Source organism: Miscanthus floridulus, chromosome 8 (assembly GCF_019320115.1).
Source record: "Miscanthus floridulus cultivar M001 chromosome 8, ASM1932011v1, whole genome shotgun sequence".
Taxonomy (NCBI): domain Eukaryota; kingdom Viridiplantae; phylum Streptophyta; class Magnoliopsida; order Poales; family Poaceae; genus Miscanthus; species Miscanthus floridulus.
Genome location: NC_089587.1, coordinates 167,814,279 through 167,886,367, shown reverse-complemented (window position 1 = coordinate 167,886,367; position 72,089 = coordinate 167,814,279). Strand labels below are relative to the sequence as shown.

General features: G+C 43.7%; 2 protein-coding genes across 5 annotated transcripts; both read left to right on the top strand.

Annotated features, from left to right (window-relative positions):
- Window positions 1-37,098: 37,098 nt before the first annotated feature.
- Window positions 37,099-53,178, top strand: LOC136477503 (pre-mRNA-splicing factor ATP-dependent RNA helicase DEAH1-like). Its single transcript, XM_066475686.1, has 27 exons — window positions 37,099-37,594; window positions 37,698-37,828; window positions 37,923-38,105; window positions 38,184-38,267; window positions 38,511-38,597; window positions 41,219-41,252; window positions 41,337-41,391; window positions 43,261-43,320; window positions 43,426-43,497; window positions 43,648-43,711; window positions 44,259-44,338; window positions 44,428-44,495; window positions 44,621-44,678; window positions 46,062-46,119; window positions 46,205-46,267; window positions 46,438-46,506; window positions 48,711-48,800; window positions 49,034-49,120; window positions 49,226-49,341; window positions 49,429-49,495; window positions 49,586-50,626; window positions 50,712-50,774; window positions 51,967-52,090; window positions 52,158-52,258; window positions 52,374-52,436; window positions 52,525-52,597; window positions 52,688-53,178. The coding sequence occupies exons 1-27, from the start codon at window positions 37,495-37,497 to the stop codon at window positions 52,732-52,734; spliced, it is 3,138 nt and encodes a 1,045-aa protein (XP_066331783.1). The 5' UTR covers window positions 37,099-37,494; the 3' UTR covers window positions 52,735-53,178.
- Window positions 53,179-54,311: 1,133 nt separating this feature from the next.
- Window positions 54,312-62,298, top strand: LOC136477501 (protein PSK SIMULATOR 1-like). Of its 4 annotated transcripts, none has more exons than XM_066475685.1 (14): window positions 54,312-54,837; window positions 54,939-55,141; window positions 55,256-55,309; window positions 55,634-55,959; window positions 56,062-56,154; window positions 56,233-56,323; window positions 56,486-56,579; window positions 56,690-56,787; window positions 56,904-56,973; window positions 57,077-57,174; window positions 60,890-61,006; window positions 61,103-61,179; window positions 61,263-61,307; window positions 61,427-62,298. In XM_066475685.1, the coding sequence occupies exons 2-14, from the start codon at window positions 54,983-54,985 to the stop codon at window positions 61,977-61,979; spliced, it is 1,875 nt and encodes a 624-aa protein (XP_066331782.1). In that variant the 5' UTR covers window positions 54,312-54,837; window positions 54,939-54,982; the 3' UTR covers window positions 61,980-62,298. The 4 variants fall into 4 exon arrangements, with proteins under 4 accessions (XP_066331782.1, XP_066331781.1, XP_066331780.1 ...); XM_066475684.1 differs by having other exon boundaries at window positions 54,314-54,559; window positions 54,735-54,837; window positions 54,939-55,309; XM_066475683.1 differs by having other exon boundaries at window positions 54,314-54,678; window positions 54,769-54,837; window positions 54,939-55,309.
- Window positions 62,299-72,089: the final 9,791 nt, after the last annotated feature.

Here is a 72,089-nt window from a genome sequence, read left to right as displayed (position 1 = left end):
CAGGCTGTAATACAATAATAAGATCATGGGGCTAACATATCTTTCAACCTATCTTTACTTCAACAGTCTCAGGATGTGAACTATGTATGAAAGCACTCGATATCGGCTAAAATAGCCGATTCAGACATAGCGCACAGTTAAAGTCATGCTTTATCAGGAATAGATCTATCAAATAACGATCCCCACTCCACGGTGCTAATAGTGGGGTGTGAGGCAGAATCACACAGGCCATGATAACAGGCCATGGAATAGTTTTCGCTAGCCAATAAATCTACTCAAGACGCAACATCCTTTAATCGCACGCTATGCACGATCAAGATTGACGTAAAACAACCGATAAAACATAACTCATCGTTTAAGGTATAGATTAGATCAGTTTTAGGTTAACAAACGATGGTCTAAACAAGATATAAGGCTGATCTAGATTAATCCCAATCAGGCATAGTGATATTGCTGTAATTTAGATAAATAATGAAAGCAATAAGCAATATCGGTAACTTAATGAATCTACTAAAGACTGCCATTTTAAGGTAGAGCTGATAACTTGACCTTGATCTAGTTCATGCAGTGGGGGTCGACCGGATCGATGCAGCCATACTTGAACTAGGCAAGAATCGATAACTAACTTATACTAGAGTCGTAGTGGAGGTCGACCGGATCGATGCAGTCGTACGAACAGAGGTATAAGCCATGACGATACTTACAACAAACAGTGGAGGTTGACCGGATCGATACAGCCATACTTGCTGAAGAACTCACCGAGATCTACTCTACTCCTGCTCCTAAGGGGTGGCCGGAGCTGAAAAAGTAAATAACTTGTATATTGGATTGATTGTTCTCCTTTATAATAGCCGGGGCTTGATATTTATACCCAAGACCTGCGCATGACTCCTGTCTAAGCATGACTCATCACAATTTTTGACCCTAGAGAAAATATTCCCAATTTAAGATAACTTGGACTCTATTCTTTCCTTTTTTATAGAGTCCAACATGTTTCGTCCTGGCGCTAAACGTAGCCTTTGTCGTTATCTGCTGGCGCTATCCGAAGAAAGCCGATTCCAGTTTTTCCATCCGAATCAGCTACTTCTGATCTGTACGTAATTGATTCCTTTGATGACATAATCTTGGGAGCTTTTGAGTCCCTGCGACTCTTCTTCCAAATTTTGGTGTAAACAATAGTAAGGAGACGTGTGACCATCTATTTGATGCATCAATTAAAACCATAAAATATCTAAATGGTCCACTTTGGTGGATGATTGGTCCACATATATCTCTTTGTATGTGCTCCAGAAAAGCGAGGGACTCATGTCCAATTTTAGCCGGTAATGGGTGCATAATCAGTTTCCCTTGAGAGCATGCGATGCATGGGAAGTTATTCGATTGAAGAATCTTTTCGTTCTTCAGTTTATGTCCGCGTGAGCTATTAATAATTTTTCGCATCATTACTGATCCGGGATGGCCTAGCCTGTCATGCCAAATAATAAAATTGCTATGGTTGGTGAACTTCTGTTCCACCACCATATATGACTCGTCACTTTGAAACTTGTATAGTATAAACCAGAAGGTAATTCTGGTAATTTCTCCAACACATATTTTTTACCCGATGATATCTTTGTAATGTTGAGGTATTCCACATTACCCTCACACATTGTCTCTATATGATAGCCATTTCGGCGTATATCTTTAAAGCTCAACAAATTTCTTTGAGACTTTGGGGGATAAAGTGCTTTGTTTATGTCTACCTTTGTCCCACAAGATAACATTATTGTGGCTCTTCCTGAGCCCTCTATCAAATTAACACTTCCAGATATAATATGAACAACTGCATCTTGCAATGTAAGATAGGAAAAATGCCTTTTACTCTTCAAGATAGTATGTGTTGTTCCACTATCTACAATACATATATTTTCTTCATTTCCAAGCTCTTGAGGCAATGGTTCATCCATTCTCTTTAAAATAAAACGTACTAATAAACATTACTCTTTATTGAAAAAAATATTATATAGTGAAACATATAAAAATGAATACTAATTAAATACAAACATAATACAAATTTATTCATTACTTTATAAGATGAAACATGCTTCAATAATACTACAATTACATCATACTTATTCATGCATAAAGAAGAATTAATGACAAGATCATTTATTCTTGGATGAAGAAATCAGAAACATCAAGATGGGTTGTGGTGTTGTCATATTGTCCAATATCTGTCGCTCTAAATATGTTATCATCAAAAATATTATCACCACTAGCACTTACAAAGTTTGTCTCCATCTTTTTATTCTACTTCTCGAGTGATTCTTGATAGAGATCAACAAGATATTTTGGTGTGCGACAGTTGCGTGCCCAATGAGATCTTCCACCGCAATGATGGCATGCATTTTTTGTTTCATCAATTTTGCCTTTATCTTTATCTCCCCTTTCTTGTCTCATATGGGAATTTCCCTTGTTCTTGAATTGAACACCATAATTTCCTCTACCATGACCATGTCCATATGCACGACCACGTCCGTGTCCATGGCCGCGGCCACGGCCACGCTCACGTCCACTCCCACTATTTTGATTATCATATCTTGATGTGTTTACTTCAAGGGGTGGATTTGAACCACTCATGTCTCATGGTTTTTCATCAATAACTCATTGTTTTGTTCAGCCACAAGCAAACAAGAAATCAGTTCAGAATATTTCTTGAATCCTTTCTCACGGTATTGCTATTGAAGCAACACATTTGATGCATGGAATATAGAGAATGTTTTCTCTAGCATCTCCTCATCTGTTACTTTTTCTCCCACACAACAGTAACAGTGATGTGATTCTAAACATGTCTAAATTGTATTTGAAAACACTTTTATAGTCTTGCAACCTTAGGTGCAACCACTCATAACGAGCTTTAGGGAGGATCACTATTTTTTAATGATCAAATCTTTCTTTTAGTTTGTTCTAAAGAACAAGGGGATCCTTATCAATAAGGTATTCAGCCTTTAGATCTTCATGGAGGTGGTGGTGAATGAAAATCAAAGCCTTAGCTCTTTCTTGGCTAGATGCATTATTTTTTTCTTTGATCGCATCACCAAGCCCATTGGCATTCAGGTGAGTTTTAGCATCTAGCACCCATGACAAGTAATTCTTGCCCGAAATATCCAGAGCCGTGAAATCAAGCTTGGCAAGATTCGACATAGTAAACTACAAAAATATATAGATTGCGAAATTCAAACTATCATGCAAGAACAAAATATAGAAACAAAAACAAATGATAATGTCTTACCACAAAATAATATTATGATTAATTTAAAGTTCCTTACCTAGTACTTGATAGCTTTTAGAGACAGTCGTGCTGATAACATGTTATATAATACTAGTTTGATTATCAAGAATATGTATGTGAGAATGTGGAGAACAAATTTAGAGAGGAAGAAAATGAGTTGTTCTCTTTTCTCTTCTTATTTCCAATACATAAGCCCTTCTATATATAGCCATATATGTGACATGAAGTTACAAGAATTGATGCTAGGAGAGTTACACCATTAAAGTAGAAGGTTATAGCTTTGATGGTATAGGGGTTATGGACATCCACATTAATATTTCATAACAATTTATTGGAATATTGGAAATATATTATTGAAGGAAAACAGATCGATTGTATATGACATCGGCATGGTGTAGTGCTAATATCAGCAAGGTACAAGATGAACGTAGTCGAAAGTATAGGCTTGCTAGCTTTTGTACTTGTCTACTTGAACGCACGCATGGAACTTTTTGAAGACAACTAGCTGGAGATTTTTTTGTGAAGCACGTGTATGCATGTTTGGAAGATGCGATGTACTAGCTGCTGCTGCATGCAGTCTACGGCGGTGGTTCTGCACAGCAAGTTTGGTGGCATACGATGGAAAAGAATGTGCGGCCAAGTGCAAAATAAAGTGTCTGCGGCTTCGATATATATGTTTCTCACCTGCAGGTTATGATCAATGGCGAAGCGATGGTGGACGACAACAAAGAAAAAAGGGACAATGGCAACTTGATCCCTACTGCTTTGAAGGTGTATTGAAGCATCAGCAATAGCGATGAGTTCGTGTATTGATCCGGTGAGTTCCACCCAAAGACCACACAAATAACAATGGAAGGAATCAGTGGACTGCAGGGCCAACCATGATATAAACGACATGGGCAGAAGTCTCACAAAAACAGCGGCTGTGGTGAGCGTCTTCGCCGAACCCCAAAGATGAAGATGATGAACTGACCACTTGAGAGCGAGATGGTGTGGAGACAAGGGCGCTGAGGGGTGAACGATGGTAAGAGGAGGCTGGGGCACCTTTTATAGACGTGGGGAGGAAGCTGAGACGTCAGACGAGAATTAACCAAAGATGATGGTGGATGACATGTTAATGCCACTGAAGGCATCGGTTCCTTCTCCTAATTGTGTAAATTGGTGGAGAATAATAGAGTGGCAACTTGCTTTCATTGTGAATCACTACTACACTCAAACTTTTCATAGCCGCGTCATAACCCCACCGCAGTCTAATTTTGGCCTTAGCAGTAAGCTGTCGACAGTGATAGTCATAGCCATCACCGTCGTCATCTAAGACCGATTGCGGTGTACACTACACCACCGTATTGGCTTATGATCCGTCCATGATAAGGTCCTTACTTCCGTCGCATTGAAGCACGATCCGGCTGTGGGTATACACTAACACCGCCGCATTGGCAAATTATCCGCCTGTGTCGAGGCTATCAAAACCGTCGTGTGGGCACATCAACCGCCTATGTAGTGGTCACCAGCACCGCTGCCTTGTACTTTGACCTGACTATCTACGGTGCAGGTTCGCTGTCCCTTCAACGGTCAAGACGTCTGTATAGAGGTTAACACCACCATCGCTTCAGCGTATGAACCGCCAGTACATAGGTCATGGTCACTGTTGCCTTGCACCACGATCCATCTTTGATGATCGTTTAGTTGGTGTCGGGTTACTAAACGATTCAGCGGTGATATACTTTTGATCCCTACCATATCATACGTATAGCGATAGTGTTGGACATTTGCACCACCACCGGTGGTGGTGATAAGAAAACAATAAACGGTGCTTACATCCGACGGTGACATAATTTTATCCGGTTTCACAACAGTTACTAATTCAGTTGGGCCCTTAATAGCTTCATGAACACAAAGCATACAGATATATAATCATTGCATCTAGAAATTATGTTCACAAACAAGAGTACTTTTTACAATAACAATGGACGCTACCATAAGATCTTCCTCAACTAATGTCCTAACACAAGTGGTATATATATAGCATACTAAAGGTACTGATCTATACAGACTTACATAACGAAATGACGTAGCTATGCTCCTTCTATATGGCACTTCTGCTTGCAAGGCAAAATAAATATAATTAGTGCATCCTTCGGATTGGTAGCTAATGCACCATGGAACCCCTCTTCTTTATCTCTGATCCACAACCTGAACAAAGCAGCAGAATTAATAATATTAAACATACAATTCCTTTAGTTAACAAGCCAAAATTGGCCTATACATACATAGAATAAAAACAACTCCCTACCTAAATAAAGACTGTTGTGATGATGAAATACAGCAAATGCACCTTTATTGCTCTGCTAATGACTTCATGAACAATAGAACTTAAGGACGATAGTAAGGCCTGTTTATATGAAAACACCCTCTTGATCTATAAAAGCGGATGACACGGGCATGGATGACATGAACCTTTCTGCGGTCCACGTTATATGCAATCAGTGTTCTATCCTTCCCAACAAGGAAAATGAAATTTCATTGTAGGTGAACTGTAGTCACTCTGTACTCCTCATCACAAAGCTTAGAACCAACTTTAATATTCATATGTCCAAACAGTTCCTCTGTGTCCACAACATGCTTCAATATCCAGTTATCAGTACCATAGTCTTTAAGTATCCACACTAAAAGCCAAGACATATTGTGAAAATTAGCACATCACACACACAGGTGACCCTAAGCTTATTGGATGGACATTTCAGCATCACGTGGTTTATGAATTGTCCTCCATATCTTTCCCTCCATATCCACAGCAACTATCGCAGAGTACTCAAGCATGTGCATAAAACCATTAAGAAAAAACTTCTCGATTTTGAACGTAGAACAATACCCTCACCCCATTCAGATTCCTTAAAGATCCATGCTGTAGTTTTAGATGAGTAGATCTCCATACCTACGCACGCACCCTCCACCTCAACAAATTCAATCACATGGAAGTGCGAGGACGTTGGGATAAAACCTAAGCGAGCCTGACCAACAGAACGGATGCTACGTGGTAGTACATGTCATTTGTGGGTCACCGGATTGCAGATAGCATAGCGCCATAATCCATCAGGCCCAGCACACCAGCAAAGGACGAGGCCGCTGCAATAATCTGAGACTAGGACTTTTTGAAGGGGGAAAGGCAAGAATGACAAGGAGGGTGTTCACAGGTGATGTTGGTGAAGTGGCGATTGCCCTTCCACCAACTGCCATAGAAGAAGTCGATGACAGTCTATGAAAGCTTCTTATGGTGATAGGAGTTGGAGATGACGCGCTTCCAGGAGCGACAAACACAGTTATAGCAGCACAAGAATAGGGCGGGTGGTAGAGGAAGATGTCATCAAGCACATCGTCTGAGAGCTTGTCCACTGCGTTCCTCATGTTGGGGGCATCCTTCATCTGGAAGGACACCACCAACCGAAGAGATGAGGCCGTCCTACCATGGAATTGCATCAATAAACATTAGTAAGGAGATGAGTTTTGAGGAGAAGGGACGGTGATGTAAGTAAGGCCTTATTACACTTGCCTTTGGATCTGGCGGCGGTGAGCACGAGTGGCAACGCTGGTGATAGTAGCAGTTGGTTTGCTGATGGATCTATGTGGGCAAGCCGGCGATGTGCACCGGCGTGGAGCAAGAGCTGAGCAGTGGTGATGAGCAGGAGCGGCGATGACGAACAGCAGCAATGAGGAAAACAAAAGCTATGTGTGTGGGGGTAGGGAGGGGGGTGGCGAGGGGGGAGGATGTTGGGGTAGGGGTTGCTTGCTCTCTACGTAACTTTTACGACACACGGGAATCAAACTTTTATCAGTTCCACGTGGGAGGGTTCAAACACGGGATTGAAAATTTTGCAACTAAGCGGCGGTGAATGCACAGTACCATCACCGGCGGCTGGTTCCTAGTACCACCGGAGACCTCTGTATGATACGGTGATGAATAGTAAGGCACACAATTTTAACGTTTGGCATTGAAACAAAGCAAAACTATGCACTTATAAAACTAAGAAAAGCACAATTTCAGTACTCAGATTGAAAGGAAGCCAACTTGAGTTCGATGGTGAATAATAAGGCACATAGATTTACATTGAAAGATAGCCAAACTGCGCACATAAGGAAAGCACAATGCAAGTACTCTCGGATTGAAAGGAATCCAACTTGAGTTCATACATTCATACCGAATAAGTAGATCGACACTACCAAGCTAACAAGCATGTCAAAAGCTAAAATGCAGATACCAATTAGGCTAACACTATGAAAAAGTTAAAAGGCATTCATATGTACATCATTGGTTGCATAATTAATCATTCTCTATATAGATCCTAGTCAACCTCCATGGGATCATTGTGAATCTCCATAAGATACTTCAGATCGCTGTCGACCCCCATGAGATCGTTGTCAATCTCCATGTCATCCCGAGCCTTGATCACTACAACCCTGTCCACATCCATTGGTACACTTTAATTTATCTCATCGACTTTGTTCACAAAGCACTGATTCAGTGAACCAATACTGAGGACAATAAGGCTCACAAGCTGCACTCCACGGAGATAAAAGGCCACAAACTCCAGAACAAGAAGATGTATTTTCATTTGTAGATCTAAGAAAATTACTGTAGCTAGGTTGGAGGTGAAGGAGTAGAGAGCATGAGACAGCAATACAAAGGAATATAGAACCCTATGAAGGAGTAGATCTAGTGCAGTTACCTTAGATCTAGATGGAGCAGAGAAGCAAGGACGACGCGCTGAAGATTTGTGCGCCGCTAAGGTTGGAGGTGAAGGAGCGGTGAGCATGAGAGAGGCTACCTTTCATCCGATGCTAATGGGAATGGGGACCCCCGATCTTCTATTGGGTAGTGGTAACTATCGTTGTGGTAGAGAATGACACACTGATCCGGCTTTAGATCGGAAGATCGAACCCTGCAATCTTAGCACCACAACTCCTCTGGTTATCAACCGAGACACGAATCCAGTTGACCTCACCAAGAAGGCTAATCCCTACCTACGCAATGAAGAACACAAGCAAGAACAAGAAAGAAAGCAACCAAATTGCAGATGAATGATTAATCCCACGAAGTTGGGGTCTCTCAAACCAATGAACGATGAAACTATTCTTGATAGATTAATCTAAGCAAAACCCAATCTCTAATGGAGGGGGTGGCAGTTGTTTATGAAGACTCTAGAGTCATGCAAGACCCCTGGATGCACCCCCTAATGGGCCTAAACACAATACACGGTCCATCGGACAAAAAGACGGTGTCGCAGCACCCTGGCAGATTCTTTACTCTGACTTGTTTCGATGATTCCTATTGATCCTAAAGGTCTTTTGATGTGAGACCACTTGGATTGGCTTCCTTATCAAATTATCTTTCCAACCATATGTAGATCATTGAAAACAGAGTCCGGATGCGTCCTGGGTGACCAGTTTAAGGTAGACTAGTCCTGTTGGACTGGGCCTCCGGTTTCTGTTGAACGTCCTTGCTGGTCATCAACGCCTCCACTTCTTCCACTAAGTCCCTCATGACCCTCTCCAATGTTCCTAAGCAAGATAACATCATTAGGTAGTAGTCTATTCTCAAAAGTATGAAAAGGATCGCTTAAGAACGAGCTCACCTCTAAATTGAGTTGACGCATTCGAGCCTGGGTCATTGGACCTTGCATGATGGTTGGAGGATCAGCGGGTACATCCAAAGGAGTGATGTCCTCATCATCCTCCCCCTCTTGAAACTAAGTCGTCCTCGACTCAACCTCATCTTCTTCTCCTAAATAAGGCTTCAAATCTGCAATGTTAAAGGTGGGACTAATCCTGAACTCGGGTGGCAACTCAAGTTTATAGGCATTATCATTTATTTTCTCAATTATCTTATAAGGACCGGCTGCTCTTGGCATTAATTTAGACTTACGCAGCTCAGGAAATCTATCTTTTCTCAAATGTAACCAAACCAAATCATCTGGTTCAAGTTTAATTTATTTTCTACCTTTACTACCAGCAATTCTATACTTTTCATTCATTCTTTCAATATTTGCTTTAGTTGTTTCGTGCAACTTACAAATGAAATCAGCACACTCTCTAGCATCACTATGTGTTCTTTTAGTGGTAGGTAAAGGCAAAAGATCAATAGGAGCGCGAGGGTTAAAACCATACACTACCTGAAAAGGACTTACCTTGGTGGTGGAATGCTCCGCCCTGTTATATGCAAACTCCACATGCGGCAAACATTCTTCCCATATTTTCAAATAGCGCTTCAGAATTGCTCTCAACATGGTGGACAATGTTTGATTCACTACCTTAGTTTGGCCATCAGTTTGGGGATGGTATGTTGTAGAAAATAGCAGCTTGGTCCCCAATTTATTCGACAAAGTGCACCAAAAATGACTCAAGAATTTTGCATCGCGATCTGAAACAATAGTAGAAGGCATACCATGCAAGCAAACGATTTCTTGAAAGAAAAGGTCAGCAATATGAACAACATCGTCGCTCTTATGACAAGGAATAAAATGTGCCATCTTAGAAAAAATGATCAACCACCATAAAAATACTATCCCTCCCCCTCTTAGTCCTTGGCAAACTCAACACAAAATCCATAGATATATCAGCCTAAGGAGTAGAAGAAACAGGAAGAGGCATATACAAACCATGTGGGTTCAACCATGACTTAGCTTTTTGACATGTGGTGCACCGAGCCACGTACCGTTCTACATCTTGCCTCATCCTAGGCCAAAAGAAATGTGTGGACAGCACCTCCCCTGTCTTTTTGGCTCCAAAATGTCCCATCAATCCACCTCCATGTGCCTCCTGCAACAACAAAAGATGAACGGAGCCAACTGGAATGCATAGGCAATTAGCTCTAAACAAAAACCCATCATTGATCATAAACTTATTCCATATACATCCCTCTCTACAATTTAGCAACACGTCCTTAAAATCAGGATCAAGCGCATATTGTTCTTTTACTGATTTAAGCCTAAAAATCCGACAATCAAGTTGGGACATCAATGTATATCATCTAGACAAAGCATCAGCAATCACATTATCCTTCCCTTTCTTATGTTTGATAATATAAGGAAAAAATTAATAAATTCAACCCATTTAGTATGCCTACGATTCAGATTATGTTGAGAGCGAAGATACTTAAGTGATTCATGATCAGAATGAATAACAAATTCTTTAGACCACAAATAATGACTCCACATCTCTAAAGAACGGACAAGTGCATACAATTCCTTATCATACGTGGAATAATTCAGAACTGGACCATGCAATTTTTCACTAAAGTAAGCAATGGGTTTACCATCTTGCATCAAAACACCCCCAATGCCAACTCCACTAGCATCACATTCTAGCTCAAAAGTCTTACCAAAGTGTCAAAAGACGTTGGGAAGTTGTAGCAATGGTGCGTGTGTGAGCTTGTCCTTCAAAGTGTCAAAAGACTCCTCATGTGCCTTTCCCCAATGGAACACCACACCTTTCTTTGTCAAGTCATGCAACGGGGCAGCAATGGTGCTGAAATCTTTGACAAAGCGGCTGTAGAATCCTACAAGACCAAGAAAACTCCTCACCTGTGTGACGGTTTGGGGAACCGGCTAGCTCTTTATGGCTTCAATTTTCATCTCGTCCACCTCAATTCCCTGTGGAGTTACAACATAGCCAAAAAAAGAAACTTGATCTATGCAAAAGATGCACTTCTCAAGGTTACCAAATAAATGTGCATCATGTAAAGCATTAAAAACAACACGTAAGTGATCCATATATTCAACAAAAGACTTGCTATAAATCAATATATCATCAAAGTAAACTACCACAAAATGACTAATGAAAGCTCTTAAAACCTCATTCATTAAACGCATGAAAGTGCTAGGTGCATTTGTCAAACCAAAAGGCATTACTAACCACTCATACAACCCGAATTTGGTTTTAAACGCAGTTTTTCATTCATCTCAAGTTTCATTCTAATTTGATGGTAGCCACTTTGCAAGTCAATCTTGGTGAAAATTATAGAACCACACAACTCATCAAGCATATCGTCTAGCCTAGGAATAGGATGTCAATACCGAATAGTAATATTATTGATGGCTCTACAATCAACACACATACGCCAAGTTCCATCTTTCCTAGGAACCAAAAGTACATGAATGACACAAGGACTAAGGCTTTCACGTACATACCCGTGGTCCAAAAGGTCTTGGACTTGCCGCTGAATTTCCTTAGTCTCCTTAGGATTGGTTCGATAGGCAGCATGGTTGGGCAGGGTTGCTCCTAGAATCAAGTCGATTTGATGCTCTATCCCTCTCATAGGTGGCAGCCCTGGGGGTATCTCAGCTAGAAAAATGTCCTCATACTCCTACAAAAGGTTAGTGACAGCAGGAGGCGCTGAGCTAACAATATCATTAAGTGAAAACATAGCTCGTTTACATACCAAAGTATAGCAAATATCATCATCAGAAATTTTAGCAAAGTCACATTTTGTTGCAAGCATAACACCACCCTTCAATTTAATCCCCTCAGCCTTAGAAATAGATGTAGACTTATCCTTTTTAGGTGGGAGAATAGAATTAGCAACTTGCTGATTTTTAGATTGAACATCATTCAAACTAGCAGCACGTTCTCTATCAGCTTGTACAATTTGAGCAAGGGTCAAAGGTACCAAAGTAATTTTCTTTCCTTTATGCACAAAGGTGTATTTATTACTTCTACCATGGTGTGTAGCATCATTATCATGTTCCCAAGGATGACCTAATAAGAGTGAACAGGCTTGCATAGGTACCACATCACAATCAACAGAATCAGCATAAGAACCAATGGAAAATAAAACTCTGCAAGTTTGTGTTACCTTTGCTTTTCTAGAATCATTTAGCCACTGAATATGGTATGGACGTGGGTGCGGGCGTGTGGTAAAGCTAAGCTTCTTGACCAAATCAGAACTCATCAAATTATTGTAGCTACCTCCATCAACAATGACACGTGCTCGATGGTTGCTAATGATGAAGAAAATCTAGAACAAGTTATGGCATTGTAGCTTCTCATGTTGCTGGACTTGTGAGCTGAGCACCCGCTGTATAATGATGCTCCTAAAGGCCGTCCTGGCCTCGTCACTAAGGACTTCACCATCCTCCTCATCTGTATCTTGGTCTTCTTCATCCTCAATGTCAGAGGTGCTGATGTAACCCTCTTCTGTAGCAATGTATGCCTGTTGACTTGGGCAGTCCTTCTGCACATGGCCAATGCCATGGCAGCGGTGGCATTGAATACCCAAAGTGCGTCCCATCGATGCAACGAATGAGGCACTCTTGGCAGACACCTGCAAACAATTTTTACCTAAATCTAAAGGTTGTGCGGGAGGTGCCTTAGGTGTAGCAGTAACTCTAGATGATGCTAGTCACTTGCTTGCTGGTGGAGGCACCCAAAAAGTGGTTGGCTTGGTCAACCCCGAAGATGGTGCTGAGCATGGCGCGTATGTGGTGCTGACCTTACTCTTGCTCCGCTGTTCACACCCCTGTAATTCCTTTTCTACAAGCATAGCAAACTAAAATAACTGGTTGATAGTGTTAAATTCTTTATAATTAATAATGTCCTGAATCTCATGCCTCCAACCCGAATAAAAATGACAAATGGAATCTTCGTTCCCCTCCAGAACACTACATCGCATCAATCCCTTTTGGAGCTCACCATAGTAATCCTATACAGGTTTCTCTCCTTGTTCTAAACGCATCAATTTCTTACGCAAGTCTCTATGATAAGAAGGAGGAACAAAACAATCACACATAGCTATTTTAAGTTCTTCCCACGTACTAGGTAAAGCATCATGTGCAGCTAGCCCATTCCACCAAATAATGGCAAAGTCCTTAAACTCACTAGTAGCTTGTCGAACTCTATGATGCTCAGGCACAAGGTGGGCACTAAACTTTTGTTCTACCGTCATCTCCTAATCAAGATATCTCTCAGCATCATAATGACCCAAAAAAGATGGTATTGTGAACTTAATCTTAGCATAAGAATCATCAGGCACACAATGATTATTACCTTGATGGTGGTGGACACCACCCATACCTGTCGTGTTGTAGTGAAGACGTCGTCGTAATCTTGCTTGTTGGAAGGCTGCTCGATCTATGTTTCTAGTGGCATCATGCACCGTGTCTTCTAGCAAGAGACCATCGGTGTTGCTGTCGGAGACATCGTTGTTGACCACCACCAAGGTTTCCAACTCAGTAACCTTGTCAGTTAGCGTGGAAATTCATCTATCCAATCTCTCCATGCTATTGCCAATGTTGAGTTCAATGAGTGCGTCAGTGACGGCCTTCCTGATGGCCTCATTCATCCTTTTTTGGGCATTATCTACAACAACTTGTAGTTGCTCTTGGCTAACACACTTGTTGAAATCCTTGGGACTGTTATCTCCAGTCTGATCACCTCCTACCATTGTAAACACAAAAACAGGAACAAACGGTGAAAGTTATCCCTACCAAATGACTACGTGGTTATAGTGGTGTCACTTTTCACAGCAAGTGGAAGCGTCTCACCAAGCTCTTACAAAGTTCTTACTAACGCAAGCAGTGGACGGTACAACTGGCGGCTGGTTTGTGATACCAGTGAGGTAGTGGTACCGAGATTGCAAGGTCCTTTTTCTGTACTGATCAGAAGAGTTTGTGGAGCTTGGAAGGCACACAAAGAATAATATGTATATTTGGCACACAAGTCAGTAACAGAAAGTAATGCTGAATTATAGTCCACAGTACTTATTCTCGTTGCTGGTCTAAAATGTTCTAAGTATTAGGTGTGTAACAAACAAGTATGGTGGATAGCAAGAGCAACACAAATAAGGAACCAGACAACACACACTAACATAACTCATTTTGACCTTCTCTATGTGCTCCTCTAGATATTGTTCCTCTTTTGCCCCTCTCTTTTTTCTATTTTTTGGGGCTGTCGTTGTTTTTTGGGAAATTTTGACTTTTTCTTTTTATTTTTTTATTCACTTAGGAGCACAAAAGAAGTAACCACAAAAAATATGAGCTTAAACAAGTGAAAGGTGAGGCCTATGGAAATTTTAGAAGACGTGCTCAACATTGACAAAAAGCTTGTGACCACAAAAAGAGGATCTTGTGACCAGTTTTTGACCAAATTAAAATTTTCTGACCCTAATAGTTTGGAGATGGACGGATCTGAAAATTTTTTTTGATTGATTTTGATATATGGAACGCCAAAATCCGAGTTCATATGTAAAAACTAGACCAATTTTAAGAATGGACTCCGAATTAGAGGACAAAACGGGAACAATGTGCGCAAAATTAGTCACGGCAGCAAGGATTTGATGGAAACGATGGGAAAAACATATGAACTAGACTCTAACATGACCTAACCAGCAACAAGACCTTGACCAGGATATAAACTCAACACGACGGACTCTAAAACTAAAATATGCAAAGGCTATGGCGCGGAAGGTTCCAAGACAGGAAAAAATAAGGCACTGGACTATGGGACGAATGCAAAACACTCAAAACTAGGGAATAAATGTGAACCTGATGGTATACCTTAGCTCTAATTACCACTTAATGGGAATGGAGACCCTGATCTTCCGTCAGGTAGTGGTAACTATCGTTGTGGCGGAGAATGACACACCGATCCGGCTTTAGATCGAAAGATCAAACCCTACAATCTTAGCACCACAATTCCTCCGGTTATCAACCGAGACATGAATCCAGTTGACCTCACCAAAAAGGCTAATCCCTGCCTATGCAATGAAGATCATAAGTAAGAACAAGAAAGAAAGCAACCAAATTACAGATGAATGATTAATCTCACGAAATTGGGGTCTCACAAACCAATGAACGGCGAAACTGTTCTTAACAGATTAATCTAAGCAAAACTCAATCCCTAATGGAGGGGTGGCAGCTGTTTATGAAGACTCTAGGGTCGTGCAAGACCCCTGGATGCGCCCCCTAATGGGCCCAAACACGATACATGATCCATCGGACCAAAAGATGGTGTCGCAGCACCATGGCAGATTCTGGACTCTGACTTGTTTTGACGATTCCTATTGATTCTGAAGGGATTTTGACATAAGACCACTTGTATTGCCTTCCTTATCAAATTAGCTTTCCATCCATATATGAATCGTCGAAAACAGAGTCTAGATGCGTCCTAGGTGACTAGTTTAAGGTAGACTGGTCTTAAAGGCCGAGGTAGACTCGAAATTATGTTGGATTGGGCCTCCGGTTTCTGTTGAACGTCCTTGCTGGTCATCAATGCCTCCACCTATTCCTCTAAGTCTCTCATGACCCTCTCCAATGTTCCTAAGCAAGATAACATCATTAGGTAGTAGTCTATTCTCAAAAGTATGAAAAGGATCGCTTAAGAACGAGCTCACCTCTAAATTGAGTTGACGCATTCGAGCCTAGGTCATTGGACCTTGCATGACGGTTGGAGGATCAGCGGGTACATCTAAAGGAGTGATGTCCTCATCAGACGCTAGCAGGGTGAAGCAGAGCAAGGGAGCAGAGTGGGGAATGGATGGGAGAAAGGTGTGGTAGGACCGTGGGAGAGTGTATATATAGTTCAATAAATTGGTTGCCCCTGTACCAGGGCCCAGCGTCTAGGGAAGTAGGATGCGTCCAACACATCAATTGATACTTGGATGTACTAGCATTTAGAGTTCAATAAATTGAACACCTGGTTAATCACCTTGCATTTAGTTCAACAATAGTTGTACAAAAGTGACAGATTTCAGTCCAATACATAAATTCATACTTGAATCTACTATGGTGATGAACTAAGCAACTTGCCAATAAACATGCCAAGAACTAAGGTAAGTACAAAATAGGTGAAAGAAGAACAGGAAGCACATTTCTTTCTCAAAGGTACAAAATCTTCTATCATCTTCGTTGGAACCCTGACCATTTCTTCAATCTGTGGCATAATCTCTTCCACCTCCTGCAACTGTTCTTCATTTGTTCTAACATTGGCCTTCGTCTTTAGCTCCCAAATCTTGTTACATAAATCCAAAATCAAAGTCTTCAGATATTTTCCATATGGGGGATCATACCACTCATAAAACCCGCAATCTAAATCGGACTATGAAAAAAACAAATTACCATAAGTACAATATGATTTAAGCATTTGCATTGCGAAAACATAATGAACAAGAAAGAAATTGAGTTACGTTATTTGCCCTACAACATATGTGGTACCGATGTCCTGGGTTTCCATCACTCCACGAAATCCACCAAGGCGTCTTTAAGCCGTAGCAATACAAAAGTTGTGGTTGGTATGCATAGGGGTGGTTCTTGACACGGCACGGGATGGGTGGCCCCCTCCTGTTGTAGCCTCAACTAGAAGCCGGTGTTCTTCTCATGATGGCGCCCAAGAATGGTGCTGACCACTGGGAGGAGTTGGAGCTAGATGCAGCCATGGAGCAGTCAGGGCTCAAAGTGTTGCACACTTAGAGTGAAGAGGTCAGCCCGGGTCTTTTGTCTATGCTTTTGCCTCCAATCAAGGCGCCAAAACATCCTTTAAAACCATTGCACTCCCGCCAAGATGAAATGTTGGGTCACCGACAGTTCAGGGTACTATCCTCCTATAGAAGAAGGCCTGTTTTGGATCCTCTGTGCTAGGTGCACACGTGGATCACAATCATGACCAACTGATCCAATCTAACATTTCAACCAAAGTAATAGGTCAACGATTATGTAGTACTCATATATACTAATCCAGAGGCTTCATCAGTACATATAAACTTCATTAACATAAAAGTTTCACAAATTCTAAGACTTAATGTCAGATGGGTAGGTAGTTGCTAAGGTACTCAATTGGTTGATGTGGTCCCGAAAGCTAGAGGTAGTGAACCATAGTGAAGATGACGGCATCTCTATCCACGGACACATTGTATCTATAAAGTATGTCTACTTCCTGTCCAGTCCTACAAAAGCACAAAAATCTCTCCACAAACAGGGTCTTGAACGATTCTTGTCAAATTTTATGGTCCAAGAAGGTGACGAACAATGGCTTCAATAATCAGCAGTCGGTCTGGATGAATGCTCCATCCCCAAGTAGCAAACAACATCATCTATGGTCCTGGTGCCTCCCCTAGCCGCCAAAATGCAAGGTTGCTCACATTGAAATGGCTTCTTCCGAAGTAAGACATTTTTGAAGAAATTCCTAATATGAACAAAACTGATACTGAACCCAAAACCAATTGGAACCAAATGCAAACAGGGGGGTGACCGAATCCATCTAACCTTCACGGGGCGTTGTCCACGATGACAATGCAAGGTGCTCGAGGCAGGGCAAGTACAGGTGACGAGTCAAAATGAAGATGAAGCAACGGGTGGGGAGAATAAAGATGAAGCAACAATGGGTGTAGAGAACTAATGGATTCATATTGGAGTTTTCTAGTTGGTCGAACTGTCGCCAAGGCATCGACAGAGCCTGAGGGGAGTTGGGAACGGGCCAGGCACTTCTAGGTTTGTTGCCAAACGGACGGTCCAGATTGATCGGTAGCGAGAACGGACAGCACAGGATAAGTTAAACAGTGTCTGTATTAAGCTGACCATTGCCATGCTAATCCAACGCTATAATAAGGCGATTGTCAGCGGTTAAACTGCTTTTAGATTCTTCTAGAAACAACTGCAACCGTACATGATAGTTTATTTCCTTTTCATTCATTCATATATATACAGAAAAACAAAAAAAAACATTAGTCGAGAGAAAATCCATGCACTGGCATTTTGGAAGTAGTGTTGGAAAGAACTTGCTTTGCATTTCATATAAAAAAAAGGTGGCATTAAAGAGATAAAATCTGCGCGAATATAATTTTTTCATTGATTCACTTTATATATCTAACATATAGATACAATTTGGACGAGTATATGATTGTACTCGTCCAGAAGCATAAGAACTAACATAAACTATTAAAAATACTTATACTAACTATAAACTACTTAATCTAAATATGATCCTCTCATAGAGGATCATGCTCGCCCCGCTCGCTTGGGAGGAGGCGAGTCAAAGTCAGAGTCAGAGTCATCGAAGTCAGAGTCATCATTGTCATCTTCGTCGGCGGCGGCATTGGCGTCGGCGTCATCCTCGTTCTCCTCCTCCAGGTCCTCCTTCTCGGAGCTCCACGGAGGACTATAATCAGACGACATCCAGTCGTCGAAGGAGACGTTCTCCTCGGAGGAGTGGTGGGAAGGCAATTCATCCTCGCTGGACGACGGGTTGCTTGGAAACTTGATGGGGTTGTCCGATATTTTCTTTGTAGATTGAAAGAGAAGGGGATGATGGATGAAGAAGAGGGATCGTTTCAGAGGGCACCAGGCTTGAAGTATATGTAGAGCGGTGGGTACGCGGCTCTTAGGCTTCAGGCAGCGCAAGTAATGGTGATTCGACGGCCTTGAAAGTTGAGGCAATTCAACACTCACGCTGAATTTACCGCCGGTTGACCAAATACTAGTTTAGGGTCGCGCGGGCAAAATGTGTATCCCAGTCGGCCCGGCTTTTCATGCGCAGAGCAAATGCAACCGCAATACCACTGCCGTATCTATCGTTAACTCGCCGGTGGTAGATGTCTGAACTGCCGGTTTCATTCCTGGGAGGCCTCGCTATCGTTCCAACCGACGGTGGAAGTATCACATCGTCACTTCTATCACTACGGCAATAAAAGTGATGACAACGATATATCAATCTGTAGTAGTGAATAATCACATGTGCAGTAGACTAATGGAGCACATGCAGGAGCTCGAAGGGCGGCGGCAGTAGTGGCAGGTGTGGAGATGTCATAATCAAGTGCCTGCACCATGTGATGTTGTAGCATGATGACCAAACTAAAAATGGACGTGGGTACATGCTAGTGTTGGCCGGCGACGCTCCACATGAGTTGAGTGGGGCTTCAGTTTTGCTAGATAGTGGCATGTGGATGGAGTTTCATGTGGGTCCGCAAGATCCTGAAGGATCGGCCATTATGGTGGCTAGGCGAAGAGCAGGCAAGGTAGTGGTCGTGAGATGAAAGGATCGGAGAGGAACCCAATTGGGCTGTTTTGGACTTGCATATTAACACAAAAGCCACTGTAACCGAAGGGAGCTGAGAGAGGTTAGCTGCTGCGTGCTATACATTTGACGTGATGGACTTTTGCGGCCATGATAAGGAGAAAATAATTGTGATCGGAAAAAATAAAAGAAAAGAAGGAAAGGAGGATTGAGCGTGCTTGCTGTGAATATATCACGTGCCAAGGGTTAAGTATATAGACCAAGGAAACATATATGAGGAGAAGAGAGAAAGGAAAAATAAGTTTAGGATTAAGGGACACGATTTCTTTTAAGGATGAAAAGTAATGACGCGATGAGAATATGGGAAGGATGATGGATGAACAAAATTTGGCAACAAATATTTTTTTGCACAATTTTTTAGACTCTTTTAAACATAATTCAAAATACATTTAAATTGTATTTTCAAAGATTTTTAAAAATCAAACATTATTTTTTAATAAATAGAGCAAAACCTATTCAAGGCTTTATCGAATTTTCTAAATTCATTTTTCAGCCAAGAAAATTTGTGCAAAGGCAAGAAATTCAACAAACAAGTTGTATTAATTTGTAAAAGTTTTATAAAATTATTTTTCTTTCATCCACTAGATTGACAACAAACTAACTGAAGCTTGGAAAATTTTAGAAAAATACTAAATCATTTATTTTATTAGGTGTTTTCTATTCACATCCCAAAATGGAAATTTTGGGGGTGTGACAGACGGTGTAGGAAGTTGGGACGACATTCAACACTCATGCACGCTTGTCTAAGTTTTAGGCTTCCTGTGCATCTTTCCAAATTTCGATGTGAACGCATCCCCCAAATTTCGGAATAAAATATACTTTTGTTCCAAAATTCTCATTTCAAGCCATCGTTTCCTATCTATCGGCCAGTTGGCATTCCATATTGATTGCAATAATCTCGCGCGTAACTCGATGAACCCACTATAGAGGTTCCCTAGGGCTATAAATTTGGAGGTCCACTATAGATGACATATATCTTTTCTTCTTTGTTTCCTTCTTTCAGTCTTCTTTTGAACAATGGCTCACGACAAGCGTCCAAGAAAGGAAACTCCAGAAGCCGTGGATCCATCTCCGCGCCTTCGTTTCCCTCTTCATTACCAATGGTAAGAGGGAATGATTTCTTATCTCTATGGTTGCCTTGCATTAATCCTTTGAATATGTAGGGCTACCTCTCATGCTGCAGTACATCAGCCAACTCCGACGGAGGTTGGACAACAATCGATTGTGCGTGCTATCGAAGCACATCTTGCTGGGTCCATGGTATCTTAATGTTCATCTTCATTCTCCAAGTCATATGATGGTCAGGATGTCTGGAATCTTATCTGTGAAAGGAGGGAGGCCGAAAACCTATATCCTGAAGCGACACGTGAGGTAGGTTGGCTCGAGCTATGTCTCGATACCGTTAGAACAGCCCTCTCTGCATCTAAAGAAGAGACCAATGTTGCTCAGGTGAGGGCTGATGAAGCGCATGCTAGGACATCAGGTAAAATTTCTTTGAAGAGTCTTTCCTTTTATATTCAAGACTTTATCCGATAACCCTTCATTTTCATTAGATCTTGAGGGACAACTGGCTTCTTCTCGACGCGAGATTGAGGAGGCTCGTCGTCGGGAGATGGACCTAGAGAATTGCCACGAGATCCTTCAACGGGTAACACATGGTGCAGTTGCAGCAATCAACGCTAGGGGAGTTTCTCTTGAAGATCGCCTGCAAGATATCCCGGTTCATGCCAGAGAAGTGGCAACTCATGGAGACCGCTATGGTGTTGGTGCCGCTCTGGCTGCAGTGCAACTGCGTTCAGGGCATGAGCTTCATCACCTGAAACCTGGTTTTTCAGACACTAATTGGCTGGAAAGATCAAGAGGATCTGATTGGAGACTTCACTGATGCTGCCAAGGCTATCGTAGTGATCATCCATGTAGAAGATGTTGTAAACAATGTTTTCTCAGGACAATAGATTATATCTAGGGTCTTATAAGTAAAGAATCTACTGTTTGAATGTCACTTTTGATCCAATATCGTTTATTGTTATTTTTTGTTCTAAAGGCGATACTCCAGGTGTCAGCAATTTTGAGCCAATAAGACTCGGCTATGAAGCATCGACCCAAATACTTGGGTAGTACTTCTTTACATATTTTCGATTGAGGTCTATGCGATAACAGATCCATATCATACAGCGGTTTGCACATACAAAGCAATAGATTCGAGGCGTTGCCATAATCTTGCTACCTCCAAAGGTCGAGGGATGTAGATCTGCATCTCGATCCTCCGAGGTACAAAGATTATGAAATCTAAAGAACGACGTAGCACATCGCAAAACTTCACCCTCAATGAAGTGCTCTACCTTCCATCTTGCAACCCTCATGGTCAAGGGATGCGATCTGCTTCTTGACCATGAGAGCTACAGGATGTAATATAAAGCACCCAATCTTGAAGAACGAGCACCTCACAAACTTGAAGCACCCCCAATCGAATATGGAGCCCTTGAACAGGAGAGAACTAGATGATTGTAGATCTTCTGTTAATAAGATCTGCAAAAAGATCTGCAATCATCAAGGTCTACCTCCTATTTAGCGGTAGCACCTTGCCAAGAATGGGATAAGGAGCACCTCGCAAAACTTGCACCTGCATCTCAATGAGGTTCAATTCTTTATATTCCATAATCTTTCTACCTCTGAGGGTTGAGGGATGCAGATCTGCATCTCGATCCTTGGACGGAGCAAGATTATGGAATCTAAAGCACCTAATCTTAAAGGCCTTCTCCAAACACTAGCATCCCTGTGAGGTGCTTTATCTCTATCTTGCACCTCTCAGCCTCCTGGCCGTGAGAGGTGCAAGGAGGAAGACAAAGCACCTCTAGGCAATGAAGGAAGATGATTGGCTCACGAGTGTGTGGATTCAAGAGTGTGTGGATTGAGCCCAAGAGGTGCATCTAGACCCGAGTTAAATAGGTCAACCTTGAAGATGGAGAAGTGCAAGTAATGGTGTTGCAACTATGTTGTGGGTAGTTGGGAAATAACTCACGCTGACTTTACCGCCGATAGACCAAACAGTCGTGGAGGGCCAACGACCATAACACGTATCCTAGTCATCTCGGCTTTTCATATGACTGAGAAAATACCACTACCACATCTATTGTTAACCTATCGGTGGTAGAAGTTTCAACTATCGGTTTCTTTCCTTAGGAGGCCTCGCTATCGGTCCACCCAGCGGTGGAAGTATAACACCATCGCTTCTATCATTATGACAGTGAAAGTGGTGATAGTGGTGTGTCAATCTATAGTAGTGCATCAAGAGTAACAAGCGAATTCCATAGCAAAACACAATCACCAAGTGCTTCTAGATGCAATCACTCAAAGCATTGCACTTGGATGCTCTCCAATCTCACCAAATGATGAATCAATCAAGCAAGATGAGTTAGAGAGGTTTCGCTAGGCTCACTAAGGTGTATTCTCAATAGAAATGGGCAAGAGACAGAGAGAGCCTAAGCCGGCCAACCACTATATATAGAGGCCCCATCAAAATAGAGCCATTGGCCCCCTCACTGGGCAAATTTTGTGATGACCAAATCTGTTGGTCCACCTAACCAGACCCTCAGATCCAGCATCTGGTCACTGCGATGTGTCCACATGTCCCCTTGATTCAACCTCCAACGATTCCAATGGTCAAATCCCTTCGCTCGCACAGTTAAGTGACGACCAGACCCGTCGGTGTCATGACCGGACTCACCATAACGTAGGGTTCGATCGGGGCAATTTTTACATAGAGAGGTTCTAATGTGTTTTTCACGACAAGACGCATCCGGTCATAGGTGATTGGACCCTCTGTGTCTGATCCTCTCTTCTACTCGAGCTATCGTGCCACATCACTAAGATCGAACCTGAGAATAGTGTTTCGCTAGGGTTTGGTCCTCTCAGTCTCTAGGGTCAGGTAATGAACCCTGCGCGTGCCTCCTCTGCATGCTCAAACCGGACTCAATGAAGCGAGTCCGGTCATGTCGTGACTCAGGGTTTGGTCATAATGCCAACTCATGCCCTTCTCTACACCGATCGACCAGACTCACCCGGGGAGGGTCCAGTCCTCCCGAGACCAGAGTCCGGTCACTCTTTTCGCCTCCTTCTCAACTCAAACTTCTCCACCCTTGCTTCCAAGTGCTAACCACCAAGTGTATCACCAATGTGCATGTGAGTTAGCATTTTCACAAAAGCAATTTCAAGGGTGTTAGCACTCACTAGAATCAAAATACACATGCATTGAGTTAGAACATCTAGTGGCACTTTGATAACCGCATTTCACGATGAGTTTCACCCCTCTTAATAGTACGGCTATCTATCCTAAGCCCACTCACACGCACTTGGTGTCTTGAGTGGCAAAACAAAATGCTCCTATCAAATATACCTTTGCCTTGAGCCATTTTGTTTTTCTCTTTCTTCTTTTCCAAGTTTGGAGCTTGATCACCATCATCACATGTCCATCATCACCTCCATGGACTTCATCTTTACTTCAACACTTGGTGTGTACTAACCTATCTCATATTCACTTAGAGCCAAAGGTTTGTACCTAGGGTTTCATCAATTATCCAAAACCAAACTAGAGCTTTCAGTGGCGTACTGATCGGACCCAAGCGCGGCCGAAGTTCTCAAGTCGACATCATCGTCGCTGCTGCTCCGCTATCACATTTGATGCTTCCTCATCTGACATCATCACCACCAAATCTCTTGGAAACACCCCGCATCTTCTAGTTCTAACTCTAGCCTCACTACCGCAATCACCTCTGCCTAGTGTGTCCTTCCACCGCTCACTGCTATAACCGACAAACCCTAGCCCAACTCTCCCTTTCCTTGCCTATCCCACTCCTTTCGTCCAATTTGAGGAGGCATATGGTGGGGCTAGGGCATAGCAACCGATGCACAGCTCAAGGAGTGGGTCTCCAACAAGCTCATGAGCCTCTTGGGCTACTCCAAGAATGTCGTCGTTCAAAGGTCCTTGTTTGGTTTTGGTAATTGAGTGACAACCCAAGGTGGACTAATTATGTTTATGTGAGATACACAGGTGATTAGTCTACAGGTATATGTGTGTGAGCAACATATGCCATGGAGGTGGAAATGGCTCGGAGATGTTGCAAAGCTCACACATGTGATGATGAAGGAGCTCATTGCACATGAGACATGACATTGAGTCATGTGATCAAGGTGGAGAAGATCAAGACATGACTTGGCTCGATGGACTGGTTGCAAGTGTGAAGGGCAAGTTGAGTGATGACTTGGCGTCGATGGACCAAGGCAACGGTAAAGAGCAAGTGAAGTCAAGATCGATGAACCAATATGATCACGTGATGATATGAAGTGGATCATATCATTGTTGATCATGTTGGTGCATGTGTTGCATTGACATTGGAGGAGATGGAATGGAATGTGCAAGGCAAAGGTATAACCTAGGGCATTTTATTTCACCGATCATAGGTGTGTAGAGAAGTTGATGACCGGGTTTAGGATAGATGGTTATACTATCAAGAGGAGCAAACTTGTTTGTATATCAATCATCTAGTACCACTTGAGCGATCTGACTTTGCATCGTTGCTAGGATCGAGTGGCATGGCAAGTTGAGTGGCTAATCCTTTGAAAAATAATTGTGAAAATGCAAACACACATGCACATATTGGTGTACACTTGGTGGTGTTGGCACATTTGCAAAGGAGAAGAAGTTGGTGAATTGAAGGAGGTGTTTTTCACTATCAAATAGTGACTAGATGCTGAGTTCAAAGTGACTGGACTCAGGGTTCCAGCGGCCGGTCAATTATAAAAAAGGTGGTGCTCTCGGGCTCGATTTGCCCTATGACCGGACTCGAAGAAGAAAAGTGACCAAACTCTGGCTGAACACTGTTCAGCATCCGGTCCTACTGACATGGTAGTGTGTAGAGAAGAGGAGGAGCAGACGCACCGGCATGTCCGGTCATGGTGGACCGGATGCGTCCAGTCAAGAAAAACCGGCTCTGGTGCCTTACTGGAAATGACCAGACTCCAGTGATGGAGCGTCCGATCACTTTGAGCAGTGCATCCAGTCGCAATTTAACATGTGGCATGAAGCAGACTAGCCGTTGAGATTGAGCATTCAACATTTGAAGCTAATGACACGTGGCAATCATCAGGCGACTGGACGTAGGGGTCCAGCGTCCGGTCAATCTAACCAGCGCGTCCGGTCATCCCAAAATCTGCCCAGTGAAGGTGTAACGGCTATTTTAGCATGTGGGGCTATAAATAGAAGTGTTGGCTGGCCTTTGGCCAGTTGCTGAGCACCCTTGAGCCTTGGTGGCTTGTGTAGGTGTGCTTGGGAGCCCTCTAACTCACTTGAGCTTGATAGTGTTCATCCGATCGAGTGAGTGAGCGATTCTAGTGCGATTGCATCATGAGATTGCATCGAGTGGCACTAGGTGGTCATCTTGCATGCCAGTGGTGCTTGTTACTCTTGGAGGTTGCCACCTCCAAGACGGCTTGGTGGTGGCCTCTATTGAAGCCCGTAAGAAGCTTGTGCGATGCTCCGGAGAAGAGCTTTGTAAGGGGCATTGTGCTTGCCCCACGGGAGCCATGAAGAGTAACTCTAGTTGAGTGTGTCATTGAGCTACCCTCACTTTCAGAGTAGGTTCTTGTGGTGCTCGACATGCGGGCTTGGTGGGTGATGTTAATTAGCCGCTGAACCACCAAGTAAGCGGTCGACACAACGGGGACGTAGCATGTTGGCAAGCACGTGAACCTCAAGAGAAAAATCACCGTGTCAACATTGTTCTTCCCGTTGCTTTGCAATCCCCTTACACAAGTTTGTAATTACTTTCATATACATTGTGCTTGTGCAGTTGCTCTTGAAAATAGTTAGCTTGTGTAGCTCACTAGTTACCTTCTTGCTTGTGTAGCATAAAAGTAGCTCCCTTGCATGGCTAATTTGGTTTGTGTAACCTTGTTAGTTACATTGCTTAGTTTATATAGCTAAGTATTTATGCTCTCTAATTTGCATTGGTTGCCTTGTTATTGAGCATTGCTAGTGAGCTTAGGAGCTTTGTGCTTTTGCTTACTAGAATTGTGTAGGAGCTTCCCGGTGTGCAAAATACAAGTGGCATAGGTTTATGTTACCTTGCTCCTAGAATTGGATAGGTGAGCTCTAGCTAGCTTGGCACCTTTATTGCTTAATTAGGATCTTTGCAAGGTGCTAAAGAACATAGATAGAGGGGTATAGTCTTGGCTAGACCGATAGTTTTAATTCTACACTTATTCCGATTAGCCGACGCGATTAAGTTTTAGAAAGGACTATTCACCCCCCTCTAGTCCGCCATCTTGACCCTATAGTCATCCAATACATCATCAGGCTTGGTACGCGACATTTGTTGAGCTCCTTTCTTTTCGTGTTGCTCGATTATGTTCCTCTTATGTTCGTTGTCAGCAAAGGAGTGCTCTTCAACCAGTGACCTCGTGAGTGTTGATGGTAGTTAACATTCATCACAAACCATCAATATACCTTGCATAAATGACTAAAATAGATCACCAACATAAACTTAGGGGTTTAAACTGACAAATTCCACGAGTTTTGGTGAATCTGTATTTCTAGCAGGATTTAATCAAAAAACTGTCAAGGGGGACCTATTCGTCAAAGGAAGACATAGAATTCTGCCGTGGGATCAACATGGGAAGGTTCTAGATGACTCTAGGAGGCTCTTCACCAAAACGGGGCTTGACCCACTGACATGTGGGGCCAACCGGCCCCACCTAGAGCTACTCGGTCCCTGTGGGCCCTACCTGTCATCCTCTTTGTTATGTCGGTTCTCCACCGCTTCCTAGGATACATCTCCGCTGTTTATTCAAGTCTGTTTGATTCGAGGGCTCAGGATTGATGCTTCGGCCTATATATATGCCTATACCCCCCAGGGAAGATGCCTCATTTGATCTTGAGAGCTGAGAAGCTAGAAATCCTAATTCATATGTCCACCAGGATCAGGGCTAGCAATCAAGAGAAGATTAGTCCTCGATAGGATCTAGTCTTGTATTAGAGATAGAGAGATAGAGTGAGAGGGAAGAGTTTTGGAGGAGTCCCAGTCTATCGGTGCTCTCTCTACGGCTTGTACCCTGGCGAAATCAAGTTCTTCTTGAGCTTGCTTCTAAGATTTCTCTGGTAATCGACTTCTAATTCAAGTAAGCATTTTGTTCATATTATTCTTTAGGTTTGCGACTCTCTTTTGAGTACTTTAATCCTTGTAGCTCCTGGGTTAAAATAGTATTCATAGTGTAAGCATGGTGCTTAGACTCGGTTACTCGTGGATGTACCATATTTTCTAGATTAGTGGTAGCTCGTGAGGGTGACTCTTATAGCCTCGTTGAATCCTCTGTAGTGCACCTCCCGTTAGTAGGCCTAGTAGGACTTTGTTACTATAAGAAACATATTTTGCTTGTGTTTTTTCTAGTAATATCCCTAGAATTGAATAACAGAAGACAAAGCTTACCGAAGTTAGAACTAGAAGACCTTAACAGTCTCCTCTACGCTCCTATTATCTAGCCTTGATTGTGAAGTTTGGTTAAGTTAAAATTAGTTACTCTCACCTCCATTCCTTTGTGTTTGATATAAAACTAGGTTACTCTCGATGAAGTGCTACAACGGTATAATATCTGTGTGCATTAATTTATACCAACAAGCATTTCTTGCGCTGTTGCCAGGGAACGGTTGCTGAGTTAACTCCGAGTCTAGCTTAACCTTGTACTATACTTTTATCCTTTTATATTTTCTTTCCCTTTTACCATGGATCTAGAATCCACCCCTATCTACTAATATGGTGCACCCACGGGCACAAGCCTATAGCCACAAGAATCTTCAAAGCCTATCCTAATACCTGGCTATGAGCTACGCCCGCGGTTAATTAACATGGTACAGGATCAACCCTTTTCATGCGAAGGTGATGAAAACCCCTATTCTCACTTAAATGAGTTTGAGCAGACCTGTGCATGCCTACACATTGTAGGCATGTTAGATAAAACCTTACAATGGAAACTTTTTCCCTTCTCTTTGACGGGAAAAGCTAAACGTTGGTACAATCTCACCATTGAGAGTAGACATGGAGATTGGGAAGCCATGTGCTCTAGCTTTTGCTTTTAATTCTTTCCTATCTCTAGGGTAGTCAGACTTCGTTTAGAGGTTCTACCTTTTAGACAAAAGAAAAAAGAATCTCTAAGCATGGCATGGGAATGTTTTAATACTCTCATTAAAACTAGCCCTAACCTTGCCACTCAAGACCCTATTCTTCTTCAACACTTTTATATGAGTCTTAATAGGAAAACCTTGAGACATCTTAATACAGCCTCAGGAGGCTCGTTCTTGCATGTCTCCACCAATACGAGGAGAAGCATTCTTACTAAAATCTTAGAGGACATCCCTGAAGAAGTAGAAGAGAAGCCATTAGAGGAGGAATCCCAGATAGCTGAACCTAAATCCTTGCAAAACCCATCACCAACTTTAGCTATCTTAGATCCTGAACCATCGGAAAAGGAGGAAACTCCAATTTTGGATTTCATGCTTGAATTCGAGGATGAACTTTTTGATGAATATGGAAATACCTCAAATTACCATACTATGAGGAGACCCTAGAAGTCTAGGAAATCATCATCTCACTAAGAACCTTTAGACCCTTCTAAGGAAGCTTTCCTTAAAAAGACTACGAAAGAGCTAGTATCTATTATAAGTAATGAATGGCTAGAAGAGTTAGAGCTTTTCTCTGATGTGATTTACTTAGATTCACCTTCTTTTTCCATTCGTTGCCAAATCAATAAAGCTCCTTTCAATGCTCTTTACAATCCAGTTGTGGGTGTTAACATCATGTCTGCATCTTTTGCTCATGATTTATTGAAACACATGCCATTAACCTCAACAACAAAGTTATTGAAAGGTCTTTCAGGACACATTCTCCTAAGTTTGGGGATATTGTATGTCCTTCCTATCTAGGAAAAAGGAACCAAAGTACATTTGAGCTTCTATATCTTTGATATCATGGAGTTCGACCTATTGATAGGACAACTAATTGAAAGACTTATCCAAGAAGGACAAACGGGGAAGTTGAATATAAGACTTGGAAAAAACTTTAAGCTTTCTATACCCATTACTCATTCTCTAAATGTTGAGAGTGAGCCAATTCCTGAGGAAGACCCAATGGAAGAGGTTAAGGCTGCATCTCTTGATGACTTGATCGAACCCAACATTAAAGATGATTCCTAGTTCTTCATCGAAGAAGAAGACAAAAATCCTATAGACCTTGAACCTCTAGATGAATTGCTGGAACCACCTAAGCCCTCTATTGAGCTTAAACCCCTGCCTTCTGGTCTTAGATATGCTTTTCTCAATAATGATCAGGATTCTCCTGTGATCATAAGTAATAAACTCTCCTAGGAAGAATCCCTCCACTTGCTAACTGTCTTAGAAAAGCATCATTCTACTTTTGGCTACTCACTCCAAGACCTTAAGGGAATTAGCCTGGCTTTTTGCACCCATCGCATCCCTACAGATCCTAACTCTATACCTTCTAGGGAGCCCCAATGTAGGCTTAATAATGCGATGAGAGAGGTTATTTTGAAACTCCTACACGCCGGGATCATCTATCCCGTGCCACATAGTGAGTGGGTAAGCCCTGTTCAAGTTGTGCCTAAAAAGAGAGGCATGACTGTAGTTAAAAATAAAAAGAATGAATTAATCTCCCATAGAACCATCACTGGATGGTGGATGTGTATAGATTATAAAAAACTTAACCAGGCAACAAAGAAGGATCACTTTCTGTTGCCCTTCATTGATGAAATGTTAGAGAGATTGGCGAACCACTCTTTTTTCTGTTTCCTTGATGGGTATTTAGGTTACCACCAGATATCGATTCATCCAGATGACCAAAGCAAAACCACCTTTACATGTCCATATGGAACTTATGCTTACCGTAGAATGTCTTTTGGATTATGTAATGCTCCAGCTTCTTTCCAAAGATGCATCATGTCTATATTTTCTGATATGATTGAAGAAATCATGGAAGTTTTCATGGATGACTTTTCTGTATATGGAAAAACTTTTGATGATTGTCTTGAAAATTTAGACAAAGTTTTGCAAAGATATGAAGAAAAACACTTAGTCCTTAATTGGGAAAAATATCATTTCATGGTTAGAGAAGGCATAGTGCTTGGACACTTGGTGTCCGAATGAGGGATTGAGGTAGACAGAGCTAAAATTGAAGTAATTGAATAGTTACCTCCTCCCGTAAATATCAGAGGGATCCATAGTTTTCTTGGTCATGCTGTTTTTTACCGCCGCTTTATAAAAGATTTTTCATATATTGCTAGACCACTTACAAATCTTTTGGCTAAGGATGTTCACTTTGAATTTAATGATGTGTGCTTGAAATCTTTTAACATTCTTAAGAAAGTACTTATCTTTGCACCAATCATTCAACCCCCTGATTGGTTGCTACCTTTTGAAATTATGTGTGATGCTAGTGATTATGTTGTGGGGGCAGTTTTGGGACAAACTAAAGATAAAAAGGATCATGCAATTGCTTATGCTAGCAAAACTTTGATAGAACCTCAACTTAATTATGCAACAACTAAAAAAGAACTCCTGCCTGTTGTTTTTGCTATAGATAAGTTTAGATCTTACTTAGTAGGAGCTAAGGTGATTGTTTATACTGATCATGCTGCTTTAAAATATTTGCTCACTAAGAAATATGCTAACCCGAGATTAATAAGATGGATTTTGCTACTCCAAGAATTTGATTTAGAAATAAAAGATAAAAAGGGAGTAGAAAATTATGTTGATGATCACTTGTCTAGAATGTAGTTTGAGAATTCGCAGGGACTGCCCATCAATGATTTGCTACGAGGCGACATGCTCTTCAAAGTCACAAAATCTGACCCCTGGTATGCAAATATTGTAAATTTTATGGTTGCAGGTTATATACCACCAAGGGAGAATAAAAGGAAGCTCATCTACGAAAGTCGTCTCCACATATGAGATGAGTCGTACCTTTTTAGAGTATGTTCTAATGGTTTGCTTAGAAAATGTGTATCAACAGAGGAAGGCATCAAGATTATCAAATGATGTCACTCATCACCATATGGAGGACATTATGGCACATTTCACACTCATTTAAAGATTTGGCAAAGTGGATTCTTTTTGGCCAACCATGTATGAAGACATGAAGGATTTTATTAGGAGATGTGGAGCATGTCAGAGGCACAGGAATATCAATTCAAGAGATGTCATGCCACTCACCAACAACCTCCAAATAAAGCTCTTTGATGTCTAGGGAATTGACTACATGGGACTATTTCCAAAGTCAAAGAGCTATGAATACATCTTGGTAGCAGTGGACTATGTCTCTAAGTGGGTTGAAGCCATGCCATGTAGAGCTGCTGATGCAAAAAACTCTAAGAAGATGTTTGAAGAAATAATATTTCCAAGATTCAGAGTTCCAAGGATGGTGATTAGTGATGGAGGAGCTCACTTCACGGATAAGAACTTACACCACTATTTGATGAAGCATGGGATCCGTCACAACATCGCTACTCCATATCACCCTCAGACAAGTGGCCAAGCAGAAACATCAAATAAACAAATCAAGAATATTTTGCAAAAGGCAGTCAACAAGATGGGGACTACATGGAAGGATAGACTACCCGATGCACTATGGGCCTACAGAACGGCCTATAAAACACCACTTGAGATGTCACCATATCAATTGGTCTATGGAAAGACCTACCATCTACCTGTCGAGCTAGAATTCAAAGCTCACTAGGCCATCAAGCGATGGAACATGGACTTTAAAGCCGCATGAACTAAAAGGAAGATGCAACTCTTTGATTTGGATGAATGGCGTGAAAAAAGCATATCATAACGCCAAGATATATAAGGAGAGAACCAAAATATGGCATGATAAGAGGATTAAGAAGGAGTTCGCTCTAGGAGATAAGGTATTGCTTTTTAATTCCAGGGTTAAATTATTTGGGCACAAAAAACTTCAAAGCAAATGGGAAGGACCATTCAAGGTGACAAGCACTTCATCGCATGGAGCAGTAACACTTCAAAATGATGAAGGTACGTTATTTAAGGTAAATGGCCACCGTCTCAAGATCTTTCTAGAACCTAAAAACCACATGATGATTTGGATGAGGTAGATTTTCTGATTTTACCATAGATTTATGCCACTGCCATCCTCCGTAACGTTTCATAACGTGAAAATATACTTTTTGGGATTAGATAGGAGTTAGAAACTACCGCGAGAAATATCACCCTGAGACCCCAACATGTAGGGCCAGCTAGCCCCACCTAGAGGCCGCCCGGCCCACTGTCAGCGCTTCTCATGTCCCATCAACTCTCTCATGTCTTCTAGATCCTTCCTCTTCGCAATCCCACAATTTTTCGACGTATTCTATTTTTCCTCATTACAAGACCTCATATGGATAGATCTTGACTCCTATCGCAAGTTGAACCCCCCTATATAAATGAGCCCCTGCCTCCATAGCCATCCCATCAAAGCTTTCTCCTCTAATAGTAACAAAGCTCTCATCCTCTTTAGTTCCAATGGCCAGTAGACAGATCATACCCTACAGAGCCGATCTTAGCAAGAAGCTCGATGCACTGGCGCTGATCGCCGTTCCTCCATAAATTACCCCTATTTGCTCAAATCAATCTTACTACACCCAAGCCGTTCACCGCCCACTAATCGCTCTGCCACCGTCGCCGCTACGTCTTGAAGGAAAGCCTCTCCAACAAGAGCCAAAGCTAGACGCCTAGAAGCTTTTCAAGGTGATGAAGGAGACCAACCATCTTTCACAGAAGGATCATAAGGTGTTGACTGGACTGAAGACCTACAAATTTGGAGATATTACTTGTGCAAAGTACCGGTCGGTCACCCCTCGTACAATCGTTGATGGAGTCCGGGCTCTGTCGGATCAGATCAAGGTTGTTCCCGAAGGAGAGGAAGAGGAAGGCACCATCACCACTTGAGCATCCAAGGATGACCATTGCCCTTCTAGAGAAGAAGATTGAAGACCTCTCTGATGTAGTTTATACCCTAGAGCAGAGGCTTGATGAAGAACATGTTCATCGCAAGAGCTTAAAAGAAGACCCAAATACTTTAAATCACTTCGTTGTCAAATCTAGGAAGGAGAATTAGATAGTTATTTTGATAAGGCACGAGTGTTAGGTTAAAATGTGTGATATCGTATGTTTAGGTTTGTCGCTTAGCTCAGATGTTAGACTAGTCGAAAGTTTGTGTTAGCTAGATAAAAGTTTGTGCTTAGTTTGTGCTTTTGTAATAAAGTGCCTTATTGAAATTAATGGAGTCATATTATTATTTGCTCTCTATTTCTTTGTATATGTGTTTGTCTCCATATATTGTGCTGGAAGTTATATAGGGAAACAAGTGTGGGGGAGACACACCGCAACAATAAGACGTAATTTAATCGTGAAAATCATGAAATTCGGAAAAGTAATAAGTCAAGAACCATGTACAACAAAGCGGGCCTCTAGCAGACCCTAGAGTGGGCCGCCCAGCCTCCTCTATGGGCTGCCCGGCCCATCACTACACCGCCTTGCCTCACGCTTGGTCCACAGTCAAGTTTGCGGCCCATACACTCTGTTTTCACATGTTTTGCTTTCTATTTCGAACCGAATTGAAAATCACTTGATAAAACAACTTAAAACATGAGGAAAGGTTATTTCAGTAATGACTTAAGGATAGACTTACATAATACTTTTCCTAAAAGTCATGCTACTGTTGGGAACTTATTATTAGGGACCCCATGTCACTTAAGTTGTTGTGGAATGAGATATAGTAGAATAATGAGAACTTGATTCTTGATGTCTTGTTATTGGAGAATTTTATTTCAAAAAGTAAAATGAATAGCTACACCTCTCCTTTGTGGTAAATAATGTCCTACCCGAGCCGTACATGATATATAGACTAGAGAAACCTTCTACATATACTATTGTCATGGTGTTAAGTTTGGTCAAACCTTGTGACCCTTGTTGAGAAACTTATCAAGCTCTCACGATCAAGATCACGTACACTCCACATATATCTGTTGCTCCTACACTAAGAGTACGCAACAACATGTTTTCCATCCACCCAAAACTATTCTACTCCTACACTAGGAATAGACACAAAAATATGATTGTTAGGATATATGCTCCAAGTTCTTATAAATGTCTCTCTTGAAAAGTTTCAATTGCAGAAAAATAAACATGGGCTATGCAAAAGTTATTCATGAAAGAAAAAGAAATGAAAAAATGGACAAGTGTCCAAGATATCTAAAAGAATGGGTACTTAGATGCCTGCCTAAAAAAAGAGAAAGATGAATAAGATAGCCCATATTTTCTTACAAAAAGTTTTTCAAGTTTTAATCAAGAGAGACATGTTTCAAGGAGTATAGTATAATTAGGTTAGCCACCATATACATATTCCACACACATGCACATTTTTTATCTAAGAGTATGACATTTTTCTCCTTGGATCCTTGTTTTGACTTTATAATATATGCAATGCAAGTATGTTCTTACATTTATCTCTACCTGAGCTCCACATAAAGATTTAAAAGGTAGGTAAAAAGAAGGCAAAGTCATTAATGCCTTGGTGAGGATCCAAAAATACTACATATATAGAGTGATTTGAGAGTATCACAAAAGGAGAAGGTGAGCCATGTCTTGTTTTCAAAAATCTTAAAATGTTTCTCCAATTGACTTGACTGAAGGAAGATGTTGATCTGTTTCAAGCTGTTCCACTCTTCAACCGCCCAAAGTTTCATGATAGACACTTTGAGTCCCACAGTGCATGTATGACTAGGAATGATTTTATGTTGATGCCTTGTCCTAAGGTTATGTCTTGAGTAATTCATCCTTTTATTGAGGACGAGTAAAAGCCTAAATGTGGAGGAGTTTGTTGACGGTAGTTAACATTCATCATAAACCATCAATATACCTTGCATAAATGACTAAAATAAATCACCAACATAGACTTAGTGGTTTAAACTAACAAATTCCATGAGTTTTGGTGAATCTGTATTTCCAACAGGATTTAATCAGAAAACCATCAAGGAGACCTATTCATCAAAGGAAATCACGGAATTCCACCATAGGATCAATGTGGGAAGGTTCCAGAAGACTCCAGAAGGCTCTCCATTGAAGTAGGGCTCGACCCACTGACATGTGGGGCCGCTTGGCCCCGCCTAGAGGCCGCCCGGCCCCCTGTGGGCCCCACCTATCATCCTCTTTGTTATGTCGGTTCTTCACTGTCTCCTAGGATGCATCTTCACTGTTTATTCAAGTCGGTTTGATTCGAGGGCTCAGGATTGATGCTCCGACCTATATATATCTGTCTGTACCCCCTAGGGTAGATGCCTCATTTGATCCTGAGAGCTGAGAAGCCAGAAACCCTAATTTATATGTCCACCAGGATCAGGGCTAGCAATCAATAGAAGATTAGTCCTCGAATGATCTAGTCTTATATTAGAGATAGAGATATAGAGTGAGAGGGAAGAGTTTTGGAGGAGTCCCAGCCTGTCGATGCTCTCTCTACGGCTTGTACCCTGGCGGAATTAAGTTTTTTTGAGCTTGCTTCTGAGATTTCTCTAGTAATCGACTTCTACTTCAAGTAAGCATTTTGTTCATATTATTCTTTAGGTTTGTGACTCTCTTTTGAGTACTTTAATCCTTGTAGCTCCTGGGTTAAAGTAGTATTCGTAGTGTAAGCGTGGTGCTTAGACTCGGTTACTCGTGGATGTACCCTATTTTTTGGATCGGTGGTAGCTCGCGAGGGTGACTCTTATAGCCTCGTTGAATCCTCTGTATCCCTCCTCCCGTTAGTAGGCCTAGCAGTACTTTGTTACTATAGGAAACATACTCTGCTTGTGTTTTCTCTAGTAATATCCCTAGAATTGAAGAATAGAAGATAAAGCTTACCGAAGTTGGAACTAGAAGACCTTAGCAGTCTCCTCTACGCTCCTATTATCTAGCCTTGATTGTGAAGTAGAGTTAAGTTAGAATTGGTTATTTTCACCCCCGTTCCTTTGGGTTCGATATAAAATTGGGTTACTCTCGGTGAAGTGCTATAATGGTATAATATCTGTGCGCTTGCGGATTATTCTGTGTGCATTAATTTATATAAACAATGAGCAAGCTCGTCGAATTCGGGTCCACCTCATCTATAGAGTCTCTCATCCTTCTACGAAGACTTCGTAAATATTCTTCTCTGTCATTCCGTTGCTCGAGCCTCAGACAAAAAAACATCGCGCGCTCGCCTCCCATGCCGCCGCGCCTCTAGCTCCACTCGCGCCACCGCTCCCGCTCTTGCCTCCCCTTCCTCTCTCCCCACGTGGTGGCGCACTGACCGGGCCCGAGCGCGGCCACCTCTACGGGATGTACGCAACCGGAGTTCTCAAACCGCCGTCGTCGTTGCCGCCGCGCTGCCGTCGCATATAACGCTTCCTCGTCCGAGCCGTCGCCACCAAATCTCCTGGCAACGCCCCACGTCTTCTAGGTCTAACTCCCTCCGCCTGGTGTGTATCTTTCACCTGGCACTGCCAACCCTAGCCAACTCTCCTTTCCCTCGCCCATCCAGGGGCAGGCCTAAGGCCCCTAGGACCCAGGCCTTAGTCGTTGGCCCAGCAACTCTTTATGCCCCATATAATTTTTAGGCCCATTAGTCAAGGCCCATTGCCAAAAGGACTAGGGTATGCATCTGGCCGTGCCACACCCGAGGTCCGAGGCCTCGACCGCGGCCCCATTGCCCCAACCGCCGCCCTTCGACACGGAGCCACGGACACCGGACGCCGGACGGGAGAGGAGAGAAGCAGAAGCGGGCGCCACTGCGCCGTCCGCCGTCCGTTGAGGTCGTCGGGTGCCAGCCTCCGCGGCTCCGCCACCGCCCACCGCAGGCACACGCGCCGGGGTTGGATAGGTCGACGCCGCCGGTGCCCAACAGGCCGCAGAAGGAGGCGGCCCGCGTCGTCTAGTTCTAACTCCAGCCTCGCTGCCGCAATCACCTCCGCCTGGTGTGTCTCTTCCACATCGCACTGCCATAGCCGACAAACCCTAGCCCAACTCTCCCTTCCCTCGCCTATCCCACTCCTTTCGTCCGATTCGAGGAGGCGAACGGAGGGGCTGGGGCATGGCGACCGATGGTCAGCTCAGGGAGTGGGTCTCCGACAAGCTCATGAGCCTCTTGGGCTACTCCAAGAACGTCGTCGTCCAGTACGTCATCAGGCTTGGTACGCTGCGTTCGTCGAGCTCCTTCCTTTTCATGTTGCTCGATTCTGTTCCTCTTCTGTTTGTTGTTGTTCTTACTATGGGATCACGTGCGTGCATTCCCAGCGAAGGAGTGCTCTTCAACCGGTGACCTCGTGGGCAAGCTCGTCGAGTTCGGGTTCACCTCGTCTGCGGAGACCCGTACCTTCGCGTCGGATGTCTACGCCAAGGTTCCCCGCAGGGCCAGCGGCATCAGTGTATGTTTCAACTTCCTTCTTACATTATTCTTCCCGTCTCATTTTGTGATGGTTCCTTGTTCGTGGATAAAATACTTCTTTTTGTTTGCTCCAGAATTACCAGAAGCAGGAGAGGGAGGCGGCAAAGCTTGTCCAGAAACAGAGCACTTACAAACTGTTGGCCGACGAGGATGACAATACTGACAACCAGACACCAAGTCAAAAGACCTCAACAAATCCATCATCTAAGAGTCGGAAGCATTTCAGGAAGAAAGCAGATCAAGACAGTGGTGATGATGTATGACCCAAGTGCTAACAGCCCCCCACCCCCCTCCGCTTTTACATAGAATGACTCAAATTGAGATGTTATGTTTAGGAAATAGTAGCAAAAGATTCTGGAAGGAATGTCCGTCGGCGAACAGAAGAGGAGGATGAAGAAGGTGGTGACAGCCGTTCTGATGTATGTCTTCTTCTAGGACTAATATTTTGTTGTACATTAAAGTATGGAATTATTGATTTGTCAGCTACTACCTCCACCCCATAGTATAGCTACTTCTGGGTTTGTTTTAAGTCAAAAAACTATATGTTAACTTCAACCAAGTTTGTACAAAAATAATTAACATATATGATACCAAGTTTGCGAAAAAACTATACAGAGGGAGTAGTATTTATTGTTGAATCTGATTTATTTGATGCCTTGTAGGAAGAGAAAGAAAGGATTAGAGATCAGCAGGAAAAGGCCCAGCTAGAAAGGAACATGAGAGAAAGAGATGCAGCTAACACAAGGAAGGTAATTATCCAATTAGCTGATACTTCTTGCTTTGTGTCTATTTCTTTTGGAGAACAAACAGATTATAGTCGTAGAGTTGAAAAGTATATTCCAAATGAAAACACAGAAGACCATAAAATCAAAATATGACAGGATCTTGATTGCCCAAATATGTATTTTGATCAGCACTTTCAGTGTTGATATTTTTTTATGCTCCAATTGTAGGAATACCATTTAGTTAGCAATATATCAAAGTTCAGGAAACATTTCTGCTTCTTGTGAGCTTTACAAAGTTAAAATGAATCTAACGAAGCCGTGCTTTTCCCCTCACTCTGCCATCTGGCGGTAGCAATATATCACTTGAGGTTAGTTCACAGTTTGATTGATGGTTCTGGGAGCCCAAAAATAGTAAGGTCACTTGTGAGTTTTGCAATTTTTACATGCTGAGAAACAACAATACCTCACAAAGTTCTTCCAGCAATCATGTTTCTGATCTTCTTAGTTTGTACCTTTATTCAGTTTTCTTAGAAAATAGCTGTCTTATAAGGGAGGTGTGATGTTTAATTGATTGTTCCTGGACATCCATATGAAGGGAGAAGGTGAACCTTTTTTTTCCCAGCTGGATCTTTTTCTCAAACCAGCAGAAGAGCTGTCCGTCATTATACTATATTAAGAAGATACAAAGTACAAAACAACCACAGCAGGGCATTTACACACACAACCCACACAACTAAACTAAAAAAGATAATGAAGAAAAACCCAAGAGGGGTTATAGAAGTGCAAGGTAGAACACTTTTAAAGGATCTAGCAGAACTCTGAGCCAAAGGGATTCCAACTCAACGCCTCCTGCACAACACCTTCCAGTGGAGCCCTCTCAAATCCCCTGATGCTAGGGTTTTTTCCTCGAAAAACATATTCGTTATGGTGTTCCCCAATGTTATCAAGTCGTCTAGTCGCTATGGGACTGACCAGGTGACTAGTCACGATTAGTTGTCGACCAGAGCCCTGGTCGGTCCTAGTCGTCCTATATATTAGTGTCTCTCTCTCTCTCTCTCTCTCTCTCTCTCTCTCTCTATATATATATATATATATATATATATATATATATATATATATATATATATATATAATATTATATGTTCTAGAATCGAGTCGCGGTCTCCTCGCATTGCACAAGCGAGGGTAAGGCTTGCCACTGACACCCTTCCCCAGACCCCGCACAGAGCGGGAGCTCTCTGCACTGGGTACGCTCTAGAATACAAATCAACCATGAAGATAATTCTATGGAGGTGGCTGCATGTAGGCTTGCAAATTGGGCTAAAAAACATGAGCTCAAGTGGTCTAAGCCATCCCAGATGCAGCCCATGTCCTAAGCTGCCCAGCAATTCCATTCTATTTCTGGTTGTCCACAACCTAGTTGTCCGACTAATCGGACGACCGGAAAACTAATCAGCCTAATTGAGTTGTAGCCCCTAGTCGAGTCCAGGATACTGACTAGGACGACTAATCACGATTAATCGGACGACTTGATAACACTGGTGTTCCCCAAGGGACCATGTTACCAACATGACCAAAGACCCTTGCACCAACGAGTATTAGCCAAAAGCATTGCCTTGAGACACCAATTTTGGTTGGATAGAAAATATTGGCTCCTGGGCAATGCCTGGACTAAACCAACTGACTGTAGGATTGCCCAAGCCTGTTTGGTGAGGATGCAACTGGATCTAGATATTGGTTCCTCTTATAATTATCTATTTTACTCCAGATGTTCTATGGACACAATCATGTTCCAGTCATGGATTTCGTGTATTCTAAATCACACTGAACTGTACTAGCATACAACAAGTTCTTCTTTTGAAGGAATCTTGTTGATGATTCCATACATTGCTTCTCTGTTTTAGAAATCAATCATGTTGAAATGTTTTCTTCCCATAAAAAGAGTAGCTGGATAACAAGTGATGTGACTTACTTGATTTGTAAATTTTATGATTTCTAGAATGTAGATTTGGATGTGCCTTTTGGTTTAACGCATTAAGCCAAATAGTGGCCTACTATTAACAGTTGTTTCATTTTTTTTCCACCACGGACAAACCGAATTTCATCGGACAAATCGAATTTCATTACTATTACGCAATGAAATTACAGGAGTTCAACGTACGCCACGTTACCACACAATTGTTGCTTCATGGGGGATAGCTTTACTTTGATTCTTAACCTTGTACATTTTTTTCTCTCGCCATTTGTAGTTTAATTTTTATGTTATACTTGATGTATCTGGCAACAAATTTAATCAAGTTATTTCATGATTTGACCTCCATCTAGTCCACTAAATGTGCAGGGAAAGTTTGGTGCGACTGAGAATTCTAGAAAGTAACCATGAGAGCTTGATAATAAAATGGATAAATGTTCAGTTCACCTGTGTGCCAAGTCAATATATCTGGATAACTTTTGTGATGTTCCTTTTCTTAAGATAGTTTATGGGAAGGTTGACTCCTGATGGTTGGTCGTGATTCGTGCATCATTTGCCAACTAGATTTGCACAACACATTCTTCTGAATGTCATGACTTTATTTCTTTCTAAACATATTGTTTTACGTGAAGTTTTAAACTGATACTTTTGTTACTTGGTTTGTTTCCTTTAGTTGATGGAGCGACAATTATCTAAGGAAGAACAAGGTATGACGCTTGAACCTATATAGTTCACACGCCAGCTTAATTATTTATCTTCGCAGAATGTTATTGATACAAGGTCATTGACAGAAGAGCTTACTAGAAGATCTCAAGCAATGGACAAGAATGACACATCTGATATGAGGTTTTCACCTTGCAACTCCAATTGGTTTTCAGTTGACTTATTGTCATAACTTTCTTTTGCTGTCTTACCAATTGCTTTGATAATTAATTAGCTTAATTTACTTGATTCATTGCAATATTGAAAAAGCTTGTTACTGAAAATAATTGCCACATAACAATGGAACTTTCAAGTTAGGAAAAGAGAACAAACAATGCAATAAGAATTCAAGAGAAATTGTATTGAATTATGACTGGAAATAATTTAGCAGAAGTGTTGAGTTGTGAGTCCAATTGTTCAATTTTTCTAATTTTTATGGCGGTTTCAACTTTGAGAGAAGCGGTAGAGTCTTAGCACCTGTGACCGGAAGGTCCCGGGTTTGAGTCGCGGTCTCCTCGCATTGCATAGGCGAGGGTAAGGCTTGCCACTGACACCCTTCCCCAGACCCCGCACAGAGCGGGAGCTCTCTGCACTGGGTACGCCCTTTTTCAACTTTGAGAGAACTTGTTTCATGTCGAAAAAAACTTGACCAACCTAGGAGGAACTAGGTGTAATTACATCTTAGAAGCAATAGGCACCGATTAGAGTTGAAGAGGACTGAACCCGTGGTCGTAGGGGTGTACAACCATACCTCCCACCCAGCTAGGATTAGTTCCAACTTGTTGGTTCAGGAAAGTCAGCTACTTGCATCCTATTGATATTGTTGACAATCAAAATTTGCCAAAAGAGGTAAACCTGGGCTGATTCTGGGGAAACTTGTTTCCCGAATTGGACTTCACCATTGTGTTTATCTTGTCGAGACGATCAAAATGCATATATAGAAGGCCAAATTTGGAGTCTGGATGAGGAAATTACATTCCAGGGAAGATCCAGCCTGTGGAAACTGGTTTCCAAAACAGGATAAGCCAGTTTTGAAACCAGCCCAGATCTGTTTGAGTTGTGTTTTGGTACCATTGTAAGGGATCTCGACCCCGCACGGGATAAGTCCACCCCACTATATAAATATAAAGGGCCATGGCCGATTGAGGGCATCCAGTCGATCAAATCAATCTATGGTTTTTTTTATCTTTTTACCTTTTATGGCTTTTACCTTTTCCTCTTTGCCCTAATCTCTTTCACCCCGCATATGCTGTTCTGCAAGCATCTCGATGGTGGTTGTGAATGTCCTAGGTATCCTTGATGACCCTAGAACAACCCTAGGTGTGCCTCCCTGACGCGCTCCTTCTGGGTAGGCATTTCTAGGTTCTTCATGGCAGATCTTCGCGCTTCGTCGGGAATAGATCCTCGAGCAGTCCTCATGCGATCTGAGCATGCTAGCCCTTTGGGTATAGGACCAGATTTGCGTCGACAGATATAATGAACCTTGTGGTGGATTATACATTCCATGCATCCAACCGAATGCTTAGATTCTATGGTAGAATGGTGAAACCACAATATTGATTATTTACTTCTGATGCTTATGATTTGTGACTAGAACCAGGTATTGAGTAACATCTAAGTTTGAAACATATTTGATATGGTGGTGTTTCAGTAGAAGTTTGGTGTACTGAAAGAAGTAGGTGTAACAGATTAATAGTATAAATGAAACATGGACCCGTTCTTTCTCTTGGAAATTGAATGGTTGTTTGTGCCCACTAACAAATAATTACTGTGCTGCTTTTGTTATATAGTATTCTTGTATTCTTTAGGTACCATAATCGATGATTGTATTGCCTTTGCTACTGTTGCATGTCTTATAGTTATTTTCTTTAATCTGGACATTTACTTTATCCCCTTTGCTACTGTTGCATGTCTTGGGTACAAAGAAGATTCAAGTTACAAATCAAAAAGATTTTGAGATTACTTTGTAATGACTTCACTCTGTAATGTCTTTCTCTTTAAATCAATGTGCAGAAAATTCTCAAGGCAAGCATACCTGCAAAAGCGACGGGACAAAAAAATTGAGGAAATTCGGTCAGTACAAGAATACTTCTTATATGTGGGTTAATTACTGTAGATTTTGGTGTCTAGATGTTTGATTGTGCAGGTACTAACATTGTTTTTGTGATATATATGCAGTGATGAAATTCTGGACCACCAGTACATTTTTCAGGATGTGAAACTAACAGAGGCAGAAGAAAAGGAGTTGAGGTAACAACTAAATTAAGTCCTACTATGGAGATAAGATATCTCTGAAGCTAATTATGTTTTCCTTTTTTATTAGCTTTGTGCATACATTTCTAGACTCTGCATTCACATGTAAACCCTGACATGAACTGGTTTGTGTCATTGCGTGTGTAGATACAAGATGGATTTATATGGTCTTATCAAGGAACATGTTGAGACTCCTGATGATGTTGGTGAGGTATGTTTTCTTCTTGGATCGATTTGCTCATTTCATAAATGTTAGTTTGGATGTCTGATCACGTTTGATTATTTGAAGTGCATTAAAATATTCCAAATTCAGTGGCTCTATTAAAAAAAGACTCCACCTGCAGGGGTAAGACAGCCCCCGGGCATTGCATTATCTCACGTAGGTCGAGAAAACCCTGAACCCCTGCTGCATCCATACACAGCGGCACCATAGTCTATGTGAGAATGGCCACGATCGGGTCCAGACCTTTTCATGTGGGATAGAATTGGGAACAAACAAGCATGTAGGTGCTGCACTAGTATCTAAAATTCTAGCTTACACAACGCCTTCATGGTGCCTAGAATGTGCATATGTCGTCGCCTAGGTGTCTGCCATAAACGCCTTGCGGAGGGGGGGGGGGGGGGGGGGGGGGGGGGGGGGCGTAGGGCGCCGCGCCTTGTCACAGCGCCTCAAAAACCATGCTTAGGACCATACAACATGCTGTACACATGTTTATTAGTATCTTTAATGTCAACGAGTTTATATACATGCATTTCAGTACAAAATGCCTGAAGCTTATGACATGGGTGAAAATGTCAATCAAGAGAAGAGATTCTCTGTGGCCATGCAGCGGTACAGGTAAGGTTTACATTAGGACCCCTTATGTGCATGATTGCATGCAATTTTCTAGTTTATTCGTGCGTCCTGATATTTTCATGAACAAGCAGAGATCCTGAGGCCAAGGATAAAATGAACCCTTTTGCTGAACAGGAAGCATGGGAAGAACACCAAATAGGTGATGCCGTATATCTGAAACAAACTCCCACGTCTTTCAGCATGATCTCTTTAAGTGTTACCTATGGTCTTCGCTATATATTTCGGAAGAGACTGACATGGAAGAAAACTATGTACTTATTCCAGGAAAATCGAAACTGCAATTTGGATCCAAAGATAAGAAGCCGTCTTCAGATGAGTATCAGTAAGTCGTTCTTTTTGTGCTAAGTTAATCAGTTGTGCCACTAAAGAAAACCATTTGTCTTTTTATCCATTTATTCAAAATCTTGCCTCCTAAAGGGCTGCTTCAAATTATACTTTTTTTTGTGTGTGTGTGTGTGTGTGTGGGGGGGGGGGGGGGGGGGGGGGGTTGTTAATGGAAGTGCCTTGATGCTTTTGGATCACACTCTGAAGCCAGTGCTGGTTATAATATGCATTTTAGAGAGTTGTGTTATAAGCTCAGAGGCTACCCTACGAACATGCATTGGAGCCTGGGTGCTCTATACGTCGGAGCCCTACAGTTTATTATTCTTAAACATGCAAGAGATCTGTGTATCATTATATTAAGAAGAAATAAAGAGGCTTGACCAAAGATCAATCTAGGCTCGGCAAAAGGGCTAAGAGGTGGGAAATTCCTCGAACCCTGTCCAGATCCAAAGTTATAGTTCACCATGGTGACGATCTACCAAAATGGAGAGGAGAGGGAGGGACGAAAGGCCACAGAGGAGAAAGGAAGACCAGGAGATCAGGAGGTGAACTTGTGGGTGGGGAGGCTCTCACTCCACTTTCTCTCATCCTCGGTTCCAGTGCAGTGCCCATTAAACCTGAGTCCTGTGAGCGCTGGAACCAGCATGTTGGGGGCGTAGATCTACCCCTGTTCAACTGCAATGGTGACGATCTGGAAGGGGGTGGTGGTGGTGCTCCATTTGAGCAGGGGAAGGGGACGATTCATCGCCCGAGTGGTCACAGGATGACTGGATGAGAATACGAGACGGTTAGCCGAAAACAAGACGTATGGTCGGGCAGCCATGTTTGATTGGACGCGAAGTACCCAGACAAGCTGTTCTGCCATGCAGGATGCCAATGACCACAAACAAGAACCGGGAGGGTCATGTGCAAGCTTCAACTAATGTCTGAGCTGAAGGCAAAAAGCGATAGTCCTGATTGCCCTGCTTCCATTGTAGTCTGTAGACACAAGCTGCCATAGGACCATCCGGAAGTATGAGAAGATAGTCTGCTGGCGAGGAGGTTGTGAGCGAGAAGAGTCAGTTGGAGCTCTACATCTACAAGAATAGGGTAACTGACAATGTTATAAAAGTTATATTGCTTCAGGGACTTCTGCTACTTAGTTGATGCTATTTGCTACTTACCTAGGAATCTTTGTGGGTCCAAATTTTCTTGAGAACAGACTTTTTTTAACCTAATTCAGCATTCAGCAGTAAGCTATATTTTGTATGTAATGCAAAGAGTTTGTGCATAAATTTTGTTTGAACAGAGCTATTTCTATTGCATGACATTGATGAATAATGTTGACTGCGCCTTTGTCTGACACTTGATTTCTTCTTGTATTACATTTACAACTTCTTAGGTATGTATTTGAAGATACGATTGATTTTGTTAAATCATCAGTCATAGAAGGAACCCAGGTAATCAGTTACATGCTTTTAGTTTCCTTGTTTATCGTGATGTCTTTAAGAGGTATTGTTATCTTACTGAAATTTCCTATTCTAGCCTGAAGACGATTCAGATAAAGAGGACATTGAAGCAAAAGATATTTTGAAAAGGGAGCTCCAGGTGAGTGTGGTTACTGGTCATAGAACATGTAGTCCATATGTGATGTGTAGCCTTTTCTTTTGCTGTGATAGAAGTATAGAACATTGTGTACTTTTCTTGGCAGCTGCATACATTCCTGAAAGATTTATGTTAATATCCTCTTTATTAACAATTCTCCTTTTCTGAACTAGGATGAGCGAAAGACACTTCCAATTTTCAAATTTAGGGATGAGCTGCTTAAGGCTGTAGAAGAGTATCAGGTTTGTGTTGCTTTTGACCTTTTGTAATGATATTGCTTGATGATCATTATTTGGATGACACATGGCATCCATAGATTAAATCATAGAATCTAGGGAAAATTAGTTACGTAGCATCGAAAGATCGCCACATACGAATAATGCCATTAAAAGTTCTGTAAAATAGCATCAAGAATAAATATCACCCTAAACTAGCATTCTGTCACATTTGCTAATATCGCCGTCCACCTGTCTGTCTGATCGACACTTCTTCCTCCTTGCTAACGGTCATGGCAGCTTCCGCTAGGCACAGGTTGCACTGGCCACACTCTAGGGTACATGCCAAGATGCGGGGGGTGCTGCTCTGCAGTGACCCGCGTCTGGCGCCTCTGGACACGTTGAGGCCACCTCCACACCGTGGCCTCGACATGACTCCTCTGTGAACCTCTACATGGCCATCACAGCCGCGAGCGTTGTGGAAACAGTTGCAACCTGCGAGCCACTGCCGCCATCGATGGCGTACAGCGCGTTGGTGTAGGAGCGGCAACGCCAATCAGCAGCAATCCATCGCCAAGCTCTAGCTCCTTTGCAATCCAATCTCTCCTCCTTTGTCTCTCAGCGCCAGCACATGCTTCCCCAAATCCACCAACCAAAGCTACAACAATACCATTTTTCTGGCAAAAGAATACATCTACAACAGTGTCAATGCGTCATCAGGCTGCTTGACGGAATGCTTTGTTTCCATTTTTTTGGGGTAAAGATAGATAATACACTGGGATCCTCTAAATATAGTCCATTTGTAATGTGTTTTTAATATTCAAAATAGAATATGTAATGGATCAAAGATGATACTTTACTTTTAATAAAAGACATACACAAGTATCAAGTAGAACTTTTTGTCAATTAAGTTTCTGGTCTGGCCAAGATTCAAGTATGTAATGTGCAACTCAGCTCTATTGCAATGCCCAAAGGGCCACATATGAAGATGTACAAAGTGCAGATAGCACCCTACACTGAAGTCTAAATACAATATACATATATCTAACCCCGCCCCGCCCCCCCCCCCCCCCCCCCCCCCCCCCCCCCCCCTCATGGTAGTTCAACAGCATTGAGTTTGGAGAGCAAATAGCTATTTGTGTGCCCTAGTCTGTGCTTTCATGAAAATATACTCTAGCTGAACCTCAGAAGGCACATGGTGGAAAGTCATAACATAATCATGCACTTGCGATCTCGTATAGGAAGCATCAATGCCAATGTGTTTGGTGAGTTCATGCTTCACTGGTTCCCTGGCAATATTGATCGCACTAGCGCTATCAGAGGAGAGGGGAGTCGGTGCAGTAACTGGCACAACGAAATCCTCGAGCAGCCATCGTAGCCAAGTCACCTCTGCAGTCACAACTGCCATAGCCCGCAACTGGAACAGAGGGAGCACCAAGAGGAAGACGACCAGAATGAGTAACTGAAGAAGTGGAAGTTAAAGGAACAGGAAAACAGTTGGGTTTTTGTTAGTCTGTAAGGTCTTTTGTGACAGTGGTGCTCGACCTTGAAAGGTCTGCAATTGTCGTGTTATGTTTCGTTCTATAGACTGTAATATGGTGGGTTTATCGTAGTCTAGCTCCTGGGGGCTATCTGATTCTGAGGCAGAGCTTCAGATATGCTGGAGACAGTCGCCTGTTATCTTTCTTCTTTGGTTCTTCAGACGCATGTATTTCCGTTTCACTGAATGGAAATGGGGCTAGCCTCGTGTGGAAAAAAAGGAGCTGGGCATAGTGGACCTAAGTAGGAGAAGAAACAAATTGAACTCAAGATGTGGATAGTATGAGAAATGTCAGGACGAGTGATACCAAGATAGACAAGACTCCCAACAAGATGACAATACTGAGTGGGATCGTTGAGAGGCACACCATCAGTGGGGCACAAGTGAACACCAAGCTCCATAGGTGTATCAGCTGTGTGAGTATTAGTGAGAGCAGCACAGGAAAGGATATCTTGAATGTATTTTCTTGGGAGGGGTAGATGCCATCAGGCGTAGAAGAGACCTCAATACCAAGGAAGTGACTAAGGGGTCCCAAATCAAACCTCAATACTAAAGTCTAAATACAATATATCAATGTCGACAAACTACCAAACTCAGATCGTATCTAGGACCAAACTGATCCACTCTAGGTTCATAGCTATAGGAATTTGGACTTTAGTTGATGTTCTGACAACCTCAGTTCTCTTTGTAGGTTATCGTCATAGTGGGCGAGACTGGGTCTGGTAAAACAACACAAATACCTCAGTACCTTCATGAGGCTGGGTATACTGCGAAAGGAAAGGTAAGATATCCATAAGCTCCATTACTCTAGTGAGAATATGGCGAGCATTGTCTGTGTATGTTTTGGTTGGTCTTATACACGAATATAGAAGAGGATCTGTATGGGCTTCTCCCTAGTAGCTCTCTGAGCTCCAGTTTCATGAAATGTGCAAGTAGCAAGTAGGTTAGGTTTAGGCCATGATGTTTGTTTGCCTATATTTACAGCCTGCACTAAAGGTACTTAATTTTGTGCAGGTTGCATGTACTCAACCTCGTCGAGTGGCTGCCATGAGTGTTGCAGCAAGAGTATCTCAAGAAATGGGTGTTAAGCTTGGACATGAGGTTTGATTTTTTTTCTTAATTCTAATGTCACATAGTTCATAATAGGAATTTCATTCAATCGATATTCTATCATATCATCTGAAATTTGTAATAACTACTGTTCAGGTTGGTTACTCTATAAGATTTGAGGATTGCACTTCAGATAAAACAATTATTAAGTACATGACTGATGGAATGCTTCTGAGGGAGTTCCTTGGTGAACCAGATTTGGCTAGCTATAGGTATCCATTTATGAAAGCAGCTGTGTTTGTTCCTCCCCCAAAGTATCACAGACCTTTCTTATGTCTGTTTCTTTATTTTTGCTGCAGTGTTGTCATGGTTGATGAGGCTCATGAGCGTACCCTCTCCACTGATATCTTATTTGGTCTGGTGAAGGTTAGCTAGCTTGATGTATTGCATTGCAACTACATTTGATACAAACTCAAAATGTTACCATGTACATTAATATGGTTTTCCTGCCTTCAGGATATTTCTCGTTTTCGACCAGACCTGAAGTTGCTCATTTCTAGTGCCACCCTTGATGCAGAAAAATTTAGTGACTACTTTGATTCAGCTCCTATTTTCAAGATACCTGGGAGGCGATACCCGGTTGAAATTCATTATACAAAAGCCCCAGAGGCTGATTACATAGATGCAGCAATTGTCACTGTTTTACAGATACATGTGACACAACCCCCTGGAGATATCCTGGTGTTTCTCACAGGTCAGGAGGAAATTGAAACAGTTGATGAAATCCTTAAACACAGAACAAGGGGCTTAGGCACCAAAATTTCAGAATTAATTATATGTCCCATTTATGCAAATCTGCCTACCGAGCTTCAAGCTAAGATATTTGAGCCAACCCCCGAGGGTGCCCGTAAGGTGGTTCTGGCCACTAATATAGCAGAAACTTCATTAACCATTGATGGTATAAAATATGTTATTGATCCAGGCTTTTGTAAGATCAAATCATACAATCCCCGCACAGGAATGGAATCTCTACTTATTAATCCTATCTCAAAAGCTTCAGCAAACCAGAGGGCAGGAAGATCTGGACGCACTGGACCTGGAAAATGCTTCCGTCTATACACGAGTTATAACTATATGCACGACCTAGAAGATAATACTGTTCCGGAGATCCAACGAACCAATCTTGCGAATGTTGTGCTTACACTCAAGAGTCTTGGTATTCATGACTTGGTTAACTTTGACTTCATGGATCCACCTCCATCAGAAGCCCTATTAAGGGCTCTGGAACAACTTTTTGCTCTCAGTGCACTCAACAGTCGTGGAGAGTTGACCAAGACTGGAAGAAGAATGGCAGAATTTCCACTGGATCCTATGTTGTCGAAGATGATTGTTGCTTCAGAGAAATATAAGTGTTCTGACGAGATCATCTCCATTGCATCCATGTTGTCAATTGGCAATTCTATATTTTATCGTCCGAAGGACAAACAAGTTCATGCAGATAATGCAAGGTTGAACTTTCACACTGGCAATGTTGGGGACCATATAGCACTACTAAATGTATGATTCCCTGCCTGTTTACTTTTGTAAGCATACACACACACGCACACACCTTTATATGGTCAATGCTAGCTTATTCTTGCAGGTGTATAATTCTTGGAAAGAAACAGACTATTCAACTCAATGGTGTTACGAAAACTATATACAGGTCTTTACCTGCCCGTACTTATTATCCTCAGGGTTAATTTCTTGGCCTGAAAAAGCTCTTGTTATCTTGTTATCTGATCAGCCAGTAAACGTTCTCTTTTATTATTTATTTTTCATATTTTCTCAGAAGGTATATTTGTACATAAGAAATGGAAAATGGTGGGGATGACTTAGATATTGTAAACAAAGTATTGATGAAATAGGGTGGAGAATCTCACCTGCTGTTAGTGCATTATTGAAATTTGATTGTTGGTCCCTTGGGAAAAACTTGCTTTTAATGCTTGCTGTACCCAAAAAATCCTGTGACCACTGGTTAGTTAATGGTTTTTGTTTCCCTGAATATACCTCAACAGTACGGGCTGCTTATATTCTCTGCTTATGGGCCCAACTTTCACTAGGCTGTCTTGTAACATTCTTGCGAATTTCAACTATATTTGTCTGAATACCCCTCTTCCCAATACACATCATGGGTCATGAACATTGAATTACCGTGAAAAGAAATATTTGTTAGTCATATAGGAGTATTATATTCCAAAACCTTGATTCCCATAAAGCCAATGTGAAATTATTTAAAATTGTGATTGTGAGTGGAATCAAAATTCTATAATATCTAATTAGATATGAGTGGAATCAGCAAGCAGCTGCGTATTATCTTATTGTGTCTTAGGTTCATAAGCTACGCTAATATGTTCATCAAAAAGATCTCGCTACTGCTAGAAGATGTGAATTTGAGACAATTCCATTAGAGTGCTTTAGGGTGGGGTTACACATATAAAGTTTCCTTAGTGTTTCAACGCTGCCTAGAGGTTCGTTTCAACGCTGCCTAGAGGTTCAAGATCCATGACGCACTGGATACACTGTTCAATTACTACTACATTCTACTGTTACGCTATAGTATTTCTATGTGCTTCTTCACAACACTAGCAGTCATCAGCATTCTGGTTTTTATAGAACTTCAGATGCTTCTGCCCGTAGTTGTAGCTGTAATGCTCTAGTACCTAAGTTATATATTCGAACTTTTATAATCTTGGTTAGTTGACATAGCATCCGCTGGAGTATACATGTCAAAGGACAGTTATTGTTTCTAGCTATCAGCCTTGTAACAGAATTCATCTTTACACAGTAGTTAAAAATTATCTGTTGATCCTTGATTCTGCAAATTTATGTGGTAAAATTATCATTGGATAATTCAGGTGCGCAGCATGAAGAGGGCAAGAGATATTCGGGATCAACTAGAGGGGCTTATGGAAAGAGTTGAGATTGAGATTTGCTCAAATGCCAGTGATTTAGATGCTATTAAAAAAGCTATAACATCAGGTATGAGCCTTTGGGGTATTCTTCAGTGCTTTCTAACAATGATGCAATTGCTTCATGTGTGCTGTAGGTTTCTTCCATCATTCTGCACGGTTGCAGAGGGATGGTACATATAAGACTGTCAAGAACCCTCAGACCGTACATATCCATCCTAGTTCAGGATTAGCGGAGGCAAGTTCATTTGATTGTACATCGTCTCATTTTCATAGCATTCATAGTTCTACCTTTCTTCTGCGAGTTTTAGTTATGATCTCTTGTGTTATGTGCTTATATATGCTGTATGCAGATACGGCCGCGGTCGGTAGTATACCACGAATTAGTTCTCACAACAAAAGAGTTTATGCGCCAGGTATGCCCTGTTATTCAGAATCTCATTAAGACCTGTAGGAGAATTTGTTGTATATTGATGTGACAATGGACATACTGTGGCACTGCAGGTGACGGAACTGAAGCCTGAATGGCTGGTAGAGATAGCACCACATTATTACCAACTAAAGGACGTGGAAGACTGTAAGGCTTGATTGTGATGCCATTAATCGCTCAACCTAGTTTTTGTTGTATGAGCTATGACTTAAATGCATCTTCCTTTTTCATGCACAGCTGGAACAAAGAAGCTACCAAAGGGCCAAGGACGAGCTGCATTGTAGCTAGGACCCATGGATGTTTTGTGTTGGACTCAGCCTAGGAGCATCAGGCTTTGAGTGAAGATGTATATAACTCCTTATATTGAGAACGCAGCGAACATGATAGATGATGTCACTATTCACTGTCCTGCTTAGGTTTCAGAGTAGCCGATTGTTCATGTAAATTATGACATGAAGACATGCATGTGAACTGCTATAATTATCATACTAGAGGGAGCGCTGGCATACGGCGTTTGGGGTTGCTAGCCGCCAAGCTGTTGGGACTATTGTCCAAGAAAATGCACATGTGCCTTGCCTCGCCGGCCTCTTGGTTAGGGACGTAGGGTGGACAAGGGCCTATCCCGGCAAGGATAAATTTGGGATTTTTCCTAGAATATGGGAATCTGCAAAAACATAAGTTGTGAATCTTTCTATAAATGGGTTGGTCATATTGGGGAAAATGGATGGGTTGGAGTGGAATCGTCAGTTTTTGAATCTGAATAATTCAGTCACGGTCCACTAACTTGTTTGGTTTACGGTGTTTGTTTGCTGTCCTAACAATATCATCACCTGGCTTAGGAAGCGTGCCCACGCGTTGGATCCTTGAAAATGTCTAGCAAGCCGTCCCTAGGCCAAGATGTAACCTAAAAAGCCGTTTTAGGTGCTCGCTGGAGCTGTCTAGTTTTGGTATCATGGCCTTAGTTGTTGGAATTTGCATGTTTGGATGCAATCCTGCTAATGGGCTTAAACCTACCCAAAACCCACCCCTCCCCATAGTTGCTGTCTACTCTTGAATATTGGTATTTGCTAGTGGACATGACTGCTGGAGGCTCGAGGAAATAAATGGGCCTGATGGTGAGAGCTTAGAAGTTAATTTGTTCTAGGACAATTTTCAGCATAAAAATCTATTCTTTTAAGGACAAAAAGGATTCACTCTGTAATAGAAGAATTACCTTCTCAGGTCCTTTTAAGTGTCGTTTTCACATATCGATGAGTTAAATGTATTTAACTTTGACTGAATATATACAAGAGATTACTACTATTTATGGGGCGTAATAAGTATCAGTTAATTAATCATTGGATATACTTTTATAATACACTTATTTAGAGATGTAAATGTTAATCATTTAATATATTTCTATTAGATCTGGTTAAACTTAAGAAAGTTTGACCTATACAGAAATCTAGGTGATACTTAAAAAGGGGAAAAAAGGGAATATATTGAGTTATTCTTTCAGTTATATTATTATATTATTTTATTAATGATTACTAGTATATTTAAATCTGCACCCACTGATTTCCCACAATAGTAGAATGCATGTTGAATTCATGTCTAAACTACGGACGGATGGTCAACACAAGAAGACAAATGTGGAAAGATGAGTATGGGGATTTCAAATATTTAAAAACTTGTGTACGTTATCTCCAAATTTCATGTCCACCGAAAGGAAATCCAGAGTTAATCAGGGACTTGAAAACCGGTGGATTTGTCGACAAAGAGCGCAAAGTCAAATCCCACACAAAAAAGTCAGTGCTGCGGTGGGCTGACACACCCTGCATTTAATAAACCCGTCTGAACCGTGGACTTTGCCAATCCCCCTTTATTTTATTTTTTATAAAATAAATTCTGGCACCGAAAAGACCAAAACACAAGCAAAGCCAGCGAGCGCGACTGTCTTCGGTGTCTCCTCTCCGATCAAATCCACATCGGAACAACCACTGAAAAGCACGCGGTTCCTACCCGTCCGGCCGCCGCCATCAACACCACCGGTGGGAGGTGCCTGTCCCCGCTGCTCGGCTCCGGCACGGAGCGTCCCTCCCTCCGCTCGTTCTGCAGTTTTCAACGGAGGTTGGGTCCCGTCAAAAAAAATCTGATCCTCCCGTCTCTCTGAAGCCGGCTTTCTTGACTAATCGGCGGCGGAATTTCGCGGCCTGGGTCTGGCCGCCTTGTCTTGTTCCTCCCCATCGGTACTTGCCTGGTGGCTGATACCTTCTATTCCCTTCCCTTGTTTGGTGTTCAAAAGGCGCAATTCCCACTTGGTTCTTGGTTTGTTGGAGGTCGTCACCTTCTTCCTGCTTTGATTTTTTCCTTCGGCGGGAGCGTCGTCAACGCGACGACTCGAGCGGGTAAGATTCGTTCCATCTTTTCGGCGTTCATTTACTTCGTTGTTTATCGCCGGCGTCGGGTGGGATTGAGCGATATTCGTGGCCAATTTTGCATCTTACAGGTGCTCGGCTGGTGGAGCTACTTGTCGCGTCGGCATTGGTCATCATGGGCGGCGTGTGTTCGGCGGGGATCGCCGGGGACAAATCGCCGACGGAGCTCTCGTTCCGAGCGATGGGGTTCGTGGTGGAGCAGGATTTCAGGGCCTTCTCAGCCGCCAGCAAGAACAAGACCGCGCCCATCGAGGAGGCGGTGGATCCTAACCAGGTGAGCGATCAGTCGTTTCGTCTGTCTGATAAGGGCTCGCCGCCGTCCACGAGCGGCAAGGCTCGTCGCTCGGTCTCCAAGGAGCCGCATTTGACGCATGCTGAATCGTGGAAGGCCAAGGCTGGGAAGCCTAGGAGAAGCATGACCGGCAAGGCTGGTCCGAGCAAGGCAAGTCTTTCCTTCTGGATTTACATGTGCTTGTATAATTGCGCATCAAATTTGATAAGTTCATTGTTGGGAAACAAATGTTGGATCGTGCATTAAGACTTAGGTGTGGTATTACATTGTGTAATGAGTAATGACAATAATTTTGCTGAAAATAATGTTACTTTGTGATCTTATTGGTAATGAGAGGAGCTAAGTTCTTACATTGTAGCATGAACCTTGTGTCAATCTATCGAGTTGTGTATCCAGACATGGTTTCTGTGCTTCAGAAGAAGCTTGTTTTGCCAGGTTTCGTAATACTTCTGTTTTTCTCGACTCTTCTTGCAGGTTTCAGACATAGGCATAGCCCTTGGTAGAAAGAGTACCTCTGGACTTGGGAAAGCAGTAGAGGTTCTAGATAATCTGGGCAGCAGCATGTCAAGTTTGAGCCCTGGAGGGGGTTTTGTGGCGGGACCAACGACAAAGGGGAACAAAATATCAATCCTTGCATTCGAGGTTGCAAATACAATAGTTAAGGGCATGAGCCTCATGCAGTCTTTGTCCAAAGAAAACCTGAACTATTTGAAGGACATGGTCCTTCTATCAGAAGGTGTACAACGTTTAGTTTCAAGCAACATGGATGATCTGATGAGAATTGCTGCAGCCGACAAGAGGTTTGCCAACACGTATATTAGCATTTTAATTCTGTGATGGTTAGCCCAACTTTAACGTTCCTAAATAATAAAAGGTTTCATATTCTGGTCACATCTTTGCAGGCAAGAGCTGAGTATATTTTCACGAGAAGTCATAAGATTTGGGAATCGTTGCAAAGATCCTCAGTGGCACAACCTAGATCGTTATTTCTCTAAGTAGGTTCCCACCGTTAACATGGCTTAATGATTGATTCCTAATGTAATGATCTCACTAGTCCTTGTGTTTGTTTCCAGGCTAGGGTCAGAAATTACACCCCAACCAGAATTAAAAGAAATGGCAAAAGCAGATATGCAGCAACTGATGGCCCTTGTTCGACACACTGGTGTGAGTATTACATACGTTGACAAAGTCTCTAGTGTTATTACAGAAAACAAACTGTGTTTGATTACATTTCTTTGGTTTTTGTTAACCTTTGCAGATCATGCAATCCATTTGATTCCTCTAGCCTTTTCTGATTTGGTTGCTATTTCACTACTTGTCCCATAGGATCTCTACCATGAATTACATGCATTAGATAGATTTGAGCAAGATTATAGCCGTAAATTGGAGGAAGAGAAAAGATCAGTTACATTTGAAAGGGGTATGCCGATGTTCATCCATGTATTGCCCTTGTAGTTTCAGATGCTATTTTGCTGCCAGTCCAATTCCCTGATCTCAGCACACTTATAACTGACTGTCATGAATGAACAGGAGATACTGTTCAGATTATCAGACAAGAACTGAAGAGCCAGAGGAAGCATGTACATAATTTGAAGAAAAAGTCTCTTTGGTCTAAGTCTCTTGATGATGTAAGTAGTTCATATGCAAATCATGCACAAGATAAAGTGTACACAGATGGAAATTTGGTAATTTTCTGCTTTTAACGGGCGAGATGAATGATGCAAATTGTACCTCCTATTTGTAGGTCATGGAGAAGCTTGTAGATATTGTCCAGTTCTTACATGTCGAGATTCAAGATACTTTTGGGCCTTGTGGTAAGGTTGCTCGCCCACTCTATATTTGTCATCAAACCAGTCACGAGTACCACCCTAGTAATTACTACTAACTTGTCTGTTTTGTGTTCTTTTGTTCCTGTAGATGGAGAGTCAAACGAATCGCAAGAGAGCCGTCAAACGTTGGGGTCTGCTGGTCTCTCTCTTCACTATGCTAATATCATTTCTCAGATTGACAATATTGTAAGTGTCTCGTGTTTACTTAAATATATTTTGCTGCCTCATTTCTCTTTTGCATGTGTCCACATTGGTCAGCTACATTTATTTTTCATATTCAAATTATCAATAGAAAGAGTACCTCTGGACTTGGGAAAGCAGTAGAGGTTCTAGATAATCTGGGCAGCAGCATGTCAAGTTTGAGCCCTGGAGGGGGTTTTGTGGCGGGACCAATGACAAAGGGGAACAAAATATCAATCCTTGCATTCGAGGTTGCAAATACAATAGTTAAGGGCATGAGCCTCATGCAGTCTTTGTCCAAAGAAAACCTGAACTATTTGAAGGACATGGTCCTTCTATCAGAAGGTCTACATTTATTTTTCATATTCAAATTATTCTTCACATCTGATTCGACGGGTGCGAAGGGTAAAGAAGCTAGTCGAACCAACTAGGATCCGTTTAGGCAGTTGGAATGTAGGATCGCTTACAGGTAAGTTAAGAGAATTAGTTGATACCGCGACTAGGAGGCGTGTAAATATATTATGCGTTCAAGAGACTAAATGGAAGGGTCAGAAGGCGAAGGAGGTGGACAATACAGGTTTCAAGCTTTGGTACACAGGGACAGTTGCGAATAGAAATGGAGTAGGAGTTTTGATTGATAAGAGCCTCAAGAATAGTGTGGTGGGAGTGAGAAGGCAAGGAGATAGGATTATCTTAGTCAAGCTTGTCATTGGTGATATGGTCTTGAACGTAATTAGTGCGTATGCCCCCCCAAGTAGGCTTCGACGAGAGTGCTAAGAGACAGTTCTAGGAAGACTTAGATGGCCTGATTAGAGCTGTACCCAGTAGTGAGAAGCTTTTTATAGGAGGAGATCTTAATGGGCATGTAGGTACTACAAGCGCAGGTTTCGAGGCAGTTCATGGAGGTTTTGGGTATGGTAGTAGGAATCAGGAGGGGGAGGAAGTTCTAGACTTCGCGGTAGCTTTTGACCTGATGATAGCCAACACTTTCTTTAGAAAGAGAGAAACTCATCTAGTGACCTTCAGTAGCGGACAACACTCTAGCCAGATTGACTTTGTCCTCACAAGAAGAAATGACAAACGAGCATGCTTGGGTTGCAAGGTGATACCAGGGGAGTGTGTTGTTTCTCAACATAAGCTTTTGGTGGCAGACTTTCGTTTTCAGGTGCGTGCCCGTAGGGATAAACAAGCTAAGATTGAAAGAACAAAATGGTGAAAACTGAAAGGGGAGACGTCAAAGGTATTCCGGGAAAGGGTTATCAAAGAGGGCTCTTGGAAGGAAGAAGAAGACATAAACAACATGTGGGAGAAGATGGCAACCAACATTCGGAAGGTGGCCTCAGAGGTATGTGGAGTAACCAAAGGAAGCGTCGGCGAGGCTAAAGATACTTGGTGGTGGAACGAGGAAGTCCAAAGGGCTATTAAGGAGAAGAAAGAGTGTTATAGATGCTTGTACCATGACAGGAGTGTGGACAACATAGAGAAGTACAAGGTGGCAAAGAAGACTGCAAAGCGAGCTGTAAGTGTGGCAAAGGGTAGAGCGTACGAGGATCTTTATCAATGTTTGAGTACGAAGGAAGGAGAGAAGGACATTTATAGGATGGCTAGAGTTCGTGAGAGAAAGACAAGGGACTTCAACCAAGTTAAGTGCATTAAGGATGAAAGGGAGCATCTCTTGGTGAAGGAGGATGAGATCCGACATCGATGGCAAGAGTATTTTGATAAATTGTTCAATGGTGAGAATACGGACACAACCTTTCAGTTGGATAACTCTTTTGATGACACCAATAGGCGTTTTGTGCGGAGAATCCAAGAATCTGAGGTCAGAGAGGCGTTGAAAAGGATGAAAGGAGGTAAGGCGATGAGACCGGATGGTATCCCAATCGAGGTGTGGAGATGTCTCGGGGACATAGCTATAGTATGGCTAACCAAGCTGTTCAACCATATTTTTCGATCGAACAAGATGCCTGATGAGTGGAGGAGAAGTATATTGATACCGATCTACAAGAATAAAGGGGATATTCAAAGTTGTACTAATTACCGGGGAATTAAGTTGATGAGTCATACTATGAAGCTATGGGAGAGAGTTATCGAGCATCGCTTGAAAGCAATAACGCGGGTCTCTATGAACCAATTTGGTTTCATGCCCGGAAGGTCAACCATAGAAGGCATTTTCTTAATAAGACAAGTTATGGAGCGGTATAGGGAGAAGAAGAAGGACCTACACATGGTTTTTATTTACTTGGAGAAGGCTTATGATAAAATACCAAGAAATGTTATGTGGTGGGCTTTGGACAAACATAAAGTCCCAACGAAGTACGTCGGGCTCATTAAGGACATGTACAACAATGTTGTGACTAGAGTTCGAACAAGTGATGGAGACACGGATGACTTCCCAATTAGGATAGGACTACATCAAGGGTCAGCTTTGAGCCCTTATTTGTTTGCCTTAGTAATGGATGAGGTCACAAGGGACATACAAGGGGACATCCCTTGGTGTATGCTTTTCGCGGACGATGTAGTGCTAGTTGATGAAAGCCGAACATGAGTGAATCAGAAACTGGAGTTATGACGGGAGAGACTTTGGAGTCCAAAGGTTTTAGACTTAGTAGAACTAAAACTGAGTATATGAGATGTGACTTCGGCACTACTATTCTGGAGGAGAAAGATATTAGTTTGGAAGGTTAAGTAGTGCCTAGGAAGGATACCTTTCGATATTTAGGATCAATGCTACAGAGAGACGGGGATATTGATGAAGATGTTAGCCATAGAATCAAAGCAGGGTGGATGAAGTGGCGGCAAGCATCTGGTGTCCTATGTGACAAAAGGGTACCACAGAAGCTAAAAGGCAAGTTTTATAGGACAACGATTAGACCTGCTATGTTGTATGGTGCAGAATGTTGGCCTACGAAAAGACGACATATTCAACAGATAAGTATTGCGGAAATGCGTATGTTGCGTTGGATTTGCGGTCATACAAGAAGGGATCGAGTTCGGAACGATGATATACGTGATAGATTAGGGGTAGCACCAATTGAAGAGAAGCTTGTCCAACACCGGTTGAGATGGTTTGGACATGTCCAACGGAGACCTCTAGAGGCACCGGTGCGTAGTGGAATCCTAGGCCAGAATAGTAACGTGAAGAGAGGCAGAGGAAGACCGAAGTTGACTTGGGTAGAGGCAATAAAAGGTGACTTGAAAGGATGGAATATACCCAAAGACTTAGCCTTAGATAGGAGTGCTTGGAAGACAGCTATTCACGTGCCTGAACCTTGATTGCTTCTGCTGGGTTTCAACTCTAGCCTACCCCAACTTGTTTAGAACTTAAAGGCTTTGTTGTTGTTGTAAATTATCAATAGGTTATGCTGAAACTAGCAGACCAAATATTCTGTATATATTCTCTAGATATTTGGTTCTACAGTCCACAACCTGTAGCCATATTGGCCAATGATGTTATAGGATACGGTTCAAAAATCCGGTTGGGTTACTACATTCTGAAACTTCGAAATCTTCACTTTAGAAGTGCTATTTTTACAGCCAATCAGTCATCATACGGAAATCTTGCAACTTTTGTTCTGGAAAAAAAAGGAATGCTGTCATAGTTACAGATCTCATGCAACTAATGAGCATAAATGCATAATTGGAACATACTTTCAACAAAATACTTGTTGAACAGCCCTGGGGAACTGTTTACTAACTGATATTAACGTCGCTGCTTAAGGTTTCCCGAAGCTCTGTTCCCCCTCAAAGTACAAGAGATGCACTCTATCAAGGTCTGCCCCCAAATGTCAAGTCTGCTCTTCGAACAAGACTACTAACTTCCACAGAATCTGAAGAGGTACTCTGATGCTTGAATATGATGCTCCATTATCCACATTGACAACATCCACACGGGAGCTTTATATTTTCTAAACATTATTTCCTGCTGCGTTAGGTTCCGATCACTAAAATCAGGAGTTCAATGGAGAAAACTTTGCAATGGATTGTCCCGGTTGCCAATAATACGGCCAGGTACTTCAAATCGAAATGTTTTAGCTACAAAAAAAATAGAATCGACTTTGATGTTAACCTTTGTTTGTAATGCTATGAACCAGAGCACACCATGGATTCGGATGGGTTGGCGAGTGGGCGAACACAGGGTAAGATAAGACACTGATCCATTTTCTTTTTGTTAAGAGTAATTATTATTCGTCAAAGTATATACTAAGCTAAATGTGTGAGGCCAAACTGAAGAACTCTCCGATTTGTGCTTGTGCAGGAATGATCCGTCACGGAAACAGGCTGGGCAACCTGACGCGCTGAAGATCGAGACCCTGTATCACGCGGACAAGGAGAAGGCCGACGCGTGCATACTGGACCTGGTGGTGTGGCTCCACATCCTGATCAGCTACAGCAGGCCGCCAAACAACAGGTCACCGAGCCGATCCCCCGTGCGTTCCCCGGTGCACGCGGCCCCGGCGGTGCCAGCAGCAGCATCGTCCAGGGGCGCTGCTGCTGGGCTCACCCGGGAAGACCGCGAGATGCTGCAGGACGCGTACACCCGGCTGCGGTCCGCTGGGACGACTGGGAAGAGCAAGAGCCAGGAGCTGTCGACGGCGGGCCGCGGCCACAGGCTGGCGCTGAGCAGGAACGACAGGCTGAGCAAGAGCGGCAGCCACTCCCGGGAGCGGGAGCACGGCGGCAGGGTCTTCCCCCTGGCGACGGGCAGGTCTGCCGCCTCGTCGTCGCCCGTGGTTGTTGGCTTCGACATCGACCGGATCAGGGGGGCGCTGGACGTGATGGACAGAGTGGACGTGCAGAAGCAACCGTGAGGTCGCTCATCAGCGCAGCGAAGCTGTGGAGGGTTCAGGAGACAGCAGAGCAGGTGGTGTATGCATGGCAATGCACGCCATGGGTGTCTGTGTACTGAAAGGCGTGAGAGGATCGTGAGTGTGAAGAGCGATGGGAAGGAAAGGAGAGGTGTAGTAGACCAGGATTAGGATTGGGAAACCATGATGTGGCGAGTGATCGTGTGGATTACCAGCAGATTATGAGCTTAACTAGCATACATAATGCCTGCAGAAACAGTGCAGGATGGATATAGCACATGCATATACATACGTAGGCAAGATTTTTTTTCTCCTTTTTGTTTGTCTTGCTGTCGGCGGTCAGTCAGTATACGTATTTGTGTGTATGCTCCTGCCTCCTGGTTTGGGCTCGTTGACATCCAAGATTGCTGTGGCATGCATGCATCGCCTGGAGACGCAAGCAACCTGTGGGTGGATGGCTGCCTATTCCTACCACCATGCCTTGCCTGCTGACTTGCTGAGCGGTGACTGTACTGCAATACAACAGAGTAGTACATGTACATGCTCGTGACCTTGAGAGGCAAAGGCCGAAAGGCGATGCTGAAGCAGCGTGCGTGTCAGGAAGCGAATCTTGCGATACCGCTCGCATAGGGCCCCCGGAACCCGGATGGCTGGAACCACCGGAGCGATCAGAGCAGTCAGGAAGAGTCGAAGAGACGGACGATTCATCTGAAGAGCGAGCGACTGCTGCGTCAGCAGGGTCGGGGAAGTTATAGAGAGGGACGTCGACGCCGATGATGTGTGGGGTGGACTGGTGGTGGCTGTGTCCGTGTGTGTGTGCGCGCGCGCGTCACGGGAAACCCTGCTACTGCTAGCTGGTCCATATGCGCCTAGACTGGAGCTGTTGTTGCCTGTATCTCTGTACGTGCCCATGCGGCTCGGCGATATCCATCCCTGTTCACAATGCGCCCGCCGTTGCATGGTTGCGATCCTCGCTCGGTGCCCGTCCACCCACCAGCCTTTGCAGCCGTACATGGGTGACGTACGGCTCAGAGACCAGAAGCAAGCAAGCAATGGCATAGTCGTCGATAGAGCTTCGTAATCATCCGCTTCGTTCAACACCCGGTCCACACGTATGGTGTGATGCAGGAAATCCAGCCGTAGGGTCCGGTCCGGCCCGTCGACAGGCACGTCCATCAAAGTCATATCTGTGTCCCATGCATGCTGGACGACGTAGACGTTAGGATACGAGTATTTATACCTACTTACGGCCACTCGCCCACTGCCTTGCCAAAGTTTTACTCCCTCCGTTCCAACTTATAATTCATTTGACTTTTTTTTTACTCCAAGTTTGGTAGCTCGTCTTATTAAAAAAAATTTATATAAACATAGTTAAATTTAAGTCATTTTTGAAAAACTTTTATTAATAAAGTAAGCCACAACAAGAAGTTATATTTAGCATAAATTTTTGAATAAGGCGAGTGATCAAGCTTATGGTCAAAAAATTAAATAAACTATAATTTGGAACGAATTTAGTACTCAATTTTTGTTCCAAAAAATAAAACCGAACCGCATGCTCCGCACGTGCTTTTTGGAAAAGAGAGATTTGTACGGATATTGGGCCTGTTTGGTTCATCCCTCCTAAAGTAAACGGCCAAATAAACTTTAGTCACTTTAGCTACTAAATTGTCAAATCAAACAGGAGTGATTAAAGTTTAGTCGTTGATTTTAGTAGCTAAATTTTAGTAACGAGAAACCAGGGCCATTGTATTGGTCGAAGTACGTGAGCAGGAATAGCAAGCTTCCGCGGTTCCAAAATCAAAGGTGTATATTCTCTTTGTTTCTTTTTATTTAGAAGATACATATAGTTTTGTACGTGTACATATATAAGTAATATATTACTATGACGATGTGAGAAGAGATGTCCTAACCAATAATGGAAATAATATTGTAAAAAAATCTTAAATTTAGTTTTGAGGTAAGCTATGATGTCGATTTATTTGCTGGAGATTGCAAAACGATAAAGTAGTGTACATGCAAAAATCTTTCATGTAATCTACCTCGATGATTTAAAACGTGTTGTTTAAGAATGTCGGATATCTATACCCGGGTATCCGAGTCAAAGGATTAATGAGCGTCACGTCGGCTCATCCGATGGTTAAGGACGTAACTGCGGCCTCATCCGACCCCCAGGGGCCGGGCCACGCCCCATCCGATTCCGAGGACTAGGTTTCTGCCTCATCCGACCCCAAGGCGTGGGCTCCGACTCCGAGGACGAGGTTTCCACCTCGTCCGACCCCAAGGCGAGGGCTCCGACTCCTCCGACCCTAGGGTGCGGGCTCTGACTCGTCCGGTCCCACAGGAGGGCTTCGCCTCGTCCGACCCCCGAGGGTCGGATTCCGTCTCGCCTGGCCCCCAGGGCGAGATTTCCGCCTCGACCGTTCCCTGGAGGTCGGATTTGCTACCGGACAAAAGCAGTGGCCCCAGGGTGGGACCCGAGCCGCTTCAACCACTACGGCGTGGAGGCGCACGCCCGGGAGCACGTCTCGAGTGCGTCCTGATCCGACTAGCGATCGCATCGGGACATGCTGGGAGACTCACATCGCCCACCGCGTCAATAGGCCAACACTATGCTGCTAACTCCCTGCCTGACCACCGTCCAACGTCAGTCGACCGGCGTCAGTTGACTGGCACTGTACCGCTAGCCCCCCGTATGGCTTCTGTCAGGAGACCCTTTGACCATTCTGTCCGCTCTGAAGGGATGGAAGACAAGAACGACGCACGACGCCTGCACGTATGCTGCAGCGGCTAACAGGACCCTGGTGCAACGCCGCTGCCACCACGATCTACAGGGTCAGCGGGACCCACGTGAAGAGGAGGACGACACACCCCCGGGAGCCTTATTTCTCTTTCTTTTTTCCCTCTTCCCTTCTATCGGTCTCTGGTATCCTGTTCTATCCCCTTGGTCTATAAAAGGGAAGGCAGGCACCGTTCAAGGGAGATCGATCGACCGATAGATCGAGCAGTAGAAGCATCGAGCAATCGAACCACAAAGACTTGGGAGCTCCTCCCTCTCTCGCCGGTTTGTAACCCCCTACTACAAACTCAATGCTGGTAACACGAGCAGCCCAAAACTGGACGTAGGGACATTTGGCCCAAACCAGTATAATCCTTGTGTCCTCTTAGCACACTATCCGGGTCAGACGCGCAATATACAAATTTACTAGTCGGCTGTTCAAAACACTGACAGTTAGCGCGCTAGGTAGGGGCCTTTTGCGCATCTCGACATCAACACTAGTCCTTGGATAACTAGTCACAACATCACCTAGGTCCTGGGCGCGCATGTGCGCTTTGGAGACCTGGATTTCATCATCACGACAGAGGGAGAGCTAGCGCGGGCACCCATCGTCATTCAGCCTCTCCACTCCGCTGGCCTCGACACGATCATCAAGGCGCTTGAGGAGCTACGACAGCACGCACTGGAGGCCCACGCCCCTAGGAGCAGCCAGCTCTTCGACTTCAACTATGTGAGGTTAGAGCGTCAGCTCGGCTAGGACCCCAACCGTCTTGGAAGGGCCTGCGCCACCTCACCTTCTCGTTCACCAACGTCATGGCGCAACTTACCGGGAGAGAGCCGCTCTCCCTAGAGTACCTCATCCGGAGCATCCCGATAGTGCTCCCGTTCGATATCCAGAACACCACAGAGACCGTTGGCCACTTTGTGGCACAACAAATGATTCCATTCCCCATGGATGATGAGTTCGTGGGGGTGATCGAACACGTCACAGAGTCTTTCCATGACCTCCTCATAGAGGAGCCAGAGTCGCCCTCTGGCTCTGACTCTAGCAGGGGAGCCATCACCCCTCTCATGAATGCTTCATGATAGGTACCCCTAAGGGACACTTAGAAAGCATCCACGACGAGGAGGCTACCTCGACAAACGACCTCGACAACGAGGTCGAGGGAGATACAGAAGCCCCACCCCGCCTATGGGTGGAGTAGCTGAAGTCCCAGCACCTAGAGCTTGAGGAAGCATGACTCCATCTTGAGCAGGAACGCGCGAAGCTCGATCCAGAGACGGGGGATGCACACGCGCCATGGCCCATGACATGAACCGGAGGATCGTTGAGGACGATCAAGTGCTCCCGCCCTTCGCCTGGACAAGGCAGAACATCGCTCCTGCAGTAGCCTTGCTCAGGGGGCTTCCGATGCCTATGACGCCCGAGGATCGATGGGCCCACCATGAGATTTGCACGCTGCTCGAGCGTGCTGCTATGTAGCAGGCTGAGAGCTCGCTGTCTCGGCGACAGGAGCTCAATGCCAGCTAGCGCATGCCCTCAGTGTGACCTAACAAGGACGCATCAGTCCACCAGGCGCCACATGATGGCAGTCCATGCATCACTATTTCAGTGCAGGATTGTCTTGGTCGCAACCGTGACGTGCGCGACACCCTCGACGCCCGCTGGCATAACTGCAGTGATGCGGGGGAGGGGGCCAGCCGTGGTTACCACCCTCGACGATGCAGACGCTATGACTGCAAGGAGGACTGGAGTCATAGACCTGAACCAACGAGGCCCTAGGCCTTTAGTTGGCATATCCTCAAGGCGACGCTCCTGCCCCAATACCGCCCATCGACTAACATCCCAAAATACTTTGGGGAAATGAACCTAGGCTTGTGGCTCGAGGACTACCGGCTTGCCTGCCAGGCCAGTGGTGCGGTCAGTGACAACTTCGTCATCTACAATCTCCCCCTGTTCCTGGCTGACTCGACGCAAACATGGCTGAAGCACCTTCCGCCCAACTACGTTCAAAGTTGGGCAGACCTAAAACAAATCTTTGTGGGGAACTTCCAAGGCACTTGCACGTGCGCTGGGAACCCCTAGGACTTGAAGAACTACCGACAGAAGTTGGGAGAGACTCTCCACAAGTACATCCGACGCTTCTCCTAGCAGTGCAATGAGCTCCCCAATGTCGCTGATGTTGACATCATCGGAGCCTTCCTATCAGGGACCACCTGTGAGTCCCTGGTCCATAAGTTGGGACATAAGGGCCCATAGACTACCAAGGAACTCCTCGACATCGCGACCAGCCACGCTTCCGGTGAGGAGGCGGTTGGAGCAATTTTTTATCGCTCTAGAGGCAAGGCAAAGTAGAATGAGGATGCCAATGATGGCCCCTCCGACCGTTCAAATAAGAAGAACCAAAAATAGCGCAGGGGCTTGCTCGTGGCCACCACCGAGCAAAAAGCCAGTCGAGCGCCGGTCAAGGGCACCTCCGATCACTTTGACAAGCTGCTCTAGGGCCATGCCTAGACCATGCCTTCCCCATCAAACATATGTACAAGGACTGCTCCCTCATGAAGCGCTTCTTCATCGGTATCTCCAAGAAATGGGAGCAAAAGAAGAAGCCCAAGGCAGAAGCCGATGACACCGAAGAGAAGGATGGTGGCTTTCCGTTGCCGGATGGCTGCCTTATGATCTTTGGTGGGCCAAAGGCATATGGCTCCAAGCGTCGATAGAAGCTCGCACGCTGAGAGGTTTATGAAGCTGAGCCCACCACGCCCGCTTTCCTTAAATGGTCAGGGTCTTCCAAGTAGGTACCCGCTCATGGTTGACCCTATCATCAACACAAAGCGTCTCACCAAGGTACTAATGGATGGAGGCAGCGGCCTCAACATCATGTACACCGAGATGGTCGACTAGAGCACCTTTCCATGGCATCATGCCTAGAAAGCAGGCCGTGCCACTTGGGCAGATCGATCTGCTTGTCACCTTTAGGTCTTCGTCCAACTATAGGACAGAGACCCTCACCTTTGAAGTGGTTAGGTTCCACGGAACCTACCACGCCATCCTGGGATGACCATGCTATGCGAAGTTCATGGTCGTCCCTAGCTACACCTACCTCAAGCTCAAGATGCTAGACCCACGCGGGGTCATCACCGTTGACACTTCTTTCTAGAGGGCCTATGAGTGTGAGGTCGAGAGCTATGAGCTCAGTTTGGCAACCCTCGCTTCCGAGGAGTTTGCAGCCATCAAGAAGGACATCGCTGAAGGAGCGCTCGACACAAAGTGGGTGGCCAGATCCTTTGAGCCTACGGAGAACATCAAGGAGGTCCTCGTTGACCCCAACAACTCCACCGACAAGACGGTGCGCATCGGCACTGCCCTCTCCCCCAAGTAGGAAGGCGCGCTCATCGACTTCCTCCACGAATCGAGACATCTTTGCGTGGAAACCCTCAGATATGCTAGGAATTCTAAGGGAAGTTGCCAAGCATGCCTTAAAGATTAGGCTGGGTTCTAGGCCGGTCAAACAACGCCTACGCTGCTTCAATGAGGACAGCGGAGGCTCATCGATGAGGAAATCGCTAAGCTCTTGGTGGCCGGTTTCATCAAGGAAGTATACCACCTAGAGTGGTTGTCCAATCCTATTCTGGTAGAAAAGAAAAGTGGGAAATGGAGAATGTGTGTTGACTACATGAGCCTTAATAAGGCATGCCCAAAGGATTCGTTTCCTTTGCCACGCATAGATCAGTTAGTTGACTCGACCTCGGGGTGCGAAACCCTGTGCTTCCTTGATGCATACTCTAGGTACCATCAAATCATGATGAAAGAGTCCAACCAGCTCATGACCTCTTTCATCACCCCATTCGGATAGTTCTGCTACGTTACGATGCCATTTGAACTCAAGAACGTTGGGGCTACATACCAGCGTTGCATGACCAAATGCTTTGGAGACCAAATTGGGTAGACCATTGAGGCTTACATGGACGACATTGTAGTCAAGTCCAAGTAGACCGACCAGCTCGTGGCTGACCTGGAGTAGACCATCAGGAAGCTCTAGGAGAATGACATCAAGTTCAACCCCAAGAAATGCGTCTTTAGGGTCCCAAGCGGCATGCTGCTCGGATTCATCATCTCCAAGCATGGCATCAAAGCTAACCCTGTAAAAATCTCAGCCATCATGAAGATGAGCCTGATTCTGAACCTGAAGGGAGTTCAGAAGGTTACTGGGTGCCTCCCAGTGCTTAGTCGCTTCATTTCGCACCTCGGCGAATGGGGGCTCCCCCTTTACTAGCTCCTGAAGAAAATTGACTAATTCGCATGGATGCCTAAGGCTCAGGAGGCGCTTGACAAGCTCAAAGTGCTCCTGACAAAGGCCCCAATTCTGGTCCTACCAGCTAAGGGAAAGCCACTCCTACTCTATGTCGCATCTACAACTCAGGTGGTCAGCGCTGCCTTGGTTGTAGAACAGGGAGAAGAGGGACACACCCTCAATGTACAATGCCCCGTATACTTCATTAGTGAAGTCTTGTCTGACTCCAAGACATGCTACCCCTAGATCTAGAAGTTGTGCCACTACTTTGACTCACACCAGGTGACCGTCATGTCATCTTCCCCCTCGGCGAGGTTATCTAGAACCATGAGGCCACAGGGAGAATTGCAAAATGGGTGCTCGAGTTGATGGATCAGGCATCACGTATGCCCCACGAATAGCCATCAAGTCTTAGGTACTGGCTGATTTTGTGGCCGAATGGACTGAGATCCAGATGCCACCGACGATCGTCAATCATGAGTACTAGATAATGTACTTCAATGGATCACTGATGATGAAGGGCATTGGGGTCGGGCTAGTTTTTGTTTCCCCCCCTTAGGGTGCGCATGAGGTGCGCAATTCACATCCACTTCCTGGTTTCAAATAATGTGGCTGAGTATGGGGCACTCATCAATGGTTTGCGCATCACCATAGAGTTGGGCATCTGATGGCTTGATGTTCAAGGTGACTCACAACTAGTCATCGACTAGGTCATGAAGGTGTCAAGCTACCACAATGCTAAGATGGCTGCGTATTGTCATGAGGTCTGACAATTGGAGGACAAGTTTGATGGCCTCGAGCTCAACCATATCCTGAGGTGGCTGAACGAAGCAACCGACACGTTAGCAAAGATGGCATTGAGCTGAGAGCCAGTCCCCACTGGCATCTTTGCTAGCGACCTGCATAAGCCCTTGGTCCGATACGAGGAACTAGAACAAACCAGCAATGAGCCGCTAGTTCTAGCCTCGAGGGCTGATTGACCCTTAGTTCCATCTGACCCTAAGGTCATGGAACTCATCAAAGACCCAGTGGTAGAGCCCAACCCTTTGACCGACTGGAGAACACCTTATCTCGATTGCCTCCTCCATGAGGTGCTCCCTACCTACAAGAAGGAGGCCCGGTGGCTCGTGCGTCACGCCAAGTCCTTTGTCGTCATCAAAGGGTAGCTATACAAGCGTAGCCACACCGAAATCCTACAACATTGCATCCCCACTGAGCAGGAGAAGGACCTGCTAGAAGACATCCATGGAGGGGTCTATGGACATCACGCCGCACCTAAAACCTTGGTTGAAAATGCATTCTGGCAAGGTTTCTACTGGCCAATCGTGGTGGCCAATGCCGAGCAAGTCGTACGCACCTGCAAAGGATGTCATACTACACTCGGCAAACTCACCTACTAGCCCAAGCGCTCTAGATGATCCCCATCATATGGACGTTCATGGTCTGGGGCTTGACTTGGTAGGGCCCCTCAAGAGAGCGCTCGAGGGCTTTACGCACTTATCGTCGTGGACAAGTTCATGAAGTGGATAGAGGCTCGACCAATCACCATGATCAAATCTGAGCAGGCCATGTTGTTCTTCACGGACATCATCCACCAATTCGGGGTCCCAAACTCCATCATAACCAACAACGGCACAAGTTTAGGGGGAAGAAATTACTCTGATTCTGCAATGACCACCACATCTGTGTTGATTGGGCTGCCATAGCGCACCCCCGCACGAACGGGTAGGTCGAGCGCGCGAACGACATGGTCCTCCAAGGCCTCAAGCCTAGGATCTTCAACCGGCTCAACAAAGTCGGCGGACAGTGGGTCATAGAGCTCCCCTCGGCACTCTAGAACCTAAGGATGTCCAGCAGCTGGGCAACCGGTTACACGCCATTTTTCATGGTCTACGGCTACGAAGCCATCCCCCGACCAACCTCGACTACGGAGCGCCAAGGGTCATGGCCTACAACGGGCAGGGAAACGAAGCATCTTTTGAAGATGCCATGGACCTGCTTGATGAAGCACGCGACATCGCCCTACTCCATTCGGCCAAATACCAGTAGGCGCTACGACGGTACCATAGTCGATGCATGCAGAGTCGCTCCTTTGGCGTAGGTGATTTAGTCCTTCAACGCATCCAGAGCAACAAAAATCGCCACAAGCTTTCGGCATTGTGGGAAGGACCGTACATCATCGTAGAAGTACTCTGACCTGGCACCTATAAGCTCAAGATTGATGACGGCAAAGCCATCGCCAACTCTTGGAACATCGAGTATGTAACACCCTCGGTGTTACATTGTACTGTTCTTGCTAAAACACTACATGAGCATCTTACTTATGTGCAAATGTGTATAACAGGAAGTATAAATCAATGTACGACACTTGAAACATTTATATGAAACAAGAAATCAATGTTACATTTCATGTCACATAATATTGTTTAGTATTTTAACCAAATTTTTATCGAACAAAAATGCTATAGAACGATTATGCGAACTTTGATAGAGTTGGTAGTACGTACTTCGTAGGCGACGATGAAATATGTGCGGTCAAGGACGAGGTTCACTAGCTAGCATATTAGGAGGCTTAGAAATTGAATTCGACACGAAACCATCGTGGTTTGTTTGTTTCACGTTAAGTCCATAATTGGGTCGACGAAGCCACCTTTTGCAGTTTTTGTAGAGCGATCAGCTTAGGAAGTGGCGCAATGTCTTGGCTTTGGTCGATAGCCCTACGTATGCTCTTGCATATAGATGATTTGGTTTGGCGTTTGGACCATTGGGTAGGATTTGGCAACAACTTTAAAAAGCATGCACGTCACATGGTTCAGTCAAGCCGGCGTTGGCCGCAGTCACCGCCTCTGCCTGGCGTTGCTGCTGCCATAGCTGGTTGCCAACTAGACCTGCCGAGCTAGCCACGTCACCACTGCTGTGCTCGTGCGAGCATGCCACGCTTGAGCCACTGCACTGGCCGTCGCGGCCGCTACCTTGCCTTAGCTGCGCTACGCTGCTGCGCTGTTGTGCTGGCGTGCCATGAGCGTCTCTGAGCTGGCCGCC

Coding starts and splice junctions, on each gene's coding strand:
- LOC136477501 (XM_066475684.1), top strand. CDS start 54,983: ATGGGCGGCGTGTGTTCGGCGGGGATCGCCGGGGACAAATCGCCGACG. Junction 55,960..56,061: donor ATTGCTGCAGCCGACAAGAG/GTTTGCCAACAC, acceptor ACATCTTTGCAG/GCAAGAGCTGAGTATATTTT. Junction 56,788..56,903: donor GGTCTAAGTCTCTTGATGAT/GTAAGTAGTTCA, acceptor TCCTATTTGTAG/GTCATGGAGAAGCTTGTAGA.
- LOC136477503 (XM_066475686.1), top strand. CDS start 37,495: ATGGCGACCGATGGTCAGCTCAGGGAGTGGGTCTCCGACAAGCTCATG. Junction 46,120..46,204: donor CAGTCATAGAAGGAACCCAG/GTAATCAGTTAC, acceptor TTCCTATTCTAG/CCTGAAGACGATTCAGATAA. Junction 48,801..49,033: donor GGTATACTGCGAAAGGAAAG/GTAAGATATCCA, acceptor AATTTTGTGCAG/GTTGCATGTACTCAACCTCG.